The following is a 72,089-nucleotide window of genomic DNA, read 5'->3' as shown; positions in this document are numbered from 1 at the left end:
TTGCTAGTTCTTCGATTGCTTGCAGGACGAGTGCCCTAGTGGCCAGGGTGTCACGCTCCACAAGATCGTGACAGCCATAGGAGGTGGTGTATCGGTTGCTAAGGCGCAGCGTCTTTGGAAGGCTGTAGTCGGGCCGTGAACGTCGTCTCCTCCCCCAATCGAGTTATTCCACACCCTCTCATCGAAAGATCGGGCAATCACCCAACGGGTGCACATCACTTCGGCTGCAGCAAGACGCCCGAGGGAGGCACAAGCTCACGCCCCCCTGGGAGGGGCCATTCGTCGTCGCCAAAGTTCTGAAGCCCGGAACATACAAGCTGGCCAACAATTAAGGCGAGATCTACGGCAACGCTTGGAACATCAAACAGCTACGTCGCTTCTACCCTTAAGATGTTTTCAAGTTGTTCATACACCTCGCACCCACGCAAAGTTTGGTCATCAAGGAAGGGTCGGCCTCGCCTCGGCAAAGCCCGACCCTCCCTCGGGGGCTAAAAGGGGGGAGACCCCCTCTGCGTCGAAATTTTCTCGAAAAAAGATCTCTTTTAGCAGAATATCTTTCGTGCTTTTTGACTACTTCGAAAAGCGGATCCTGAAAACGACGGAGTACACGTAAGCAGCCAAGGCTGACCGAGCCGAGGGACTCCTACGCCTCCGGGATACGGATACCTCACTCATCACCTTCTACGATAAGTAACTCGCGTTCGGATAAAGTGATTCCGCGGACCGGACAAGTCTTTACGCTCGGAAGCTCTTCTGCCGAAGCGGTCCTTCAAGCCTTCTCGACTGAGTCGGTGACAGGGCCTCATGGACGGGTGAAAGTACGCGTAAGCGGCAAGGCCGACCGAGCCGAGGGACTCCCACGCCTCCGGGACACGGATACCTCACTCATCACCTTCCGCGAGAAGCAACTCTCGCTCGCACAAACATCCCTGTTACCGACAAAAAGTCCAGATGCTCGAAATAAGAGGAAAGGAGACGCAGCTTTACAACGCAGCGAGGGTGTGTTTTCTGGCCTCAGCGGCCGCAGAAGGCACACGCTACAAGACAACCTGATCCTGCAGGCTCGGGTCTTCACGCTGGAAGGGGGCTAGCACCCTCGGCATCGACGACACCTTCAGCGAGATCCGACCCAGCCTCAGACGGCGACGCGGTCCAGGGACTTCTCCGGGAATCCGGCCCGAGCAGGCGGCTCAGCCGGTTACCCCAGGGGCCTCGGCTAACCATCTTCCAAGGGCGCCAGCCCGGTCCGAGGCCTCGGCTGGTCAACTCCGGCGTCGGTCCCGCTGACGGACAACCCGGCTAGGCTCCGGCCAACCAGGTTTTCATTTTCGAGCCAACTCTGCCTCTGTTCGTGCTGATATCGCTACCCCTGGCCTCGGCTCATCGAAGAGCGGCCAAGGGGTCTCTTTAACTAAGCTAGAGGAGCCTCAGACAACAAGGCCGATCGAGCCGAGGGACTCCTACGCCTCCGGGATACGGATACCTCACTCGTCACCTTGACACGGGGCGACTCATGCTTGGTGAAGCGATTCAGATAATCAACAGGAGAGACTTAGTGCTCGAAAATGAGGAAAAAACACGGCTCCGTGCCAAAATTACATACATGTTCAGGCCTCGACGGCCATAATGAACAAAAACACTAGCATTCAAAGTGCCATTACCAACGGAACTTCAGTTCCATCCCCGCGGGTACGAATAACCCCACAAGGTCGGGGAACCCGCGGAGCGATCACGAACTGACGGGCGGCCCGCCGCTGCCCGATCCGGCAACAACGGCAACCACCCTCGCCCCGGGCGGCGAAGCAGCTTCGGCAGCGGCTTCGGGGCAGGTGTTACGGCAGGGGGGCTCTCACCCGCAGAGGACGAGAACCAGCCATTCAGGCCGGGGGATGGAGACCCAGGGCTACTGGCGAAATTGGCAATCTCATCGGTAGAGAAGCCATCCCCGGCTGCCGACGCCTCGAAGCGCGCCGGCAGGTCTTCGCCCTGGTCAGAACCGCCCAGAGCGTGGGCGCCGCCCTCGCGGGACGCAGCGCAACCATCGTCCGGACGGAGGGCGTAGTGCTGCGCCCTAGCCGAGTGATGGCAGCCCACCTATCCCGGCATGGTTGGAGGAAGTCTCCATGAAACTGGAGGCTGCCACTTTCCCCCAGGCGCTGGGGGAAGAAAAGGGCAGCCGACCCACGCGGGGGCAGCCCCCCGACTCGCCTCATCCTCCATCTTGGCCTGGATGACGAAAATCCTCGAGGCCGAGGGAGGGGCAGAGGCCGCAGCCCGGCTCGCTTTCCCCCACCATCAAGCTGGAGGTCACCATCTTGGGTGACCGCCGGTGGAGGAGTGCAGCCGGGCTGCATGATGAAAATCCTTGAAGCCGAACGATGGCTGAAAGGTACCAACTCCCACGGAGTTGCGTTCCTCCAACGATGAGGCGGAAAGACGGCGGGTACCCCCCATCCGGGGGCTTGGAAGATGGAAAGACACGACGCATAAGGGAGGAAGAAGACATGGTCGCCTTCCGAAAGGGGTCACCCTCCTTTTAAAGGCAGCTCTCCCTACGTGCGCCCCCAAACGTTACAGGCTGAGTCTTCTCCAACACGCTCTAAGCCCCTCCCCTGCGGCGCGGGGGCTGGGTCCCACATGTCATGCGAACCGGCTCAGAGCAGAAGAAGCCAAACCGCCGTGCGCGGCGCGCACAACCGCCCAGCAGTTACAAGCGACCCCCCACTTTTGCCCAGACCAACGGGCGGAAGGGGCGGGCAGCCATGCAGGCGGCATGCAACCGCGCCAGGTGGACGCGCTTCTCCGACTCCCAACACGCCAGCATGGAGGCCCAGGCCCACGCGTCACGCAACCGGCGCGCCAGATGCTGCATGCAAGCAACTGCACCACCACTTGCGCCACCACCGCGCCTCTTTGGTTGCGGAACCAATACCGCGACTCGGGGCGGCCCAGCGCACGACCCAGCAGCGCCAGCCTGGCGCGACGGTCAATACGGCGGAAAGCGGGCCGGCAGTAATGACGGTGGTAGGCGGGCGGGAGCAGCGGTCACGTCGTCATCTAGGCTCACGTCTCATCCAGGGGCAGCAAGAGAGCCTCCCCTCACGGCGTGAAGACGACGCGCCCGTGATCCGTTCCTCGAATGGCTCGCGCACGCGCAACGGCCGCCCCGCCAACCACTCGCCCCGTCGCATTAACTCCGTGGCGGGACAGGCGGCAGGAGAAGCGGGCGACGCTTCGCCTTCGCCGTAATAACCGCGCCAAAAAAGGTACGCCACGTCGTTCGATTTCGTATCCTTTTCCTTTTTCCTCTTTCTCTATCTCTTGCAACAGGGACCGGGAAAGGGGGATACCCCGAAAAGGATCCTTCCCTGTGAAGGAACCGGGCTCCGAGCCCCCCTACTGATCAGAGGTTCGAAGACTGGCCCTCCGAGGGGTTCAACAGTCGCCTCAGATCGCGTGGGCCCTACACCCACTACTGGTCAGAGGTTCGAAGGCCGGCCCCCCGAAGGGCTCCACGGCCGCCTCAGGCTACTCGGGCTCCGCGCCCATTACTGATCAGGGGTTCGAAGGCTGGCCCCCGAAGGGTTCACAGTCGCCTCAGACACCGAGCGAGGGATGACCAGGGGTACGTTCGATACATAACCAAGGCTCGGGCTGCGCTCCCGAGGTACCCTAGGACATTTCCGAGACCAGCGGGAGCGATCTTGTAACAGAATCCCATCAGAGGGAGGCATCGAGCCCTCGGACCCCGTCGCCAGGGGACCGGGTCCGGCAGATCACCCGCAGGTACTTTTGGGCGTGCCTCTGGGCCCCTAGCCGACCCCCAACGAACGGGGCACGGACGTCCACTCGGATTACCCGCTTGCAGCTCGCCGGAGACACCATGTTCGGCGCCCATCGAGGGTAACATGGCGCTCTCCCCCCCTCCTCCTTGCGGAAAGGCGACGTAGGGGCGTATGTAAAAAAGCCGAGTCTGTCCCTGATCGTCCTCTCGCCCTGTGCGGAGGCTCGGGGGCTGCTCTCGCAAAACCGGCCCCGACCGAACCGTTGACAGCGTCAACATACCAGCCCGAGAGCTTGGGCCCCGACCGTGCACCCGGGCTACGGCCAGTTCGCATGAGGGAACAACCAGACCAGCCGAAGCATTACGCAAGGCATTAAGACCTCGGGGAGTGAAACCACTCCTCCGAGGCCTCGGGGGCTACACCCGGCGGGTGCGCTCGCGCGCACCCACCGGAACAAAATGCAACCGAGAAAGGCTGGTCCCCTTGCAAAAAAGTGCGACGAAAGCCTCCAAGCGAGTGCTAACACTCCCTTCGAGGCTCGGGGGCTACTGTCGGGGACCATAATTAGGGGTACCCTCAAGACGCCTAATTCTCAGCTGGTAACCCCCATCAGCATAAAGCTGCAGAGGCCTGATGGGTGCGATTAAGTCAGGGATCAGTACATACGAGCGACTCGATCACGCCTCGCCCGAGCCTAGCCTCGGGCAAGGGCAGCCGACCCCGAGGGATTTCGGTCTCGCCCGAGGCCCCCCTTTAACGGCGGACACATCTCCGGCTCGCCCGAGGCCTTGCCTTCGTTGAGAAGCAACCCTGACTAAATCGCCGCACCGACTGACCGAGTCGCAGGAGCATTTAACGCAAAGGTGGCCTGACACCTTTATCCTGACGCGCGCCCCCCGGCAGAGCCGAAGTGACCGCCGTCACTTCGCCGCTCCACTGACCGGTCTGACAGAAGGACAGCGCCGCCTGCGCCACTCCGACTGCAGTGCCACTTGACAGAGTGAGACTGACAGGCAGTCAGGCCTTGCCAAAGGCGCCATAGGAAACTCCGCTCCGCCCGACCCAGGGCTCGGACTCGGGCTAAGCCCCAGAAGACGGCGAACTCCACTCCGCCCGACCCAGGGCTCGGACTCGGGCTAAGCCCCGGAAGACGGCGAACTCCGCTCCGCCCGACCCAGGGCTCGGACTCGGGCTAAGCCCCGCGCTCGGACTCGGGCTAAGCCCCGGAAGACGGCGAACTCCGCTCCGCCCGACCCAGGGCTCGGACTCGGGCTAAGCCCCGGAAGACGGCGAACTCCGCTCCGCCCGACCCAGGGCTCGGACTTGGGCTCAGCCCCGGAAGACGACGAACTTCGCTTCGCTCGACCCCAGGGCTCGGACTCCGCCCTGGCCTCTGCCGAACAACCTCCGCCTCGCCCGACCCAGGGGCTCGGGCTCGGCCTCGGCCATGGAAGACAGACTCGATCTCGGCTTCGGAGGAGCCTCCACGTCGCCCAACCTAGGGCACGGGCCCGCCACGTCAATAGGAAGCGCCATCATCACCCTACCCCGAGCCGACTCGGGCCGCAGAGAACAAGACCGGTGTCCCATCTGGCTAGCTCCGCCAGATAGGCAATGATGGCGCCCCGCAAGTCCTGTGACGACGGCGGCTCTCAGCTCTCTTACGGAAGCAGGAGTGATGAAGACATCCACACTACTGATGCATCTATACCAATACAAGTACCAATTTCTGGTCCCATTACTCGCGCTCGTGCTCGTCAACTCAACCATCAGGTGATTACACTCTTGAGTTCATGTCCATCATATTTAGACCATGGAGACCCGTGCACTCTTGTTTTGCTTAGGAATCAGGGAGAAGACCGAAAGGGAAAAGGATTTGAACATGCTGGATTCGGACTGCAGAAGAACACCAACTTGTGACGGTCACCACGGTCAGATGCGGGCTCGGATTGGAATGTTCAAGCACAACATGGAAAGCTTATCAAGTCTACTTTCATATGGATCCGGAATTATAGTCATATCTGTTCTGAGGCCGCCGTAATCATTGTTTTCTTACCGAGACATTTCCTGCCTTTTCTGCCCATGGTGCTGCGTCACCCTATTTTGGCCCAATGGGTCGTGTATCAAGTTAGGTCCATTAGGGACGCATCCTAGGGTTGCAGCACGACCCCAATACCCTTGTGGTCGTCCTCCCATGTTTATAAACCCCCTAGCCGCCACCAAGAACAGCGGGTTTTGTTTAGATCAAGTTTAGCTCTCGCTACTTGCTTGCAAGCGCGCGTGCTAGTTCAGCCGCCCGTCTTCTTGTCTTCGGAACCCCACCATATTGTAGTTTGATCTTTAAACCTACATTTAGATCTGGTAATTCAGTACTTGTTCTACTTGTTCTTGCTAGTTCTTCGATTGCTTGCAGGACGAGTGCCCTAGTGGCCAGGGTGTCACGCTCCACAAGATCGTGACAGCCATAGGAGGTGGTGTATCGGTTGCTAAGGCGCAGCGTCTTTGGAAGGCTGTAGTCGGGCCGTGAACGTCGTCTCCTCCCCCAATCGAGTTATTCCACACCCTCTCATCGAAAGATCGGGCAATCACCCAACGGGTGCACATCAGTTGGTATCAGAGCAAGGTTTATCGGTGAGAGATTTACTTTTCTTCGCTGTTTTCTTATCTCCTATAGTCCAGAAAAAGCCAAAAAATAGTAGATTAGTTTTACCACAATCCTATAAACCATTGAGCATTTACTAGTACTACTTAGTTAGGGCTTGTTGAGTTTTTGGTTGCATCGGTTGTGTCGAGTTGCTGGTCTTAGTTTATTCCTTTAGAGTTTTGAGTTCTACCACGTTTTGGTCACCACGAGATCCACCATCACCAAAAACATCTCTGGTTCGTTTTTGCCACCACGGATACATATCATATCCGATTTGGAAGTTTAAATACAATCTGGAAAGCTTATCTTATCTTCTTTCCAACGGATCTGACCTTATCTCAAAATTCGTTCTGAGCGCTCCGCAATCATCGTAGAGATTTCTGGACTTTCTATATTAACAAGATTTGTTAAATCTGATTTAAAGGGGCTGTTAGCAATATCTTTATTGTTTGGGTTGTCATAGTGAAAAAAAGGTTTAGGCCCCTGCAAAAAAAAACAGAAGAAGAAGAAAAAAAAAAGAATAGAAAAGAAAAAAAAAAGGAAAAGAAGAAGGGGGCTGAATCTCTAAATCTGTTGTTTCTCTTTGTGCTGTGCTAGTTGTTCTTTTTCAGTGACTACCTTTGTGCCTAGGCTCACGTCTCTAGCCTGGTTTAGCCTAGGACCAGCACAGTACCACCGTTGAACGATTATTCAGCTTGCTTTTGTAACTAACGTGGTACTAGTGTATTCCTTGCTTCAGCCCACCTACAACTCTACATATTTCGACTACAGTTTGACAGGTCGTGTTGCTGCGGCACCGATACACTTATTCCACGGTTGCAGACTTGTTGGTTGCTGACCCCTCCTGTTGTGCAAGGTAAGAATTGGTAAGAGCTTGTGTGGCAGGTTGAGAGTGAGCGCCTTGCAGTAGCTACATCCTAATAGTTGTAGAGTTTTTATTCCTTCACGTTTTTTTTTCTTGTTGCCTCTGTTCGTCTAACCATGGCAGGATTGGAGGTTGATGATGCTTCTCGTAATATGCCACACTCTCCTCGCACCAAGGGTATCATACAACACTTTGTAAGGCTAGTGAAGACGCACACGGAAGGTCTTGATAATGACATGCAGGTGACGAATGAAAAGATGGGGCAATTGGAGGCCACACAGATCGACACGAACACCAAACTTGCAAATGTGGAAATGACAGTTGCTCATATTGACAAGAGCCTTGTCGCACTCTTGAGGCGGTTTGATGAGATGCATGCTAATATCAATGGTGGGCGTGATGAGGGCGCCGAAGGTAACTGGGATGACTATGTTGCTGATACTGAACAAGATGACCAAGAAGCACCTAATCGCCGGCGACTACGTACTAACCGTAGAGGTATGGGTGGTTTTCACCGACGTGAGGTACATGGTAATGATGATGCTTTTAGTAAGGTTAAATTTAAAATACCTCCTTTTGATGGTAAATATGACCCCGATGCTTACATTACTTGGGAGATTGCGGTTGATCAAAAGTTTGCATGCCATGAATTTCCTGAGAATGCGCGGGTTAGAGCTGCTACTAGTAAGTTTACTGAATTTGCTTCTGTTTGGTGGATAGAACATGGTAAGAAGAATCCTAATAACATGCCACAAACTTGGGATGCGTTGAAACGGGTCATGCGGGCTAGATTTGTTCCTTCTTATTATGCACGTGATATGTTAAACAAGTTGCAACAATTGAGACAGGGTACTAAAAGTGTAGAAGAATATTATCAGGAATTACAAATGGGTATGCTGCGTTGTAACATAGAGGAGGGTGAGGAATCTGCTATGGCTAGATTTTTGGGCGGGTTAAATAGGGAAATTCAGGACATCCTTGCTTATAAAGATTATGCTAATGTAACCCGATTGTTTCATCTTGCTTGCAAAGCTGAAAGGGAAGTGCAGGGACGACGTGCTAGTGCAAGGTCTATTGTTTCTGCAGGAAAATCTACACCATGGCACCAGCGCACGACTACGTCCATGACCGGCCGTACACCAGCACCAACTCCTTCGCCAAGTCGACCAGCACCCCCGCCTTCCTCCAGCGACAAACCACGTGCATCTTCCACAAATTCAGCAACCAAATCTGCCCAGAAACCCGCAGGTAGTGCCTCTTCAGTAGCTTCCACAGGTAGAACAAGAGATGTTCTGTGTTATCGATGCAAGGGCTATGGACACGTGCAGCGTGATTGTCCTAATCAGCGTGTTTTGGTGGTAAAAGACGATGGTGGGTATTCCTCTGATAGTGATTTGGATGAAGCTACACTTGCTTTGCTTGCGGCTGATGATGCAGGCACTAAGGAACCACCCGAAGAACAGATTGGTGCAGATGATGCAGAGCATTATGAGAGCCTCATTGTACAGCGTGTGCTTAGTGCACAAATGGAGAAGGCAGAGCAGAATCAGCGACATACGTTGTTTCAAACAAAGTGTGTCATTAAGGAGCGTTCATGTCGTTTGATCATTGATGGAGGTAGCTGCAACAACTTGGCTAGCAGCGACATGGTGGAGAAGCTTGCACTTACGACCAAACCGCACCCGCATCCATATCACATTCAATGGCTCAACAATAGTGGTAAGGTCAAGGTAACCAAGCTGGTACGAATTAATTTTGCTATTGGTTCATATCGTGATGTTGTTGACTGTGATGTTGTGCCTATGGATGCTTGTAATATTCTGCTAGGTAGACCATGGCAATTTGATTCAGATTGTATGCATCATGGTAGATCAAATCAATATTCTCTCATACACCATGATAAGAAAATTATTTTGCTTCCCATGTCCCCTGAGGCTATTGTGCGTGATGATGTTGCTAAAGCTACCAAAGCTAAAACTGAGAACAACAAGAATATTAAAGCTGTTGGTAATAACAAAGATGGGATAAAATTGAAAGGACATTGCTTGCTTGCAACAAAAACTGATGTTAATGAATTATTTGCTTCCACTACTGTTGCCTACGCCTTGGTATGCAAGGATGCTTTGATTTCAATTCAAGATATGCAGCATTCTTTGCCTCCTGTTATTACTAACATTTTGCAGGAGTATTCTGATGTATTTCCAAGTGAGATACCAGAGGGGCTGCCACCTATACGAGGGATTGAGCACCAAATTGATCTTATTCCTGGTGCATCTTTGCCGAATCGTGCGCCATATAGGACAAATCCAGAGGAAACAAAAGAAATTCAGCGACAAGTGCAAGAACTACTCGACAAAGGTTACGTGCGTGAGTCTCTTAGTCCGTGTGCTGTTCCGGTTATTTTAGTGCCTAAAAAAGATGGAACATGGCGTATGTGTGTTGATTGTAGGGCTATAAATAATATCACGATACGTTATCGACACCCTATTCCACGTTTAGATGATATGCTTGATGAATTGAGTGGTGCCATTGTCTTTTCTAAAGTTGATTTGCGTAGTGGGTACCACCAGATTCGTATGAAATTGGGAGATGAATGGAAAACTGCTTTCAAAACTAAGTTCGGATTGTATGAGTGGTTAGTCATGCCTTTTGGGTTAACTAATGCACCTAGCACTTTCATGAGATTAATGAACGAGGTTTTGCGTGCCTTCATTGGAAAATTTGTGGTAGTATACTTTGATGACATATTAATCTACAGCAAATCTATGGATGAACATGTTGATCACATGCGTGCTGTTTTTAATGCTTTACGAGATGCACGTTTATTTGGTAACCTTGAGAAGTGCACATTTTGCACCGATCGAGTTTCGTTTCTTGGTTATGTTGTGACTCCACAGGGAATTGAGGTTGATCAAGCCAAGGTAGAAGCGATACATGGATGGCCTATGCCAAAGACTATCACACAGGTGCGGAGTTTCCTAGGACTTGCTGGCTTCTATCGCCGTTTTGTGAAGGACTTTAGCACCATTGCTGCACCTTTGAATGAGCTTACGAAGAAGGGAGTGCATTTTAGTTGGGGCACAGTACAAGAGCACGCTTTCAACGTGCTGAAAGATAAGTTGACACATGCACCTCTCCTCCAACTTCCTGATTTTAATAAGACTTTTGAGCTTGAATGTGATGCTAGTGGAATTGGATTGGGTGGTGTTTTGTTACAAGAAGGCAAACCTGTTGCATATTTTAGTGAAAAATTGAGTGGGTCTGTTCTAAATTATTCTACTTATGATAAGGAATTATATGCTCTTGTGCGAACATTAGAAACATGGCAGCATTATTTGTGGCCCAAAGAGTTTGTTATTCATTCTGATCATGAATCTTTGAAACATATTCGTAGTCAAGGAAAACTGAACCGTAGACATGCTAAGTGGGTTGAATTTATCGAATCGTTTCCTTATGTTATTAAGCACAAGAAAGGAAAAGAGAATATCATTGCTGACGCTTTGTCTAGGAGATATACTTTGCTGAATCAACTTGACTACGAAATCTTTGGATTAGAGACGATTAAAGACCAATATGTTCATGATGCTGATTTTAAAGATGTGTTGCTGCATTGTAAAGATGGGAAAGGATGGAACAAATATATCGTTAGTGATGGGTTTGTGTTTAGAGCTAACAAGCTATGCATTCCAGCTAGCTCCGTTCGTTTGTTGTTGTTACAGGAAGCACATGGAGGTGGCTTAATGGGACATTTTGGAGCAAAGAAAACGGAGGACATACTTGCTGGTCATTTCTTTTGGCCCAAGATGAGAAGAGATGTGGTGAGATTGGTTGCTCGTTGCACGACATGCCAAAAGGCGAAGTCACGGTTAAATCCACACGGTTTGTATTTGCCTCTACCCGTTCCTAGTGCTCCTTGGGAAGATATTTCTATGGATTTTGTGCTGGGATTGCCTAGGACTAGGAAGGGACGTGATAGTGTGTTTGTGGTTGTTGATAGATTTTCTAAGATGGCACATTTCATACCATGTCATAAAACTGACGATGCTACTCATATTGCTGATTTGTTCTTTCGTGAAATTGTTCGCTTGCATGGTGTGCCCAACACAATCGTTTCTGATCGTGATGCTAAATTTCTTAGTCATTTTTGGAGGACTTTGTGGGCAAAATTGGGGACTAAGCTTTTATTTTCTACTACATGTCATCCTCAAACTGATGGTCAAACTGAAGTTGTGAATAGAACTTTGTCTACTATGTTAAGGGCAGTTCTAAAGAAGAATATTAAGATGTGGGAGGACTGTTTGCCTCATATTGAATTTGCTTATAATCGATCATTGCATTCTACTACAAAGATGTGCCCATTTCAGATTGTATATGGTTTGTTACCTCGTGCTCCTATTGATTTAATGCCTTTGCCATCTTCTGAAAAACTAAATTTTGATGCTACTAGGCGTGCTGAATTGATGTTAAAACTGCACGAAACTACTAAAGAAAACATAGAGCGTATGAATGCTAGATATAAGTTTGCTAGTGATAAAGGTAGAAAGGAAATAAATTTTGAACCTGGAGATTTAGTTTGGTTGCATTTGAGAAAGGAAAGGTTTCCTGAATTACGAAAATCTAAATTGTTGCCTCGAGCCGATGGACCGTTTAAAGTGCTAGAGAAAATTAACGACAATGCATATAGGCTAGATCTGCCTGCAGACTTTGGGGTTAGCCCCACATTTAACATTGCAGATTTAAAGCCCTACTTGGGAGAGGAAGTTGAGCTTGAGTCGAGGACGACTCAAATGCAAGAAGGGGAGAATGATGAAGACATCCACACTACTGATGCATCTATACCAATACAAGTACCAATTTCTGGTCCCATTACTCGCGCTCGTGCTCGTCAACTCAACCATCAGGTGATTACACTCTTGAGTTCATGTCCATCATATTTAGACCATGGAGACCCGTGCACTCTTGTTTTGCTTAGGAATCAGGGAGAAGACCGAAAGGGAAAAGGATTTGAACATGCTGGATTCGGACTGCAGAAGAACACCAACTTGTGACGGTCACCACGGTCAGATGCGGGCTCGGATTGGAATGTTCAAGCACAACATGGAAAGCTTATCAAGTCTACTTTCATATGGATCCGGAATTATAGTCATATCTGTTCTGAGGCCGCCGTAATCATTGTTTTATTACCGAGACATTTCCTGCCTTTTCTGCCCATGGTGCTGCGTCACCCTATTTTGGCCCAATGGGTCGTGTATCAAGTTAGGTCCATTAGGGACGCATCCTAGGGTTGCAGCACGACCCCAATACCCTTGTGGTCGTCCTCCCATGTTTATAAACCCCCTAGCCGCCACCAAGAACAGCGGGTTTTGTTTAGATCAAGTTTAGCTCTCGCTACTTGCTTGCAAGCGCGCGTGCTAGTTCAGCCGCCCGTCTTCTTGTCTTCGGAACCCCACCATATTGTAGTTTGATCTTTAAACCTACATTTAGATCTGGTAATTCAGTACTTGTTCTACTTGTTCTTGCTAGTTCTTCGATTGCTTGCAGGACGAGTGCCCTAGTGGCCAGGGTGTCACGCTCCACAAGATCGTGACAGCCATAGGAGGTGGTGTATCGGTTGCTAAGGCGCAGCGTCTTTGGAAGGCTGTAGTCGGGCCGTGAACGTCGTCTCCTCCCCCAATCGAGTTATTCCACACCCTCTCATCGAAAGATCGGGCAATCACCCAACGGGTGCACATCAAGGAGGACGTCAGCAAGGGCTCAACCACTCCGACAGCTGTCCCTCCGCCAGGCTCCGTTGCTCCTCCGACAGCCACGACATCACGCCAGCAGGGTGCCAAGATCTCTCCGGCTGCCACATTGGCATGTACTTAGGGCGCTAGCTCTCCCTCCGCTAGACACGTAGCACTCTGCTACACCCCCATTGTACACCATCCTCTCCTTACGCCTATAAAAGGAAGGACCAGGGCCTTCTTAGAGAAGGTTGGCCGCGCGGGGACGAGGACGGGACAGGCGCTCTCTTGGGGCCGCTCGCTTCCCTCACCCGCGTGGACGCTTGCAACCCCCTACTGCAAGCGCACCCGACCTGGGCGCGGGACGAACACGAAGGCCGCGGGATTTCCACCTCTCTCACGCCCGTCTCCGGCCACCTCGCTTTCCCCCCTTCGCGCTCGCCCACGCGCTCGACCCATCTGGGCTGGGGCACGCGGCACACTCACTCGTCGGCTTAGGGACCCCCCGGTCTCGAAACGCCGACAACACTGTTCTCCTTCTTCTTTTCCTGAGCATAGATTGCACCAAAGGCAACCTGGTGTTTTGTGAAAGCAAGGGTGAGTACACATCAACGTACTCAGCAAATGTCCCGTTTGGCTGAAGTGGACTAGCTTTATGTGGGGTTAAGGTCAAGCAGTTGCTTTTAGTTGGTTAGGTAATTATTAATAGTAGAGAGCCATGTTTTAACATTAACCCAAGTTGTTAACCCAAAAGTACTCTTTCCAAATGGAAAGAATAGTAGAAACCATAAGCATAATCATCATCATAAAAACCATCATTATCCTCATCATCATCTGTAACCAAAGCATCTCTGATCAATGTGTCTCTAATCAATGGAGCTCCCTTGGCCGCTCATAATCGCGAGCACAGCTGATATATCAGTTTCATAACACTCTGCAGAGGTTGTGCACTTTACCCACAAGCCGTGATTCCCTCTCTAGCCCGGGCTTGCAAGACCCTTATTCACTCCCGAGGTGAATGGCCAGGGATTCACCACGAAGCCTTTACAAAGATTCCCTGAGGCTGTAGCCACCCGTTAGGTTTCCTAAATGCACCGCACTCCTCCCCAAGGGGCGAACCAACCTTGGCAGAGCGAGCCGCATACACCGAGCCCCATTAACGGCACGACGGCGAAGCGAACTTGATGCGGACATCAACACCAACACGAGCACATCTACACCAGCAGCACCTTCTCCAGCCCAGGCGCCACCCCTTCCACCTGGGCCAGTGACTCGGGCCCGTGCAAGAGAATTGAACTACATCATGTTGTTAAAGAACGAAGGCCCGGAAGAATAGACGACCAGCCCAATTGCGGCCCATAATGGACGACCTAGGGTTGGCCGCCCCTAGGGGCTGCGCCCCCTCTCTATTTATTCAGGAGCTGCGCCTCCTTTATTTCCGAGTTTTGTTTTACGTTAGCCTTAGCTACTCTCGAACACGCGCAAATCTGCGCTGTCTTCGTGTATTCAGAACTCCACCCTCGAGTAATAGATTAGATTGCTCACATCTTGTTCTTGTTCGTTCTTCGATTGCGCACAGGAAACGATCTTCGTGATCAGGCCGATCTCGCATCAGCAAGGTCGGTAACCACAGGGAGTTGGTTCAGCGATTGCATTGGCGCCTCGGGCTTGCTCGTCGTAGTCGGATCGCAAGGGTCATCTTCCGCCAAATCGGAATTATCTCTACTCGCCGAAAGATCGGGCACTTCAGCTTCATCAATTGGTATCAGATTTCCAGGTTGATCGGTGAGTTTATCGAGCGTTTTTTTTCCTACAGTCCACAAAATGATGAAGCTGAAGTGCCCGATCTTTCGGCGAGTAGAGATAATTCCGATTTGGCGGAAGATGACCCTTGCGATCCGACTACGACGAGCAAGCCCGAGGCGCCAATGCAATCGCTGAACCAACTCCCTGTGGTTACCGACCTTGCTGATGCGAGATCGGCCTGATCACGAAGATCGTTTCCTGTGCGCAATCGAAGAACGAACAAGAACAAGATGCGAGCAATCTAATCTATTACTCGAGGGTGGAGTTCTGAATACACGAAGACAGCGCAGATTTGCGCGTGTTCGAGAGTAGCTAAGGCTAACGTAAAACAAAACTCGGAAATAAAGGAGGCGCAGCTCCTGAATAAATAGAGAGGGGGCGCAGCCCCTAGGGGCGGCCAACCCTAGGTCGTCCATTATGGGCCGCAATTGGGCTGGTCGTCTATTCTTCCGGGCCTTCGTTCTTTAACAACATGATGTAGTTCAATTCTCTTGCACGGGCCCGAGTCACTGGCCCAGGTGGAAGGGGTGGCGCCTGGGCTGGAGAAGGTGCTGCTGGTGTAGATGTGCTCGTGTTGGTGTTGATGTCCGCATCATCCTCCCCTTCTTGAACTGAAGTCGTCCTCGACGGCAACTCCTCATCTTCTCCCTCATACGGTTTCAAATCTGCAACATTAAAACTAGTGGAAACACCAAACTCCGCAGGTAGGTCGAGGGTATAAGCATTATCATTAATCTTGGTTAGTATCTTAAAAGGACCAGCAGCACGAGGCATCAATTTAGAGCGGCGCAAAGTAGGAAAACGATCCTTTCTCAAATGCAACCAAACCATATCACCAGGTTCAAAAGTAACATGTTTTCTTCCTTTACTACCAGCAACCTGATTTTTTGTATTAGTAGCAGCAATGTTCTGTTTCGTTTGTTCATGTATGGTAATCATTTGTTCAACATGTGCAGAAGCATCTACATGTGGGGCGTTCGCAGCATTAAGTGAAATCAAATCAATAGGTGCCCTAGGAATGTAACCATAAACAATCTGGAAAGGGCACATCTTTGTAGAAGAATGCGTGGCATGATTGTAAGCAAATTCAACATGAGGTAAGCAATCCTCCCAACGTCTCAAATTCTTGTCTAAAACAGCCCTAAGCATGGTAGATAAAGTTCTATTTACTACCTCAGTTTGTCCATCAGTCTGAGGGTGACAAGTAGTGCTAAACAACAATTTAGTTCCCAATTTATTCCAAAGAGATCTCCAAAAATGGCTTAGAAACTTAGCATCGCGATCAGAGACTATTGTTTTTGGAATACCATGTAAACGAATAATTTCTCTAAAGAACAATTCAGCAACAATGCTAGCATCATCAGTTTTATGACAAGGTATAAAGTGAGCCATTTTAGAGAATCTATCAACAACCACAAAAATACTATCCCTCCCCTTCTTAGTTCTAGGCAAGCCCAAAACAAAGTCCATAGAGATATCAAGCCAAGGAGAAGAAGGGACAGGCAAAGGCATATACAAACCATGGTTGTTCAACCGTGACTTAGCTTTCTGACAAGTAGTGCAGCGTGCAACAAGGCGCTCCACATCAGCGCGCATCCGAGGCCAAAAGAAGTGGGCAGCCAACACCTCATGTGTCTTGTAGACGCCAAAATGCCCCATGAGACCGCCTCCATGCGCTTCCTGTAACAACAAAAGACGAACCGAGCTAGCTGGAACACACCGCTTGTTAGCGCGAAACAGGAACCCATCCTGTATGTGAAATTTGCCCCATGGTTTCCCATTAATACAATGGCCGAAAGCATCTTTAAAATCAGCGTCGTCAACATATTGATCCTTCACAGTGTCCAAACCAAAGATTTTAAAATCTAACTGTGACAGCATGGTATAGCGACGAGACAAAGCATCAGCAATAACATTGTCCTTCCCGTTCTTGTGTTTAATAATGTAAGGAAAGGACTCAATGAATTCTACCCATTTAGCATGACGACGGTTCAGATTTGTTTGGGTACGAATATGTTTTAAAGCCTCATGATCAGAATGGATTATAAACTCACGATGCCAAAGATAGTGCTGCCATGTATGCAAAGTGCGCACTAAAGCGTAAAGCTCCTTATCATAAGTAGAATATTTCAGACTAGCACCGCTTAATTTTTCACTAAAATAAGCAACTGGTTTTCCTTCTTGTAACAAAACAGCACCTAGCCCAATACCGCTAGCATCGCATTCAAGCTCAAACACTTTATTAAAATCAGGCAATTGCAATAGGGGAGCTTGGGTTAACTTATCTTTCAAAGTGCTGAACGCTACCTCCTGCGAATCACTCCAAGCAAACGGCACATCTTTCTTTGTAAGCTCATGTAGAGGCGCTGCAATGGAGCTAAAATCATGAACAAATCTGCGGTAGAAACCGGCAAGTCCAAGAAAGCTCCGAATTTGTGTGACCGTCGTCGGTGTAGGCCACTCCCGAATGGCAGCAATCTTGCTGCTATCCACCTCAATGCCCTGCGGAGTAACCACATAACCAAGAAACGAGACACGTTGCGTGCAAAATGTGCACTTTTCCATGTTACCAAACAAGCGAGCAGCACGCAAAGCGTCAAAAACAGCACGCAAATGTTCTAAATGCTCCTCTATAGACTTGCTGTAAATAAGGATATCATCGAAATAAACAACAACAAACAAACCTATGAAGGCCCGTAGAACTTCGTTCATTAAACGCATAAAGGTGCTGGGAGCATTAGTCAATCCAAATGGCATAACCAACCATTCATATAAACCAAATTTCGTTTTAAAAGCCGTTTTCCATTCATCACCGAGTTTCATTCTAATCTGATGGTAACCGCTACGCAAATCAACCTTAGAGAAAATAACGGCACCACTAAGCTCATCTAGCATATCATCAAGGCGTGGAATAGGATATCGATAACGAACTGTGATGTTATTAATAGCACGACAATCTACGCACATACGCCATGACCCATCTTTCTTTGGGACGAGTAAAACAGGAACCGAGCAAGGGCTAAGAGACTCACGAATGTAACCCTTATCAAGCAGCGTCTGCACCTGGCGCTGGATCTCCTTCGTCTCATCTGGATTTGTACGGTACGGGGCGCGGTTCGGAAGAGAAGCGCCAGGGATGAGATCGATCTGATGCTCAATGCCACGGAGGGGAGGAAGACCCGGTGGTAAGTCCGTAGGATAAACATCAGCATACTCCTGCAAAAGGTTAACAACAGCAGGGGGTATATCCAAAGACGGTGCATCAACAAGCGGAACAAGCATTCGCGAGCATACAAGTGCATAACAGGGCATATGAGCTTCATGGAGATCATCAAAATCAGCACGTGTAGCAAGTAAAACAGGAGAGTGCAACTTGATTTCAGATTTAATAGGTGCGGCTGATGTCGATTTGACTTGTTGTGCAGTTTTAGCAGCCCTAGTAAGATCATCTTTCAAAATTTGGTCAGGGGTCATGGGATGTATAATTATTTTCTGGCCTTTAAACATGAAAGAATAATGATTTGAACGACCATGATGTAAACTATCAGTATCATATTGCCAAGGTCGACCTAATAACAAAGAGCATGCTTCCATAGGAATAACATCGCAATCAGCATAATCAGAATAAGAACCCAGCGAAAAGGGGACACGTACCGAACGTGTTACCTTTATTTTACCACCATCATTAAGCCATTGAATGTGATACGGATGTGGATGTGTGCGAGTGGGCAAGGATAATTTCTCTACCAACGTTGTACTTGCCAAATTGTTGCAGCTGCCACTATCGATGATGATGCGAATCGACCGTTCGTGCACGACGCCCTTGGTATGGAATAGAGTGTGTCGCTGATTTTTTTCGGCCTGGGCAACCTGTGTGCTGAGAACACGCTGCACAACAAGACTCTCATACCTATCGGCGTCGATGGGATCAACGTGGACTTCCTCATTTTCTGCATGGTTAGTGGCAATCATAGCATGACTAGTTTCCTCAGAATCACTGGCTGAAGAGTACTCACCATTGTCACGTATAAGCAAGGTACGCTTGTTTGGGCAGTCCCGAATCATGTGCCCAAACCCTCTGCAACGATGGCACTGAATATCCCGTGTACGTCCTGTGGAAGAAGCGGCGCCTTTGGCAGGGGGCGCCACTGGCTTGGTCGTCCCTGTGCGCGATGTAGTGCTAGGCGTAGAAGGTGCAGGGCTGGAAGGAGTTGAGCTGTGTGTTGGACCCCGCCCTGCAAGAGAGTTAGTATATGTCTTTGATCGTCGTCCCTGCACTTCACGTTCAGCTTTGCAAGCATATTCAAACAAAGTGGTTATATCAAAATAATCCTTATAATCAAGTATATCCTGAATTTCCCTGTGCAAACCACCACGAAAACGCGCCATAGCAGCGTCATCCGACTCAACTAAACCACAACGAAGCATACCCTTTTGTAACTCCTGGTAATATTCCTCAACAGACTGTGAACCTTGTTGAAAACGCTGCATTTTGTTAAGCAAATCACGAGCATAATAGGAAGGAACAAATCTGTGGCGCATGGCAGCTTTTAATTGGGTCCAAGTAATGACACTGTTAATGGGACTCACGCCACCAAATTAAAGCAAAATCAGTAAATTCACTAATGGCAGCCTTCACTTGGCTATTAGCAGCAATATCATGGCATGAAAATTTCTGTTCTACCTCTAATTCCCAATCAAGATATGCAGCAGGATCATATTTACCATTAAAAGATGGAATTTTAAATTTAATCTTAGAAAATAAGTCATTAGGGGGATGACGAACCACACGACGTGCACGACCACGGCGATCTCCATCGTCCTGCTCAGTGTCACCGCCGTATTCCTGCTCCATCTTTGTGGTCAATGCATCAAGGCGTGCCAGGATGGTGTCGAGTGTGGTGCGAGTCGCCGTTTGAGCAAGGTCAAGTTGGTTGAAACGCTCGGTCGTCGAAGTGATCGTTGAATCAAGCCGTTCATGCATCGTCCTAATGTCAGCAGCAAGTCCATCAACTTGTCCCCTTACTTCCTGCAACTGGGCATCCACCATGTCGTGTGCTCCTGCCATAGTTAGCGCAAACACCAAAAGGAGAAAAACCAACGACAAAAACAGGGGTGTACTGCTCACAAGGCGCTCACACTAGTGCTGTTATCAAGTTCTTATCCGTTCTTACCAAGCCACAGTGGTGAACTGCAATCAACAGGTGGAACCGGTGAAAGATTGGATGAGCGATTGCGTGGAGAAACAGAAACCTGCTCGTCGTAGAAATATGTGGAGTTGTGGGTAGGCTGCACTCAAGTCAAGGATTAGCACGATCAAACAATAATGCAAAGTTGAATTATAGTGCAAAACACGAAACTATATTGCTGGCCACAGGTGCAAAGGATGGATGGATGGAAATAGCAGAATGGCAGTAACGTAAATATTGTACTAGTGATGCCAAAAAGGCACTAGTAGAAATCACAGGTGATTTTGTTTTTCTTTTTTGTATGATTTTTTTGATATTTTTCTCAGCACAAGAAGCAACAAGATAGGAGCTACACGAAGTTTCACCTAAAACAGATATCAGATGTGGTCTACAGAAAATCAGGAAGTTCTCTGAAAAGCGTGCGAGAACTTTGACGAATTTTTTTCTTTATTTTCCTGAATTTTTTTGACAATTTTGTCGAACCCCAAACAGACCGTAGGTCAGTTTGGCCGGGATCAGAATGGTGTCAACTAGCTCCTGTAAAAATTTCAGATTTTTTGGACACCCGAGCGAAAAGTTATGCCCGATTTACGGAAGGTAACTCAAGTTATGTTCTAGTGATGCGACCGGGATGAAACAACCGTATCCTTTCTCCTTCGTTATCTTTTTTTTCTGTTTTTTTGACGTAACCGAAGGAGAAAAACAAGGAAGCGATGTTGACTCGGTTTGTGGCGTGATCAAAAGGGAGATGGTGGCGGCGCTAGGGTTTGAATGGTGGAAGAACACAATGCAACCAGCAACAAATGACGCGAAAGCACACAAATTCAACAATGCAGATTATTGAAAGAAAGTGCGAGGCTCAAAAGGGTGCTGGGATAAGATCTAACCTGAATTTTTATGTGGTTTTGTGGACTGTAGGAAAAAAAACGCTCGATAAACTCACCGATCAACCTGGAAATCTGATACCAATTGATGAAGCTGAAGTGCCCGATCTTTCGGCGAGTAGAGATAATTCCGATTTGGCGGAAGATGACCCTTGCGATCCGACTACGACGAGCAAGCCCGAGGCGCCAATGCAATCGCTGAACCAACTCCCTGTGGTTACCGACCTTGCTGATGCGAGATCGGCCTGATCACGAAGATCGTTTCCTGTGCGCAATCGAAGAACGAACAAGAACAAGATGCGAGCAATCTAATCTATTACTCGAGGGTGGAGTTCTGAATACACGAAGACAGCGCAGATTTGCGCGTGTTCGAGAGTAGCTAAGGCTAACGTAAAACAAAACTCCGAAATAAAGGAGGCGCAGCTCCTGAATAAATAGAGAGGGGGCGCAGCCCCTAGGGGCGGCCAACCCTAGGTCGTCCATTATGGGCCGCAATTGGGCTGGTCGTCTATTCTTCCGGGCCTTCGTTCTTTAACAACATGATGTAGTTCAATTCTCTTGCACGGGCCCGAGTCACTGGCCCAGGTGGAAGGGGTGGCGCCTGGGCTGGAGAAGGTGCTGCTGGTGTAGATGTGCTCGTGTTGGTGTTGATGTCCGCATCACAAAACCACATAAAAATTCAGGTTAGATCTTATCCCAGCACCCTTTTGAGCCTCGCACTTTCTTTCAATAATCTGCATTGTTGAATTTGTGTGCTTTCGCGTCATTTGTTGCTGGTTGCATTGTGTTCTTCCACCATTCAAACCCTAGCGCCGCCACCATCTCCCGTTTGATCACGCCACAAACCGAGTCAACATCGTTTCCTTAATTTTCTCCTTCGGTTACGTCAAAAAAAACAGAAAAAACAAACCGAGTCAACGGCCGTTTCCTTGATTTTCTCCTTCGGTTACGAAAAAAAAACAGAAAAAAAACAAACCGAGTCAACGGCCGCTTCCTTGTTTTTCTCCTTCGGTTACGTCAAAAAAACAGAAAAAAAAAGATAACGAAGGAGAAAGGATACGGTTGTTTCATCCCGGTCGCATCACTAGAACATAACTTGAGGTACCTTCCGTAAATCGGGCATAACTTTTCGCTCGGGTGTCCAAAAAATCTGAAATTTTTACAGGAGCTAGTTGACACCATTCTGAGCCCGGCCAAACTCACCTACGGTCTGTTTGGGGTTCGACAAAATTGTCAAAAAAATTCAGGAAAATAAAGAAAAAAATTCGTCAAAGTTCTCGCACGCTTTTCAGAGAACTTCCTGATTTTCTGTAGACCACATCTGATATCTGTTTTAGGTGAAACTTCGTGTAGCTCCTATCTTGTTGCTTCTTGTGCTGAGAAAAATATCAAAAAAATCATACAAAAAAGAAAAACAAAATCACCTGTGATTTCTACTAGTGCCTTTTTGGCATCACTAGTACAATATTTACGTTACTGCCATTCTGCTATTTCCATCCATCCATCCTTTGCACCTGTGGCCAGCAATATAGTTTCGTGTTTTGCACTATAATTCAACTTTGAATTATTGTTTGATCGTGCTAATCCTTGACTTGAGTGCAGCCTACCCACAACTCCACATATTTCTACGACGAGCAGGTTTCTGTTTCTCCACGAAATCGCTCATCCAATCTTTCACCGGTTCCACCTGTTGATTGCAGTTCACCACTGTGGCTTGGTAAGAACGGATAAGAACTTGATAACAGCACTAGTGTGAGCGCCTTGTGAGCAGTACACCCCTGTTTTTGTCGTTGGTTTTTCTCCTTTTGGTGTTTGCGCTAACTATGGCAGGAGCACACGACATGGTGGATGCCCAGTTGCAGGAAGTAAGGGGACAAGTTGATGGACTTGCTGCTGACATTAGGACGATGCATGAACGACTTGATTCAACGATCACTTCGACGACCGAGCGTTTCAACCAACTTGACCTTGCTCAAACGGCGACTCGCACCACACTCGACACCATCCTGGCACGCCTTGATGCATTGACCACAAAGATGGAGCAGGAATACGGCGGTGACACTGAGCAGGACGATGGAGATCGCCGTGGTCGTGCACGTCGTGTGGTTCGTCATCCCCCTAATGACTTATTTTCTAAGATTAAATTTAGAATTCCATCTTTTAATGGTAAATATGATCCTGCTGCATATCTTGATTGGGAATTAGAGGTAGAACAGAAATTTTCATGCCATGATATTGCTGCTAATAGCCAAGTGAAGGCTGCCATTAGTGAATTTACTGATTTTGCTTTAATTTGGTGGCGTGAGTATAAACAAAAACTTCCCATTAACAGTGTCATTACTTGGACCCAATTAAAAGCTGCCATGCGCCACAGATTTGTTCCTTCCTATTATGCTCGTGATTTGCTTAACAAAATGCAGCGTTTTCAACAAGGTTCACAGTCTGTTGAGGAATATTACCAGGAGTTACAAAAGGGTATGCTTCGTTGTGGTTTAGTTGAGTCGGATGACGCTGCTATGGCGCGTTTTCGTGGTGGTTTGAACAGGGAAATTCAGGATATACTTGATTATAAGGATTATTTTGATATAACCACATTGTTTGAATATGCTTGCAAAGCTGAACGTGAAGTGCAGGGACGACGATCAAAGACATATACTAACTCTCTTGCAGGGCGGGGTCCAACACACAGCTCAACTCCTTCCAGCCCTGCACCTTCTACGCCTAGCACTACATCGCGCACAGGGACGACCAAGCCAGTGGCGCCCCCTGCCAAAGGCGCCGCTTCTTCCACAGGACGTACACGGGATATTCAGTGCCATCGTTGCAGAGGGTTTGGGCACATGATTCGGGACTGCCCAAACAAGCGTACCTTGCTTATACGTGACAATGGTGAGTACTCTTCAGCCAGTGATTCTGAGGAAACTAGTCATGCTATGATTGCCACTAACCATGCAGAAAATGAGGAAGTCCACGTTGATCCCATCGACGCCGATAGGTATGAGAGTCTTGTTGTGCAGCGTGTTCTCAGCACACAGGTTGCCCAGGCCGAAAAAAATCAGCGACACACTCTATTCCATACCAAGGGCGTCGTGCACGAACGGTCGATTCGCATCATCATCGATAGTGGCAGCTGCAACAATTTGGCAAGTACAACGTTGGTAGAGAAATTATCCTTGCCCACTCGCACACATCCACATCCGTATCACATTCAATGGCTTAATGATGGTGGTAAAATAAAGGTAACACGTTCGGTACGTGTCCCCTTTTCGCTGGGTTCTTATTCTGATTATGCTGATTGCGATGTTATTCCTATGGAAGCATGCTCTTTGTTATTAGGTCGACCTTGGCAATATGATACTGATAGTTTACATCATGGTCGTTCAAATCATTATTCTTTCATGTTTAAAGGCCAGAAAATAATTATACATCCCATGACCCCTGACCAAATTTTGAAAGATGATCTTACTAGGGCTGCTAAAACTGCACAACAAGTCAAATCGACATCAGCCGCACCTATTAAATCTGAAATCAAGTTGCACTCTCCTGTTTTACTTGCTACACGTGCTGATTTTGATGATCTCCATGAAGCTCATATGCCCTGTTATGCACTTGTATGCTCGCGAATGCTTGTTCCGCTTGTTGATGCACCGTCTTTGGATATACCCCCTGCTGTTGTTAACCTTTTGCAGGAGTATGCTGATGTTTATCCTACGGACTTACCACCGGGTCTTCCTCCCCTCCGTGGCATTGAGCATCAGATCGATCTCATCCCTGGCGCTTCTCTTCCGAACCGCGCCCCGTACCGTACAAATCCAGATGAGACGAAGGAGATCCAGCGCCAGGTGCAGACGCTGCTTGATAAGGGTTACATTCGTGAGTCTCTTAGCCCTTGCTCGGTTCCTGTTTTACTCGTCCCAAAGAAAGATGGGTCATGGCGTATGTGCGTAGATTGTCGTGCTATTAATAACATCACAGTTCGTTATCGATATCCTATTCCACGCCTTGATGATATGCTAGATGAGCTTAGTGGTGCCGTTATTTTCTCTAAGGTTGATTTGCGTAGCGGTTACCATCAGATTAGAATGAAACTCGGTGATGAATGGAAAACGGCTTTTAAAACGAAATTTGGTTTATATGAATGGTTGGTTATGCCATTTGGATTGACTAATGCTCCCAGCACCTTTATGCGTTTAATGAACGAAGTTCTACGGGCCTTCATAGGTTTGTTTGTTGTTGTTTATTTCGATGATATCCTTATTTACAGCAAGTCTATAGAGGAGCATTTAGAACATTTGCGTGCTGTTTTTGACGCTTTGCGTGCTGCTCGCTTGTTTGGTAACATGGAAAAGTGCACATTTTGCACGCAACGTGTCTCGTTTCTTGGTTATGTGGTTACTCCGCAGGGCATTGAGGTGGATAGCAGCAAGATTGCTGCCATTCGGGAGTGGCCTACACCGACGACGGTCACACAAATTCGGAGCTTTCTTGGACTTGCCGGTTTCTACCGCAGATTTGTTCATGATTTTAGCTCCATTGCAGCGCCTCTACATGAGCTTACAAAGAAAGATGTGCCGTTTGCTTGGAGTGATTCGCAGGAGGTAGCGTTCAGCACTTTGAAAGATAAGTTAACCCAAGCTCCCCTATTGCAATTGCCTGATTTTAATAAAGTGTTTGAGCTTGAATGCGATGCTAGCGGTATTGGGCTAGGTGCTGTTTTGTTACAAGAAGGAAAACCAGTTGCTTATTTTAGTGAAAAATTAAGCGGTGCTAGTCTGAAATATTCTACTTATGATAAGGAGCTTTACGCTTTAGTGCGCACTTTGCATACATGGCAGCACTATCTTTGGCATCGTGAGTTTATAATCCATTCTGATCATGAGGCTTTAAAACATATTCGTACCCAAACAAATCTGAACCGTCGTCATGCTAAATGGGTAGAATTCATTGAGTCCTTTCCTTACATTATTAAACACAAGAACGGGAAGGACAATGTTATTGCTGATGCTTTGTCTCGTCGCTATACCATGCTGTCACAGTTAGATTTTAAAATCTTTGGTTTGGACACTGTGAAGGATCAATATGTTGACGACGCTGATTTTAAAGATGCTTTCGGCCATTGTATTAATGGGAAACCATGGGGCAAATTTCACATACAGGATGGGTTCCTGTTTCGCGCTAACAAGCGGTGTGTTCCAGCTAGCTCGGTTCGTCTTTTGTTGTTACAGGAAGCGCATGGAGGCGGTCTCATGGGGCATTTTGGCGTCTACAAGACACATGAGGTGTTGGCTGCCCACTTCTTTTGGCCTCGGATGCGCGCTGATGTGGAGCGCCTTGTTGCACGCTGCACTACTTGTCAGAAAGCTAAGTCACGGTTGAACAACCATGGTTTGTATATGCCTTTGCCTGTCCCTTCTTCTCCTTGGCTTGATATCTCTATGGACTTTGTTTTGGGCTTGCCTAGAACTAAGAAGGGGAGGGATAGTATTTTTGTGGTTGTTGATAGATTCTCTAAAATGGCTCACTTTATACCTTGTCATAAAACTGATGATGCTAGCATTGTTGCTGAATTGTTCTTTAGAGAAATTATTCGTTTACATGGTATTCCAAAAACAATAGTCTCTGATCGCGATGCTAAGTTTCTAAGCCATTTTTGGAGATCTCTTTGGAATAAATTGGGAACTAAATTGTTGTTTAGCACTACTTGTCACCCTCAGACTGATGGACAAACTGAGGTAGTAAATAGAACTTTATCTACCATGCTTAGGGCTGTTTTAGACAAGAATTTGAGACGTTGGGAGGATTGCTTGCCTCATGTTGAATTTGCTTACAATCATGCCACGCATTCTTCTACAAAGATGTGCCCTTTCCAGATTGTTTATGGTTACATTCCTAGGGCACCTATTGATTTGATTTCACTTAATGCTGCGAACGCCCCACATGTAGATGCTTCTGCACATGTTGAACAAATGATTACCATACATGAACAAACGAAACAGAACATTGCTGCTACTAATACAAAAAATCAGGTTGCTGGTAGTAAAGGAAGAAAACATGTTACTTTTGAACCTGGTGATATGGTTTGGTTGCATTTGAGAAAGGATCGTTTTCCTACTTTGCGCCGTTCTAAATTGATGCCTCGTGCTGCTGGTCCTTTTAAGATACTAACCAAGATTAATGATAATGCTTATACCCTCGACCTACCTGCGGAGTTTGGTGTTTCCACTAGTTTTAATGTTGCAGATTTGAAACCGTATGCGGGAGAAGATGAGGAGTTGCCGTCGAGGACGACTTCAGTTCAAGAAGGGGAGGATGATGCGGACATCAACACCAACACGAGCACATCTACACCAGCAGCACCTTCTCCAGCCCAGGCGCCACCCCTTCCACCTGGGCCAGTGACTCGGGCCCGTGCAAGAGAATTGAACTACATCATGTTGTTAAAGAACGAAGGCCCGGAAGAATAGACGACCAGCCCAATTGCGGCCCATAATGGACGACCTAGGGTTGGCCGCCCCTAGGGGCTGCGCCCCCTCTCTATTTATTCAGGAGCTGCGCCTCCTTTATTTCCGAGTTTTGTTTTACGTTAGCCTTAGCTACTCTCGAACACGCGCAAATCTGCGCTGTCTTCGTGTATTCAGAACTCCACCCTCGAGTAATAGATTAGATTGCTCGCATCTTGTTCTTGTTCGTTCTTCGATTGCGCACAGGAAACGATCTTCGTGATCAGGCCGATCTCGCATCAGCAAGGTCGGTAACCACAGGGAGTTGGTTCAGCGATTGCATTGGCGCCTCGGGCTTGCTCGTCGTAGTCGGATCGCAAGGGTCATCTTCCGCCAAATCGGAATTATCTCTACTCGCCGAAAGATCGGGCACTTCAGCTTCATTAGAACTACACCCCAGTTCCTCTAATTATTCAGCTAAGGGCGTCCCATTCTACCCTCATGGTTGCACTGTTTTCCCGGGCGGTCATCCAACGAACAGGTCCTTACGGAGAGGCACTCGAGAAACCGCTCGAGCCCCCTAAAGTATCACCAGTCCAACATCATAATCATGGAGACAACATCGTATCATAAGTGTTCACATCATGTTCATTGATTAAAGTAAATCAATAGCATGAAGCTAACCATAATAACCCAAAAGGTCAAGGACAAGGTAAATACAAAGCTAGTCAATCCTTAGGTTGATCATGGTATGCGGGTTGATGAATTATAAAGTAAATGGGACATAATAGGTCAGAGGACACTTGCCTTCACTAAACAGATGCTCAGAATCTTCAGCCTTGTAGAACTCGAAGAGGTGGGTCATTTGGTCGCCGAAGCTTGACCGTCGATTCCTCGAAGCTCAGAAACGAACCGCGATCTAATCGCAACGCGACGCGAAGATGAACAGGCACAAGCAAACAAACATATACATATGCATAAGAATATTACACCATACAAGATAAAATGTTATAAAAGCGAGCAATATAAAATAGAGAGCGCCTCTACAGTTACGCGAGGAAAAGAACCACGATAGTCGAAGCTATGGTCGAGTGGTTAGCACGTTTACGTTAAACAAGTACTAATTAGAACATCCAATTCAACATAATTATATTAATTGATATTAATCAAATGTAAATTAATACTACTACTTAGTTTTGACTAACTTACTATTTTAATAGTTGACAGTTAAGCAAGTATCTTAATGAATATGAGCGATTCTAAGCGAGACGAATTAACGAAGCACGACGTGCAAACACGATGTGCGCAACGTGCGGACACAAACGACTTAGCGCGCGGACAACGCGCGATACGCGCGAACGGCATGCGGCAAGGCGCGTGATACACACGAACGGCACACGACAATGCGTGCGAACAACATGCGCGACACTCGCAAACGACACGCGACGACGTGCGCGAAACAGCACCGCGGCACGTGCGGACCGACATGCGAAACTAATAAATAAACAACGTGATTAAACTAAATAGTTATTAATAAATAACATTTCAGTTAAAGTTAATCATATTGGTGACTAATTATAAATGCGCAAATCAAATTCCTAAATTAGGTTTTTAAATTGAAACGTCGTTCTAGTAGCCACTGGTTAAACAAACGTTTAACTAAATTAAATAAAATGTTTAAAAATTGGGATAAATATTTTTAAATTAAGATAATTTTAATACGAATCTAACGCAACTTGAATGGTTTAAAACGCAAAAGTTATGAATGTTTTAAACCATACTGTAGTTCGCAAGGACTAAATTTACGAGACTGCCATCGTCTTCTTCCTCTCATCTTCTTCCTCCCATCCATGGAAGTGAGAAGAGGGGAAGAGGGAGGGGGCTGCGCAGGGGAGGTCGTGTCGGGCTGGCCGGGGGCGGGCGCGGCCGCACGGGGCACGAGGGGCGCGACCACCACCGCCGGAGAGGGGCGCACGGGCGCGGGAGCACGAGAACGAGGGGAAACGGAGGGGGAGGGGCACTGCCGCGGGGGAAGGTGAGGGGAGAGTGAGGGAGGCCCTGCATGGACGGGAAAACGAAGAAACCCTAGGTACAACAATGGAGGTTCTCATCGGGGAAGAAGACCCTCGCCGGAGCCGAGAGGAAATCCATCGACTGCCGGAGATTCGTGGATCCAATCGACGAACCGAACGCGCTGCGACGAAGCCCTTGACGAGACGAATGCAGCGGTACCCTCGGATTCCGCAGACGATGCACAGATTGGGAGTAATTGCTCGCCGGAGTTAGAACCACCCCGAACTTCGGCGAGCAATACCGGGAGCTTGGGATTGGATTTGGAGAAAACATTTCGTGTTCTGGAACGGGCTCGACGAGATGAAGCCGGACATGTATATATATCTAGGGTTTGGATGAGATGAAAATTCAGTTAAAATTCGGATTTTACTATTTTTAAAATTCGAAAAAAGCCTAGAAATCCATATTTTGTGGTCAAAATATTATAGATACTTTCAAAAATTCTAGAAAAATTCCTATAAATGTTTTGGCACCTAATGAACTCAAAAAACATAATTAGAATTTCTAAAAACATTCTTCAGTTCCACAAATAAATAGATTTTGGTTTCCGGAAAATAGAAAAATATTCTGAAAAATATGAAAATTTACCGAGCGCTTCTATAAGATATGTTAACATGTTTCAAACACATTTTGCACTTAGAAACACCATGCAACAGCATGAATGCAACAACCAAAGTGCCTCTAGGGCTCATTCCACTAGGTTTACGCTAATATAAAACAAAATAATTCTCCATTTTTAGGGAAAAGAGAAAGGAAAGCGAAGAACTGAGAGAGTAACACCTAAATTTGGTGGATATTAGAAAAGAAATTTTATACCCCCAAATTTAGGGTGTTACAAATCTAACCCCCTTAACAGAATTTCGTCCTCGAGATTCAAGAATAGGTGTAACGCCCCGAATTTCGAGTTGAATTTTTTCTTTTCTCTATCGCTCGCTAAATTCGAGCGTTACCCCTCTTTCCCATTTCTTTTCGCTAAAACCTCACCCGTCTTCAAAACTTTAAGTCATGTGATAATGGTAAACCCTAGAGTTAATTTCTTTGATTTGTTGCACCATGCCGAACCATGCATTTTTTGATTGTTGAAAATGTGAAAGCATTCATATAGAAAATAGATATAAAAAAGGGAAAATCTTTTCTTTTCTCTCCCCTCCCTCTCCTCTCCTTTTTGGCCCAGCCGCCCCCCTGGGCGCGCGGCCCAACTGGCCGGCCGGCCCAACCGGCCACACCCCCTCTACCCTTCCCCCCCTCGCGCCGTGGGCCGGCGGTGTGGCGACCCAGCTCGCCTCCCCCCGTCCCCCCGCTTTGGGCCCAGGAGCGGCCCAGCCGCCCCCTCCCCTCCCCTGCGGGCCCCGCCTGTCATCCCCCTCCCCTCCCCCCAAATCTCTCTCTCTCCCCTGCCCAACCCGCCCTGATCCCCTGCTCGCCCGAAACCACCGCCGCCGCCGATCCCCGCCCGCGGTGAGCCCCTCCCTCCCCCTCTCCTCTTCTCTCTCCCCTCCCTCCTTCTTCCCCCGCCCGCCGGCGCCCTTCCCGCGTCCCGGCCGCGCCCAGCCCCGTCCGCCTCGAGCTCGCCGGCTATGGCGCCCGGCCCCCGGCGCCCTCCCGCGGCGCGGCGAGCCCCGCCCCGCCCGCGCGTGCTCGCCCTAGCCCGCCCCCGCGCTCGCCGGCGCCCTCCCCGCCGCGGCCGCGCCCCGCCTCGGCTCGCCCGCCCCGAGCTCGTCCCGCCCCGGCCGCGCTCGCCGACCCCGCCCGCCCCGACCATGGTGGCCCCTGCCCGTCGCGCCCGCGCCGTCCCCTGCCCCGGCGTGGTGGCCGGCCGTGGTCTCGCCGGCCATGGCACCCGCGCGGCGTGCCCCGCCTGCCCGGCCGGCGTGCCCTCGCCCCGCCCTGCGCGCGCGCCCGGCCTCGGCCCCGTCCCGGCCATGGCGCGTGGCCATGGCGCGCCCGCCCGTGCTCGCCCGCCCGCCCCGGCGTGTCCTGCTCGCGTCCTGACGGCCCCGGCGTGGCCTCGAGCTCGGCCCAGCGTGCCTATGGCGTGCGGCCTTGAGCTCAGCCAGCGCGCAGCCCCGACGTGTGCACGGCTAGTTCGCGGCGCGTGTGTGCGGCCTTGCGCGCGCGCTGCTCGCTTGGTGCGCGCGGTGCCTTGGCACAGCTCGCCGTGCCCTCGTCTACCCCTAGACGTGCCCGTCTACCCCCCCGTATATTTTATGTGCGCTAATCACGTTGTTCATGTTAATGAAATAGGAAACTCAATTTGGAATTTGGTTACATTAGTTAATTCATATAGTTAATCGTCTAGCTCATTTAATGTTGATCAACTGAAAGTGGTCATGTTTCTATTAGTGCATGTAGCTAATCCTTAATATTGGAGCTAAGTAGAACTAGAGCACGTAACGTATAGTTATTCGTCTACCCGTAATGCGCCTCGAGCATAAGCTTTAACCCCTACGAGACCTTCCCCCGTTTCTTTCTAACCATGGTAAATGTAATATCGTATGTCATATTCTATGCATGTTTAATCTACTTGTTCTCTTGTATGGTGTACTGTTTGTTTCCTAATTTGAATGGATGGATGTATGTATGTCTGCACTCGCATAGAGAACGATCCGGTTGAAGAGCCCGAAGAACTTGCAGGAGAAGCCCCTGAGCCGCAGTCGGTTGGTGGAGGCAAGTGTCCCTTGACCTATTTCTGTCCTATTCATTCTTTAATTCACCTCCCGCATTACACATTTATGCCTAAGGATTGACTAGCTTTGTTATCCATGTCCTTGTTTACCTATTTGGGTTGGATTATTATTGCTTAGTCTTATGCTATTGCTCCACTCTAATCAACGAACATGATGAGAATGATCAATGATACGCTGTTTTCCCCCTTCTTATTATGATGTTATACTTGTGGCCTTTAAGGGGCTCGAGCGGTTTCTCGAGTGCCTCTCCGTAAGGACTTGTTCGTTGGATGACCGCCCGGGAAAACAGTGCAACCATGAGGGTGGAATGGGGTGCCCTTAGCTGAATAATTAGAGGATCCGGGGTGTAGTTCGCTTCGCCATCGTGCCGTCAATGGGGCTCGGTGTATGCGGCTCGCTCTGCCAAGGTTGATTTGTCCCTTGGGGAGGAGTGCGGTACATTTAGGAAACCTAACGGGCAACTACAGCCCCGGGGAATCTTTGTAAAGGCTACATAGTGAAACCCTGCTAGGTCACCTTGGTAGTGATCAATGGAGAGTCATGATCTCCAGGCAGAAAGGGAATCACGGCTTGTGGGTAAAGTGGACAACCTTTGTAGAGTGTTTGAAACTGATATATCAGCCATGCTCGCGGTTATGAGCGACCAAGGGAGCTCCAGTGATTAGTGGTACTTGATCAGTGATGGTCGGATTACAGGTGGCAACGAGGTTGATGGTTCTTGGTTTTGACTCTGGTAATGGTAAGTGGTACTCTTTCCGTTTGGAAAGGAGTACGTTTGGGTTAATAACGTGGGTTAACTCTAAAACTTGGCTTTCTCTACTAGTAATAATAATCTGACCAACTAAAAGCAACTGCTCTACTTACCCCCATATAAAGCTAGTCCACTACAACCAGACATGACACTTGCTGAGTATGTTGATGTGTACTCACCCTTGCTCTACACACCAAACCCCCCATCCCCAGGTTGTCAGCATTGCAACCCCTGCTCAGGAGAAGGCGAAACCGTGGAAGGAGACTTCCAGGAGTTCCAAGACTACGACGAGTTCTAGGCGTGGGTTAGCGGCAACCCCCAGTCGGCGGCCTATGAAGGCCGCGTTTATCTACGTTTCTTTTCTGCACTTTGATGATTTGTAAAGACTATGTGGATGTCTCTGACATATGATGTAATCGACTACTATTTCCCTTTTTAATACTATTTGAGCACTGTGTGATGATGTCCATGTTATGTAACTGCTGTGTACGTGAATTGCTGATCTTGGCACGTACATGGTTCGCATTCGGTTTGCCTTCTAAAACCGGGTGTGACATAAGTGGTATCAAAGCCGTGTTGACTATAGGACCGCTTGATGTGCACCCGTTGGGTGATTGCCCGATCTTTCGATGAGAGGGTGTGGAATAACTCGATTGGGGGAGGAGACGACGTTCACGGCCCGACTACAGCCTTCCAAAGACGCTGCGCCTTAGCAACCGATACACCACCTCCTATGGCTGTCACGATCTTGTGGAGCGTGACACCCTGGCCACTAGGGCACTCGTCCTGCAAGCAATCGAAGAACTAGCAAGAACAAGTAGAACAAGTACTGAATTACCAGATCTAAATGTAGGTTTAAAGATCAAACTACAATATGGTGGGGTTCCGAAGACAAGAAGACGGGCGGCTGAACTAGCACGCGCGCTTGCAAGCAAGTAGCGAGAGCTAAACTTGATCTAAACAAAACCCGCTGTTCTTGGTGGCGGCTAGGGGGTTTATAAACATGGGAGGACGACCACAAGGGTATTGGGGTCGTGCTGCAACCCTAGGATGCGTCCCTAATGGACCTAACTTGATACACGACCCATTGGGCCAAAATAGGGTGACGCAGCACCATGGGCAGAAAAGGCAGGAAATGTCTCGGTAAGAAAACAATGATTACGGCGGCCTCAGAACAGATATGACTATAATTCCGGATCCATATGAAAGTAGACTTGATAAGCTTTCCATGTTGTGCTTGAACATTCCAATCCGAGCCCGCATCTGACCGTGGTGACCGTCACAAGTTGGTGTTCTTCTGCAGTCCGAATCCAGCATGTTCAAATCCTTTTCCCTTTCGGTCTTCTCCCTGATTCCTAAGCAAAACAAGAGTGCACGGGTCTCCATGGTCTAAATATGATGGACATGAACTCAAGAGTGTAATCACCTGATGGTTGAGTTGACGAGCACGAGCGCGAGTAATGGGACCAGAAATTGGTACTTGTATTGGTATAGATGCATCAGTAGTGTGGATGTCTTCATCATTCTCCCCTTCTTGCATTTGAGTCGTCCTCGACTCAAGCTCAACTTCCTCTCCCAAGTAGGGCTTTAAATCTGCAATGTTAAATGTGGGGCTAACCCCAAAGTCTGCAGGCAGATCTAGCCTATATGCATTGTCGTTAATTTTCTCTAGCACTTTAAACGGTCCATCGGCTCGAGGCAACAATTTAGATTTTCGTAATTCAGGAAACCTTTCCTTTCTCAAATGCAACCAAACTAAATCTCCAGGTTCAAAATTTATTTCCTTTCTACCTTTATCACTAGCAAACTTATATCTAGCATTCATACGCTCTATGTTTTCTTTAGTAGTTTCGTGCAGTTTTAACATCAATTCAGCACGCCTAGTAGCATCAAAATTTAGTTTTTCAGAAGATGGCAAAGGCATTAAATCAATAGGAGCACGAGGTAACAAACCATATACAATCTGAAATGGGCACATCTTTGTAGTAGAATGCAATGATCGATTATAAGCAAATTCAATATGAGGCAAACAGTCCTCCCACATCTTAATATTCTTCTTTAGAACTGCCCTTAACATAGTAGACAAAGTTCTATTCACAACTTCAGTTTGACCATCAGTTTGAGGATGACATGTAGTAGAAAATAAAAGCTTAGTCCCCAATTTTGCCCACAAAGTCCTCCAAAAATGACTAAGAAATTTAGCATCACGATCAGAAACGATTGTGTTGGGCACACCATGCAAGCGAACAATTTCACGAAAGAACAAATCAGCAATATGAGTAGCATCGTCAGTTTTATGACATGGTATGAAATGTGCCATCTTAGAAAATCTATCAACAACCACAAACACACTATCACGTCCCTTCCTAGTCCTAGGCAATCCCAGCACAAAATCCATAGAAATATCTTCCCAAGGAGCACTAGGAACGGGTAGAGGCAAATACAAACCGTGTGGATTTAACCGTGACTTCGCCTTTTGGCATGTCGTGCAACGAGCAACCAATCTCACCACATCTCTTCTCATCTTGGGCCAAAAGAAATGACCAGCAAGTATGTCCTCCGTTTTCTTTGCTCCAAAATGTCCCATTAAGCCACCTCCATGTGCTTCCTGTAACAACAACAAACGAACGGAGCTAGCTGGAATGCATAGCTTGTTAGCTCTAAACACAAACCCATCACTAACGATATATTTGTTCCATCCTTTCCCATCTTTACAATGCAGCAACACATCTTTAAAATCAGCATCATGAACATATTGGTCTTTAATCGTCTCTAATCCAAAGATTTTGTAGTCAAGTTGATTCAGCAAAGTATATCTCCTAGACAAAGCGTCAGCAATGATATTCTCTTTTCCTTTCTTGTGCTTAATAACATAAGGAAACGATTCGATAAATTCAACCCACTTAGCATGTCTACGGTTCAGTTTTCCTTGACTACGAATATGTTTCAAAGATTCATGATCAGAATGAATAACAAACTCTTTGGGCCACAAATAATGCTGCCATGTTTCTAATGTTCGCACAAGAGCATATAATTCCTTATCATAAGTAGAATAATTTAGAACAGACCCACTCAATTTTTCACTAAAATATGCAACAGGTTTGCCTTCTTGTAACAAAACACCACCCAATCCAATTCCACTAGCATCACATTCAAGCTCAAAAGTCTTATTAAAATCAGGAAGTTGGAGGAGAGGTGCATGTGTCAACTTATCTTTCAGCACGTTGAAAGCGTGCTCTTGTACTTTGCCCCAACTAAAATGCACTCCCTTCTTCGTAAGCTCATTCAAAGGTGCAGCAATGGTGCTAAAGTCCTTCACAAAACGGCGATAGAAGCCAGCAAGTCCTAGGAAACTCCGCACCTGTGTGATAGTCTTTGGCATAGGCCATCCATGTATCGCTTCTACCTTGGCTTGATCAACCTCAATTCCCTGTGGAGTCACAACATAACCAAGAAACGAAACTCGATCGGTGCAAAATGTGCACTTCTCAAGGTTACCAAATAAACGTGCATCTCGTAAAGCATTAAAAACAGCACGCATGTGATCAACATGTTCATCCATAGATTTGCTGTAGATCAATATGTCATCAAAGTATACTACCACAAATTTTCCAATGAAGGCACGCAAAACCTCGTTCATTAATCTCATGAAAGTGCTAGGTGCATTAGTTAACCCAAAAGGCATGACTAACCACTCATACAATCCGAACTTAGTTTTGAAAGCAGTTTTCCATTCATCTCCCAATTTCATACGAATCTGGTGGTACCCACTACGCAAATCAACTTTAGAAAAGACAATGGCACCACTCAATTCATCAAGCATATCATCTAAACGTGGAATAGGGTGTCGATAACATATCGTGATATTATTAATAGCCCTACAATCAACACACATACGCCATGTTCCATCTTTTTTAGGCACTAAAATAACCGGAACAGCACACGGACTAAGAGACTCACGCACGTAACCTTTGTCGAGTAGTTCTTGCACTTGTCGCTGAATTTCTTTTGTTTCCTCTGGATTTGTCCTATATGGCGCACGATTCGGCAAAGATGCACCAGGAATAAGATCAATTTGGTGCTCAATCCCTCGTATAGGTGGCAGCCCCTCTGGTATCTCACTTGGAAATACATCAGAATACTCCTGCAAAATGTTAGTAATAACAGGAGGCAAAGAATGCTGCATATCTTGAATTGAAATCAAAGCATCCTTGCATACCAAGGCGTAGGCAACAGTAGTGGAAGCAAATAATTCATTAACATCAGTTTTTGTTGCAAGCAAGCAATGTCCTTTCAATTTTATCCCATCTTTGTTATTACCAACAGCTTTAATATTCTTGTTGTTCTCAGTTTTAGCTTTGGTAGCTTTAGCAACATCATCACGCACAATAGCCTCAGGGGACATGGGAAGCAAAATAATTTTCTTATCATGGTGTATGAGAGAATATTGATTTGATCTACCATGATGCATACAATCTGAATCAAATTGCCATGGTCTACCTAGCAGAATATTACAAGCATCCATAGGCACAACATCACAGTCAACAACATCACGATATGAACCAATAGCAAAATTAATTCGTACCAACTTGGTTACCTTGACCTTACCACTATTGTTGAGCCATTGAATGTGATATGGATGTGGGTGCGGTTTGGTCGTAAGTGCAAGCTTCTCCACCATGTCGCTGCTAGCCAAGTTGTTGCAGCTACCTCCATCAATGATCAAACGACATGAACGCTCCTTAATGACACACTTTGTTTGAAACAATGTATGTCGCTGATTCTGCTCTGCCTTCTCCATTTGTGCACTAAGCACACGCTGTACAATGAGGCTCTCATAATGCTCTGCATCATCTGCACCAATCTGTTCTTCGGGTGGTTCCTTAGTGCCTGCATCATCAGCCGCAAGCAAAGCAAGTGTAGCTTCATCCAAATCACTAGCAGAAGAATACCCACCATCGTCTTTTACCACCAAAACACGCTGATTAGGACAATCACGCTGCAAGTGTCCATAGCCCTTGCATCGATAACACAGAACATCTCTTGTTCTACCCGTGGAGGCTACTGAAGAGGCACTACCTGCTGGTTTCTGGGCAGATTTGGTTGCTGAATTTGTGGAAGATGCACGTGGTTTGTCGCCGGAGGAAGGCGGGGGTGCTGGTCGACTTGGCGAGGGAGTTGGTGCTAGTGTACGACCGGTCATGGACGTAGTCGTGCGCTGTTGCCATGGTGTAGATTTTCCTGCAGAAACATTAGACCTTGCACTAGCACGTCGTCCCTGCACTTCCCTTTCAGCTTTGCAAGCAAGATGAAACAATCGGGTTACATTAGCATAATCTTTATAAGCAAGGATGTCCTGAATTTCCCTATTTAACCCGCCCAAAAATCTAGTCATAGCAGATTCCTCACCCTCCTCTATGTTACAACGCAGCATACCATTTGTAATTCCTGATAATATTCTTCTACACTTTTAGTACCCTGTCTCAATTGTTGCAACTTGTTTAACATATCACGTGCATAATAAGAAGGAACAAATCTAGCCCGCATGACCCGTTTCAACGCATCCCAAGTTTGTGGCATGTTATTAGGATTCTTCTTACCATGTTCTATCCACCAAACAGAAGCAAATTCAGTAAACTCACTAGTAGCAGCTCTAACCCGCGCATTCTCAGGAAATTCATGGCATGCAAACTTTTGATCAACCGCAATCTCCCAAGTAATGTAAGCATCAGGGTCATATTTACCATCAAAAGGAGGTATTTTAAATTTAACCTTACTAAAAGCATCATCATTACCATGTACCTCACGTCGGCGAAAACCACCCATACCTCTACGGTTAGTACGTAGTCGCCGGCGATTAGGTGCTTCTTGGTCATCTTGTTCAGTATCAGCAACATAGTCATCCCAGTTACCTTCGGCGCCCTCATCACGCCCACCATTGATATTAGCATGCATCTCATCAAACCGCCTCAAGAGTGCGACAAGGCTCTTGTCAATATGAGCAACTGTCATTTCCACATTTGCAAGTTTGGTGTTCGTGTCGATCTGTGTGGCCTCCAATTGCCCCATCTTTTCATTCGTCACCTGCATGTCATTATCAAGACCTTCCGTGTGCGTCTTCACTAGCCTTACAAAGTGTTGTATGATACCCTTGGTGCGAGGAGAGTGTGGCATATTACGAGAAGCATCATCAACCTCCAATCCTGCCATGGTTAGACGAACAGAGGCAACAAGAAAAAAAAAACGTGAAGGAATAAAAACTCTACAACTATTAGGATGTAGCTACTGCAAGGCCCTCACTCTCAACCTGCCACACAAGCTCTTACCAATTCTTACCTTGCACAACAGGAGGGGTCAGCAACCAACAAGTCTGCAACCGTGGAATAAGTGTATCGGTGCCGCAGCAACACGACCTGTCAAACTGTAGTCGAAATATGTAGAGTTGTAGGTGGGCTGAAGCAAGGAATACACTAGTACCACGTTAGTTACAAAAGCAAGCTGAATAATCGTTCAACGGTGGTACTGTGCTGGTCCTAGGCTAAACCAGGCTAGAGACGTGAGCCTAGGCACAAAGGTAGTCACTGAAAAAGAACAACTAGCACAGCACAAAGAGAAACAACAGATTTAGAGATTCAGCCCCCTTCTTCTTCTTTTCCTTTTTTTTTCTTTTCTATTCTTTTTTTTTCTTCTTCTTCTGTTTTTTTTTTGCAGGGGCCTAAACCCTTTTTTTTTCACTATGACAACCCAAACAATAAAGATATTGCTAACAACCCCTTTAAATCAGATTTAACAAATCTTGTTAATATAGGAAGTCCAGAAATCTCTACGATGATTGCGGAGCGCTCAGAACGAATTTTGAGATAAGGTCAGATCCGTTGGAAAGAAGATAAGATAAGCTTTCCAGATTGTATTTAAACTTCCAAATCGGATATGATATGTATCCGTGGTGGCAAAAACGAACCAGAGATGTTTTTGGTGATGGTGGATTTCGTGGTGACCAAAACGTGGTAGAACTCAAAACTCTAAAGGAATAAACTAAGACCAGCAACTCGACACAACCGATGCAACCAAAAACTCAACAAGCCCTAACTAAGTAGTACTAGTAAATGCTCAATGGTTTATAGGATTGCGGTAAAACTAATCTACTATTTTTTGGCTTTTTCTGGACTATAGGAGATAAGAAAACAGCGAAGAAAAGTAAATCTCTCACCGATAAACCTTGCTCTGATTACCAACTGATGTGCACCCGTTGGGTGATTGCCCGATCTTTCGATGAGAGGGTGTGGAATAACTCGATTGGGGGAGGAGACGACGTTCACGGCCCGACTACAGCCTTCCAAAGACGCTGCGCCTTAGCAACCGATACACCACCTCCTATGGCTGTCACGATCTTGTGGAGCGTGACACCCTGGCCACTAGGGCACTCGTCCTGCAAGCAATCGAAGAACTAGCAAGAACAAGTAGAACAAGTACTGAATTACCAGATCTAAATGTAGGTTTAAAGATCAAACTACAATATGGTGGGGTTCCGAAGACAAGAAGACGGGCGGCTGAACTAGCACGCGCGCTTGCAAGCAAGTAGCGAGAGCTAAACTTGATCTAAACAAAACCCGCTGTTCTTGGTGGCGGCTAGGGGGTTTATAAACATGGGAGGACGACCACAAGGGTATTGGGGTCGTGCTGCAACCCTAGGATGCGTCCCTAATGGACCTAACTTGATACACGACCCATTGGGCCAAAATAGGGTGACGCAGCACCATGGGCAGAAAAGGCAGGAAATGTCTCGGTAAGAAAACAATGATTACGGCGGCCTCAGAACAGATATGACTATAATTCCGGATCCATATGAAAGTAGACTTGATAAGCTTTCCATGTTGTGCTTGAACATTCCAATCCGAGCCCGCATCTGACCGTGGTGACCGTCACAAGTTGGTGTTCTTCTGCAGTCCGAATCCAGCATGTTCAAATCCTTTTCCCTTTCGGTCTTCTCCCTGATTCCTAAGCAAAACAAGAGTGCACGGGTCTCCATGGTCTAAATATGATGGACATGAACTCAAGAGTGTAATCACCTGATGGTTGAGTTGACGAGCACGAGCGCGAGTAATGGGACCAGAAATTGGTACTTGTATTGGTATAGATGCATCAGTAGTGTGGATGTCTTCATCACCGCTAACCTAGAGTAGAATGGTCGTTCTAAGGATTATAGACCTCTGTCCCTGCCTTGACTTTGGTATCCCTTCAAAAGTTGGTCATATCGACCAAAACCTATGTTCTACTGTATATTATACCTTGCTGAAAATTGTGTTTTATTCTAATCCTTCATTTATTTATGGTTCATTACTTGCTGGTCATACTAGTTCTGTTCTCACTCTTTTGCTTGCGGTGTCTTTTGTACATGGCTCGTCTTAGACACACCGCACGGAAGTCTGTCATCCCCTTCTTACCCTCTCGTCTCATGGAGCGTCCGCTTCGCCGTTCCGTGGCCGGTCAGTCCAGTCACTTCGAGAGGCTGCACCACTGCCTGCATGAGGAGCAAGAGCGTCGACGACAGGAGCAGGGGCAGCAGGGCTCTTCTTTCTCGCTCCAGCAGGAGATAGAGTCTGTGAGGAGTTGCTCCCCCGTGCTTCCTCTGGAGGCGCCTCCTGCACCACCACTGGGCGCCCCAGCCTCTGGAGTAGCTGCTGGAGGAGGCCCAGACGACGGAGGTGGCAACGACAGCTCGAGCCACGACACCGACTTTTCTGCTGACCATGAGCCGGAAGGATGGGTTGCTCGACCCATCACTCGCGATGCTACTCGCGGGTTTCACTTCCACGATGCGCTCGACACCCTGCTAGGTCGGGCACTTGACCGACGTACTTGGTCCATCGAGTATCGCTGTGTGGTCTACCAGCATAGTCGCGGGGTCTACTCGGACCGCTGGGAGGCGACCTGCTTGGTGCGTCGTCTGGAGAACAGTCTCCAGGGTGCGGAGGCCTGCTCAGAGCACTATTCTATCTCTGAGCGGGACTCAGCTGAGGCGGCCATGCAAGATGTTGCACGACATGCGCTTTCACACTACTGCTCGGTTCTCGGTGGGGTAGCTGACGGTCTCAACCTGAAGTATTACCCCCGCCGTCCATCTGGCAGCACAGGAGGCGTGATTGTTTCACCTGTCGGTGAGGACAATCCTAGGTTGAGCAGCACAGTCAACCTAGCCACCGTGCTAAACACGGAGCTGGACCATGCGCTAGACGAGCTGAGTAGGGCTCGTGCTGAGATCGCACTGCTGCAGGCTGAGCGCGTGGAGCGTCGTCACCTGGATGATGGTTCCCCCGCTCCCGTCGGGACTCAGCGCCCGTACCGCTCACCTCGGCGTGGACACCAGCCTTATGGCAATCCCGACTGCAAGACCAAGATAGACTTGGAACCATAGATCGTCAGTGTGGAGTCTTGTAATAAATGCTTAGTAAATGTTTACCCACACTCTGGTGACAGTCATTACATAGATCCAAACCAAACATAGTTCATCATGACAACCATAAATGCACAGGATATAGCAAACTACCCTGTCTAACTAAGACTAACTAAGAGCGAGAATAACGCTAAGACTGAGACTAAGACTAAGGCTAAAACTTCTATATTAAGCATTTATTACAAGACTCCACACTGACGATCTATGGTTCCAAGTCTATCTTGGTCTTGCAGTCGGGATTGCCATAAGGCTGGTGTCCACGCCGAGGTGAGCGGTACGGGCGCTGAGTCCCGATGGGAGCGGGGGAACCATCATCCAGGTGACGACGCTCCACGCGCTCAGCCCACAGCAGGGCGATCTCAGCATGAGCCCTACTCAGCTCGTCTAGCGCATGGTCCAGCTCCGTGTTTAGCACGACGGCTAGGTTGACTGTGCTGCTCAACCTAGGATTGTCCTCACCGACAGGTGAAACAATCACGCCTCCTGTGCTGCCAGATGGACGGCGGGGGTAATACTTCAGGTTGAGACCATCAGCTACCCCACCGAGAACCGAGCAGTAGTGCGAAAGCGCACGCTGTGCAGCATCTTGCATGGCCGCCTCAGCTGAGTCTCGCTCAGAGATAGAATAGGTCACCAGAGTGAGGGTATCCCCTGCATTTTGGCTTACCTGTTATGTTAATGGAGTTAGTCATCTAGTTGGGAAGCCTTTTACTCCACTTTCCTCTTTATCTGAGAAGCTGTGTTGGTCTGTGTTGGAGATCAGTTGATGTGCACCCGTTGGGTGATTGCCCGATCTTTCGATGAGAGGGTGTGGAATAACTCGATTGGGGGAGGAGACGACGTTCACGGCCCGACTACAGCCTTCCAAAGACGCTGCGCCTTAGCAACCGATACACCACCTCCTATGGCTGTCACGATCTTGTGGAGCGTGACACCCTGGCCACTAGGGCACTCGTCCTGCAAGCAATCGAAGAACTAGCAAGAACAAGTAGAACAAGTACTGAATTACCAGATCTAAATGTAGGTTTAAAGATCAAACTACAATATGGTGGGGTTCCGAAGACAAGAAGACGGGCGGCTGAACTAGCACGCGCGCTTGCAAGCAAGTAGCGAGAGCTAAACTTGATCTAAACAAAACCCGCTGTTCTTGGTGGCGGCTAGGGGGTTTATAAACATGGGAGGACGACCACAAGGGTATTGGGGTCGTGCTGCAACCCTAGGATGCGTCCCTAATGGACCTAACTTGATACACGACCCATTGGGCCAAAATAGGGTGACGCAGCACCATGGGCAGAAAAGGCAGGAAATGTCTCGGTAAGAAAACAATGATTACGGCGGCCTCAGAACAGATATGACTATAATTCCGGATCCATATGAAAGTAGACTTGATAAGCTTTCCATGTTGTGCTTGAACATTCCAATCCGAGCCCGCATCTGACCGTGGTGACCGTCACAAGTTGGTGTTCTTCTGCAGTCCGAATCCAGCATGTTCAAATCCTTTTCCCTTTCGGTCTTCTCCCTGATTCCTAAGCAAAACAAGAGTGCACGGGTCTCCATGGTCTAAATATGATGGACATGAACTCAAGAGTGTAATCACCTGATGGTTGAGTTGACGAGCACGAGCGCGAGTAATGGGACCAGAAATTGGTACTTGTATTGGTATAGATGCATCAGTAGTGTGGATGTCTTCATCATTCTCCCCTTCTTGCATTTGAGTCGTCCTCGACTCAAGCTCAACTTCCTCTCCCAAGTAGGGCTTTAAATCTGCAATGTTAAATGTGGGGCTAACCCCAAAGTCTGCAGGCAGATCTAGCCTATATGCATTGTCGTTAATTTTCTCTAGCACTTTAAACGGTCCATCGGCTCGAGGCAACAATTTAGATTTTCGTAATTCAGGAAACCTTTCCTTTCTCAAATGCAACCAAACTAAATCTCCAGGTTCAAAATTTATTTCCTTTCTACCTTTATCACTAGCAAACTTATATCTAGCATTCATACGCTCTATGTTTTCTTTAGTAGTTTCGTGCAGTTTTAACATCAATTCAGCACGCCTAGTAGCATCAAAATTTAGTTTTTCAGAAGATGGCAAAGGCATTAAATCAATAGGAGCACGAGGTAACAAACCATATACAATCTGAAATGGGCACATCTTTGTAGTAGAATGCAATGATCGATTATAAGCAAATTCAATATGAGGCAAACAGTCCTCCCACATCTTAATATTCTTCTTTAGAACTGCCCTTAACATAGTAGACAAAGTTCTATTCACAACTTCAGTTTGACCATCAGTTTGAGGATGACATGTAGTAGAAAATAAAAGCTTAGTCCCCAATTTTGCCCACAAAGTCCTCCAAAAATGACTAAGAAATTTAGCATCACGATCAGAAACGATTGTGTTGGGCACACCATGCAAGCGAACAATTTCACGAAAGAACAAATCAGCAATATGAGTAGCATCGTCAGTTTTATGACATGGTATGAAATGTGCCATCTTAGAAAATCTATCAATAACCACAAACACACTATCACGTCCCTTCCTAGTCCTAGGCAATCCCAGCACAAAATCCATAGAAATATCTTCCCAAGGAGCACTAGGAACGGGTAGAGGCAAATACAAACCGTGTGGATTTAACCGTGACTTCGCCTTTTGGCATGTCGTGCAACGAGCAACCAATCTCACCACATCTCTTCTCATCTTGGGCCAAAAGAAATGACCAGCAAGTATGTCCTCCGTTTTCTTTGCTCCAAAATGTCCCATTAAGCCACCTCCATGTGCTTCCTGTAACAACAACAAACGAACGGAGCTAGCTGGAATGCATAGCTTGTTAGCTCTAAACACAAACCCATCACTAACGATATATTTGTTCCATCCTTTCCCATCTTTACAATGCAGCAACACATCTTTAAAATCAGCATCATGAACATATTGGTCTTTAATCGTCTCTAATCCAAAGATTTTGTAGTCAAGTTGATTCAGCAAAGTATATCTCCTAGACAAAGCGTCAGCAATGATATTCTCTTTTCCTTTCTTGTGCTTAATAACATAAGGAAACGATTCGATAAATTCAACCCACTTAGCATGTCTACGGTTCAGTTTTCCTTGACTACGAATATGTTTCAAAGATTCATGATCAGAATGAATAACAAACTCTTTGGGCCACAAATAATGCTGCCATGTTTCTAATGTTCGCACAAGAGCATATAATTCCTTATCATAAGTAGAATAATTTAGAACAGACCCACTCAATTTTTCACTAAAATATGCAACAGGTTTGCCTTCTTGTAACAAAACACCACCCAATCCAATTCCACTAGCATCACATTCAAGCTCAAAAGTCTTATTAAAATCAGGAAGTTGGAGGAGAGGTGCATGTGTCAACTTATCTTTCAGCACGTTGAAAGCGTGCTCTTGTACTTTGCCCCAACTAAAATGCACTCCCTTCTTCGTAAGCTCATTCAAAGGTGCAGCAATGGTGCTAAAGTCCTTCACAAAACGGCGATAGAAGCCAGCAAGTCCTAGGAAACTCCGCACCTGTGTGATAGTCTTTGGCATAGGCCATCCATGTATCGCTTCTACCTTGGCTTGATCAACCTCAATTCCCTGTGGAGTCACAACATAACCAAGAAACGAAACTCGATCGGTGCAAAATGTGCACTTCTCAAGGTTACCAAATAAACGTGCATCTCGTAAAGCATTAAAAACAGCACGCATGTGATCAACATGTTCATCCATAGATTTGCTGTAGATTAATATGTCATCAAAGTATACTACCACAAATTTTCCAATGAAGGCACGCAAAACCTCGTTCATTAATCTCATGAAAGTGCTAGGTGCATTAGTTAACCCAAAAGGCATGACTAACCACTCATACAATCCGAACTTAGTTTTGAAAGCAGTTTTCCATTCATCTCCCAATTTCATACGAATCTGGTGGTACCCACTACGCAAATCAACTTTAGAAAAGACAATGGCACCACTCAATTCATCAAGCATATCATCTAAACGTGGAATAGGGTGTCGATAACGTATCGTGATATTATTAATAGCCCTACAATCAACACACATACGCCATGTTCCATCTTTTTTAGGCACTAAAATAACCGGAACAGCACACGGACTAAGAGACTCACGCACGTAACCTTTGTCGAGTAGTTCTTGCACTTGTCGCTGAATTTCTTTTGTTTCCTCTGGATTTGTCCTATATGGCGCACGATTCGGCAAAGATGCACCAGGAATAAGATCAATTTGGTGCTCAATCCCTCGTATAGGTGGCAGCCCCTCTGGTATCTCACTTGGAAATACATCAGAATACTCCTGCAAAATGTTAGTAATAACAGGAGGCAAAGAATGCTGCATATCTTGAATTGAAATCAAAGCATCCTTGCATACCAAGGCGTAGGCAACAGTAGTGGAAGCAAATAATTCATTAACATCAGTTTTTGTTGCAAGCAAGCAATGTCCTTTCAATTTTATCCCATCTTTGTTATTACCAACAACTTTAATATTCTTGTTGTTCTCAGTTTTAGCTTTGGTAGCTTTAGCAACATCATCACGCACAATAGCCTCAGGGGACATGGGAAGCAAAATAATTTTCTTATCATGGTATATGAGAGAATATTGATTTGATCTACCATGATGCATACAATCTGAATCAAATTGCCATGGTCTACCTAGCAGAATATTACAAGCATCCATAGGCACAACATCACAGTCAACAACATCACGATATGAACCAATAGCAAAATTAATTCGTACCAGCTTGGTTACCTTGACCTTACCACTATTGTTGAGCCATTGAATGTGATATGGATGCGGGTGCGGTTTGGTCGTAAGTGCAAGCTTCTCCACCATGTCGCTGCTAGCCAAGTTGTTGCAGCTACCTCCATCAATGATCAAACGACATGAACGCTCCTTAATGACACACTTTGTTTGAAACAACGTATGTCGCTGATTCTGCTCTGCCTTCTCCATTTGTGCACTAAGCACACGCTGTACAATGAGGCTCTCATAATGCTCTGCATCATCTGCACCAATCTGTTCTTCGGGTGGTTCCTTAGTGCCTACATCATCAGCCGCAAGCAAAGCAAGTGTAGCTTCATCCAAATCACTAGCAGAGGAATACCCACCATCGTCTTTTACCACCAAAACACGCTGATTAGGACAATAACGCTGCACGTGTCCATAGCCCTTGCATCGATAACACAGAACATCTCTTGTTCTACCTGTGGAAGCTACTGAAGAGGCACTACCTGCGGGTTTCTGGGCAGATTTGGTTGCTGAATTTGTGAAAGATGCACGTGGTTTGTCGCTGGAGGAAGGCGGGGGTGCTGGTCGACTTGGCGAGGGAGTTGGTGCTAGTGTACGGCCGGTCATGGATGTAGTCGTGCGCTGTTGCCATGGTGTAGATTTTCCTGCAGAAACATTAGACCTTGCACTAGCACGTCGTCCCTGCACTTCCCTTTCAGCTTTGCAAGCAAGATGAAACAATCGGGTTACATTAGCATAATCTTTATAAGCAAGGATGTCCTGAATTTCCCTATTTAACCCGCCCAAAAATCTAGCCATAGCAGATTCCTCACCCTCCTCTATGTTACAACGCAGCATACCCATTTGTAATTCCTGATAATATTCTTCTACACTTTTAGTACCCTGTCTCAATTGTTGCAACTTGTTTAACATATCACGTGCATAATAAGAAGGAACAAATCTAGCCCGCATGACCCGTTTCAACGCATCCCAAGTTTGTGGCATGTTATTAGGATTCTTCTTACCATGTTCTATCCACCAAACAGAAGCAAATTCAGTAAACTCACTAGTAGCAGCTCTAACCCGCGCATTCTCAGGAAATTCATGGCATGCAAACTTTTGATCAACCGCAATCTCCCAAGTAATGTAAGCATCAGGGTCATATTTACCATCAAAAGGAGGTATTTTAAATTTAACCTTACTAAAAGCATCATCATTACCATGTACCTCACGTCGGTGAAAACCACCCATACCTCTACGGTTAGTACGTAGTCGCCGGCGATTAGGTGCTTCTTGGTCATCTTGTTCAGTATCAGCAACATAGTCATCCCAGTTACCTTCGGCGCCCTCATCACGCCCACCATTGATATTAGCATGCATCTCATCAAACCGCCTCAAGAGTGCGACAAGGCTCTTGTCAATATGAGCAACTGTCATTTCCACATTTGCAAGTTTGGTGTTCGTGTCGATCTGTGTGGCCTCCAATTGCCCCATCTTTTCATTCGTCACCTGCATGTCATTATCAAGACCTTCCGTGTGCGTCTTCACTAGCCTTACAAAGTGTTGTATGATACCCTTGGTGCGAGGAGAGTGTGGCATATTACGAGAAGCATCATCAACCTCCAATCCTGCCATGGTTAGACGAACAGAGGCAACAAGAAAAAAAACGTGAAGGAATAAAAACTCTACAACTATTAGGATGTAGCTACTGCAAGGCGCTCACTCTCAACCTGCCACACAAGCTCTTACCAATTCTTACCTTGCACAACAGGAGGGGTCAGCAACCAACAAGTCTGCAACCGTGGAATAAGTGTATCGGTGCCGCAGCAACACGACCTGTCAAACTGTAGTCGAAATATGTAGAGTTGTAGGTGGGCTGAAGCAAGGAATACACTAGTACCACGTTAGTTACAAAAGCAAGCTGAATAATCGTTCAACGGTGGTACTGTGCTGGTCCTAGGCTAAACCAGGCTAGAGACGTGAGCCTAGGCACAAAGGTAGTCACTGAAAAAGAACAACTAGCACAGCACAAAGAGAAACAACAGATTTAGAGATTCAGCCCCCTTCTTCTTCTTTTCCTTTTTTTTTTCTTTTCTATTCTTTTTTTTTCTTCTTCTTCTGTTTTTTTTTGCAGGGGCCTAAACCCTTTTTTTTCACTATGACAACCCAAACAATAAAGATATTGCTAACAACCCCTTTAAATCAGATTTAACAAATCTTGTTAATATAGAAAGTCCAGAAATCTCTACGATGATTGCGGAGCGCTCAGAACGAATTTTGAGATAAGGTCAGATCCGTTGGAAAGAAGATAAGATAAGCTTTCCAGATTGTATTTAAACTTCCAAATCGGATATGATATGTATCCGTGGTGGCAAAAACGAACCAGAGATGTTTTTGGTGATGGTGGATTTCGTGGTGACCAAAACGTGGTAGAACTCAAAACTCTAAAGGAATAAACTAAGACCAGCAACTCGACACAACCGATGCAACCAAAAACTCAACAAGCCCTAACTAAGTAGTACTAGTAAATGCTCAATGGTTTATAGGATTGCGGTAAAACTAATCTACTATTTTTTGGCTTTTTCTGGACTATAGGAGATAAGAAAACAGCGAAGAAAAGTAAATCTCTCACCGATAAACCTTGCTCTGATACCAACTGATGTGCACCCGTTGGGTGATTGCCCGATCTTTCGATGAGAGGGTGTGGAATAACTCGATTGGGGGAGGAGACGACGTTCACGGCCCGACTACAGCCTTCCAAAGACGCTGCGCCTTAGCAACCGATACACCACCTCCTATGGCTGTCACGATCTTGTGGAGCGTGACACCCTGGCCACTAGGGCACTCGTCCTGCAAGCAATCGAAGAACTAGCAAGAACAAGTAGAACAAGTACTGAATTACCAGATCTAAATGTAGGTTTAAAGATCAAACTACAATATGGTGGGGTTCCGAAGACAAGAAGACGGGCGGCTGAACTAGCACGCGCGCTTGCAAGCAAGTAGCGAGAGCTAAACTTGATCTAAACAAAACCCGCTGTTCTTGGTGGCGGCTAGGGGGTTTATAAACATGGGAGGACGACCACAAGGGTATTGGGGTCGTGCTGCAACCCTAGGATGCGTCCCTAATGGACCTAACTTGATACACGACCCATTGGGCCAAAATAGGGTGACGCAGCACCATGGGCAGAAAAGGCAGGAAATGTCTCGGTAAGAAAACAATGATTACGGCGGCCTCAGAACAGATATGACTATAATTCCGGATCCATATGAAAGTAGACTTGATAAGCTTTCCATGTTGTGCTTGAACATTCCAATCCGAGCCCGCATCTGACCGTGGTGACCGTCACAAGTTGGTGTTCTTCTGCAGTCCGAATCCAGCATGTTCAAATCCTTTTCCCTTTCGGTCTTCTCCCTGATTCCTAAGCAAAACAAGAGTGCACGGGTCTCCATGGTCTAAATATGATGGACATGAACTCAAGAGTGTAATCACCTGATGGTTGAGTTGACGAGCACGAGCGCGAGTAATGGGACCAGAAATTGGTACTTGTATTGGTATAGATGCATCAGTAGTGTGGATGTCTTCATCATCAGTGAAGACGCTCATCTGTTCAGTGTTATGGAGAATTCTATACTCTTTTCTTATGCTGTAAGATTTGTAAGATCAGTTCTGATGTGTGATTGCATTCTGCAGATGTCAGAGAACAGGCGCAGAGGAGGAAGGCGTGCTCAGCAGGAGCAAGCCGCTCAGCAGGATGAGGTGCCTTAGCAACAGCAACTGCCGCCCCCACCCCCGATGTCCATCGAGCAGATGTTCCTGATGCAGACTCAGGCAGTTCAAGCCATCGATCAGACTCTGGCCGCCATTCAGCAGCAGCAACAGCAGCAGGCCCCACCTCAGCCTCAGATGCCTCAGATGCCCAGGGACAAGCGTGCTGAATTCATGAGAGGTCATCCACCAACGTTTGCTCATTCTTCTGACCCCATGGATGCTGAAGACTGGCTGCGCACTGTGGAGCGGGAGTTGCATACCGCTCAGTGTGACGACAGGGAGAAAGTCCTGTATGGTCCCCGTTTGTTGAGAGGAGCAGCTCAGTCATGGTGGGAGTCTTATCTCGCCACCCACGCCAACCCCGACACCATCACCTGGGAAGAGTTTAGAGGTAGCTTTCGTCAGTACCATGTTCCTGCAGGTCTGATGACAGTGAAGAAGGAGGAGTTCCTGGCCCTCAAGCAAGGGTCATCGTCTGTTAGTGAGTACCGGGACAAGTTTCTGCAGTTGTCTCGCTATGCTCCTGAAGATGTCAACACCGATGCCAAGAGACAGTATCGTTTCCTGAGAGGCTTGGTTGACCCTCTTCAGTACCAACTGATGAATCACACCTTCCCGACATTCCAGCACTTGATTGACAGGGCAATCATGACAGAGAGGAAGCGTAAGGAGATGGAGGATCGTAAGCGCAAGATCAGTGGACCCCAGCCTGGAAGCAGCAATCGTCCTCGTTTCTCAGGCAATCAACCTTAGCAGTCCAGGCAGAACCAGCGTCCACCTCAGCATCAGCATTTCTAAAGGCAGTATCCTCAGCACCAGTATCAGAATCGTCAGAACAATCGATCAGGAGGAGGTCAGTTCCAGAGGCAGAATCAGCAGGCACCTCGTCTTCCTGCCCCAGCAACCAAGCAGAACAGTCAGGCAGCACTAGCTCAGGTTGGAAACAGAGCATGTTTCCACTGTGGAGAGCAAGGCCACTGGGTGATGCAATGTCCGAAGAAGGCAGCCCTGTTGGAACTTGCTCTCAATCGCAAGGGGGCCAACAAGGGTGAACAGTGGTGACAACAGGGTTACGTCCTAGGAGGCAATAGCTCTGTTAATCTGCCCTCCCACGGGCACTGTGCAGGGGTATTTATAGGTACCTGAGCGCCCAGCGCCTTGTGCTAAGGACGCATGTGCCCTCAGCTACCTAGGTTATCCCCAGAATATTCCCATAAAGTGGGGTTACAGACTGTAATTACAGGGATGCCTTTACAGATCAGGCCCGTAACTCGCGGCGGCCACGCAGGGCCCGTTACAATGGGCCGGAACGCACGTGGGCCTCTGAGCTGGATGAGGCCGCACTGTGGGATGACTTCGTCGCTGGTCTTCGTCTGGTGCCGATCAAGCGAAGGGTGTCCCTGCCTGTTCTGTCCCTGTCTGTCCAGCGGTTATCAGCGAAGACTTCGAGCGAGGGGTGGCGCCTTTGCCTTCGCCCCAACATTTGCCCTCCGAGGGACCAGTTCGACAAAGTCACCTGGTGCCGAAGACGTCGCTAGATGGCGGAGACGCTGCCCTCGCTCGAAGTGGTTCCGCGGGGGTTTTTGATGTGACCGTTGATGGACGGCGTACTGTTGGATTGCGGGTTTCCCGAAGCGCCGCGCCCTGTCGGATTGCGGGTTTCCCGAAGAGCCGCGCCCTGCCTATAAAAGGGGGCGGGGGTCGGCGCTTTTTGAACTTCGCCTTCCGCGCTCTGTGAAAACCCTAGCCGCCCGCCGTCTTGCTGCTCGTCTGCCCGCCGTGCTCTTGTTCGCCGGAGATCTGGCTCGAGTGAAGCAGACCGCCCGCCGCCGCCGACGGTACGTAGCGATGCCGTCCTCTTCTTCTTCCGCTGCCGCTACGCCGCCGGCCGCCGCCTCGTCTGAGGAGACGCTGAGTAGTTTGATGGCGGAGGAGTTGCGCGCCGGCGATTCTGTTGATTTTGGCGTGTCGCGGATGACGTGAGCCCGCGTTCAAGATATGCAGCGGTTGGGTTACTTTGGCGGCGGAGTTGCTCGTGCTCCGGGGACGGAGGAAGTCCCCGAGCCGGAGGGTGAGTTGGTCATTTTCGAGGCGTTCTTCGCCGCCGGTCTCCGCTTGCCTGCGCACCGGTTTGTTGGCAAAGTCCTGCGTAGGTTCAACGTTCAAATACATCAGCTGACACCGAATGCCGTGGTGGCGCTGTCGAAGTATGTCTGGGCGACGACTTCGTACGGCGGACAGCCATCGGTTGAAGTTTTTGCGAAGTATTATTGTTTGCACTGGCAGAAGAGGATGATTGGGGACGAAGTTGCTCAGTTTGGGTCATGCACATTCACGCCGAAGACCGGCAAGACCACAATGCAAGTAGTGGAGTTGGTTCCGTGCACCCGCAACAAGTGGGGCAACTGGAATGAATTTTGGTTTTACGTTGCTGAGGGTACCGTCAAAGGCCATGAGGGACTCCCCGTGTCCGAGATGTGCTCTCATTATTACTCAGCGTATCCGCCCTTTGAAGTGGCAGAGGAGGATGCGGACGAAGGGGCCCTTCGGTGCGCCGCCGGTCAGAGCAGTGGGCGCGATTTAGTTGAAGAGTTCGTGGCGTACGGGGTGTGGCCCTTGGCGCATGGCTGGGCGTTGGGCGAAGTGTGCCCTTGCCAGATGCCTTTTCACGGAGGAAGGGTGGTGCGAAGTCCTGCCTTCGCACTGAATCTGCGAAACCGCGACCCGGCCGCCTTTGTGCGTGATGCGGAGGATGGGGCGGTGCGGCTCGTGGGACGTTACGTGCCGAGGACGGAAGGCCAGCGCAGCTTTGATATCCGCGGGTCAAATGACCGTTTGAACAGGGTTTTCGAGTTAAATCAATTGTCGTACGACAACTATCCTGGTCAAGACGACGCGGACCGCCGTGGAAAGAAGCCGGTGGTGGAGACTGGAGACGACCCTGCGCCGGCGGCCACCCCCTCCTCCAAAAAGAGAAAATTAGGTACTGCTATGGGAGGACTTGGGGTGTCTGATAGTTTTGCTAGAGAGTTGATGAGGACGTGCGCGGCCCCGGGGGGAAAGATGTCTTCGCCCGAGCTCCGGGAGTCTTCGACTCGGATGTTGAGGGTTACCGGGGGTTGCTGGCCTAGGAATGTTCCTATCCCCTGCGCGGCTGGCGAGGACTGTTTTACATCTCGCATGGTTCGTGAATGGAGAGTTTTTCCTTACGGGCGGAATATTGCTGCTGTTGTGTCGGCAGTGATGGACAAGGATCGCCAAGGGGCAGCGCAAAAACGCCAGGCGGCTGTCAGGCTTCATGAAGCTAGGCCGAAAAGGCAGCGGGGGACTGCGAAGGCTGCGGCCTCCGGCGGAGGCAAGCCGCCGCTGGCGGCGAAGTCGGGCGCCTCTGCATCTAGCAAGGCGCCGGAGGCAACGGCAGGCGCCGGAGGCTCCAAATCGACGAAGGTGGTGCCGCCGGTCGGCGGAGTGGCGGAGGTCGCGAAGGCGGCCCGAGCGCTGCCGTTGTCGGGCAAACGTGTTGCCGACTTCGGCACCGATATTAATGTGGACGACTATCTTGGTGGTAAGTCGTTGGCTCGGTTTTTTTAATTCGTTGATACATTGCAGGGCCGGACGAAGGCCAACTTGCTATAGTTGCGCCTGTCGTGGCGATCGCGACGGCTGCCATAGTGCCGAAGGCGAGGGGCGAGGCTCTTGGCGCCGGAGGCGAGGTGTCGGCCTTCGCGGTTGTCAGGGACGAGGCGGGCGCAGCGACCCGCCGGTTGAAGGAGGTGACGGAGGTGCTAAGTCAGGTCCGCTGAGCTATACTCTCTCCCCCTTTTTTTTGGGCAACGGCCTTACGTGTGCTTTGCAGGTGGCTGACTTCGCCAGCCGTACTGCGTCGGGGGCCCTCACGGCAGCTGTGTCTGCCGAAGTCGAGAGACTTCGGACGCAACGTGCTGACGCTGTCCGTGAAAAATCGGCCTCCGACAGCAAGTGCCGTAAACTGACGGACAAGGTGGCCGTACTGGAGAGGGAGAAGGCTGACCTCTGGCGCCAGCTGGCGGAGGAGAGGAGGGAGGCCAACGAGGCCGTCGCCAAGGAGCAGGCTGCGCAGGCGGAGGCCAGACTGGCGCGGGCGGAAGGCAATCTTGCCAGGGAGCGCGCCGAACATCTGCAGGAGCGGCTCACCGCCCTGGAGAGCCGCGTGAAGGGGGCCGAGGCCGCGATGCGTGCGGAGGCCGAACGGACGCACACACAGCTTATGGATACATATCGTGAGCTGGGTGCGCGGACCGGTGACTTCGAGGTGCCGGACCGAGAGCCCGGGCTTCGCTGTCTGGAATGGGTGCAGGAGGAGCTGCAGGAACTCCCCACTGTCGTGGGGGGGGGGGTTTATGTCGTACGCCTCCCTGGTCACCTGCGAGGGGGCGATGAACGCACTCTCCCGCGAAGGGTGCCGGCACTTCGAGGTCTTCGACCAGGCAGATGAAGATTTTGAGCGAGATGTCTATATGGTCGAAGACCCCGTAGTGAAGGAATCCGCCGGGGCCCTCTATGACCGGATGTGGGGTCCGCACGGTCGTGAGGTGGTCAGGGAGCGGGCCGAGACTGCGAGGGCTCAGGTAACGTTGTCGTTTGTTTGGCGTTTGCTGGATGTGGGCTGTGCGTGTGTTTGCTTAATTTTGTGTGTTTTGTCTTAGGCGGCGCGTGGCGAGCGGGTGGACGACTTCGGGGCGTTGAACAGCACGCTGCCTGACCCGGAGCCGACCCCTGCGGAGGCCGTGTCTGGGGTCGCCCTGGAGCCAACCCCGGAGACCGCGGAAGACGCACCGGATGCCCCCACATCTGCTGCGGCCGGCGAAGACCTGCCCCCAAAGGTGGCCGAAGGCGCACCTGATGCCCCCGCAGCTGCTGTGCCGAGTGCTGAAGATCCCGCGGCGGTGGCGGCGGAAACAACGGCGGAAGCAGCGGCGGAGCCAACGGCGGAGGCTCCCGTAGCGTCAGGGCCTTCGCAGGTGGCGTAGTGGGTGTATAGGGTTGGGGAATTTTGGATATGTTGCTGAATTTTGGTTGCTGCGCAGGTTCAAGATTTTGGGCCTGCGCACGCAACCGCTACTACTGACTTTTTGGCGGCTTCGACCGCGGAAGGTGGTAATGAATATGGTGGATCTGCATCTGAGTTTTTTGATTTTACTGACTCTGGGAGCTCGTTTGAGTGGACTGAGGAGTCGTCGGAGGAGGACTTGGACTATTTTGCGGCCTTGGACGTGGCTGCGGCGGAGGCTTCGCCACACGCCGCGGACGCGCGAGATGTGCCAGGTCCTAGCACCGGGCGCCGACGACGAAGGGCGGTTGCAAAGCGTAGGGTTAGTACGGAGGAGGGGGCTCGGCTTCGTGTGAGTAGGGCTGGTCGGCAGGAACTGTTGTCTTTGCCGGCCGCCGCGAGTACAGGGGAAGGGGAACTGCGAAGTCTTTTTGCGGGTGAGGAGCTTAGGATAATGTTATTTAATTATAGGGAGATGGGAATTATCCCTAAGGTTGAGCCGATGTAGAGTGTGGCGCCCTCGCTTGTATATGTGTAAAGGCTTGTACGATGAAGTTGTGTGCCCTCGCTTGCCTGTGCCTGCGAAGGCGTTGTGTACTTTGTCTGGTATGTTGTGTTATGCTGTGCTGGTGTGATTATAGTCGGTCTTGGCGCGGGCGGTTTGATGCTGTCATTTCTGCTTTGGTTGTACTAGTCCGGCTGCGCCCTTAGGCGGCTTCTGCGCGGATAGTCTTCGCGGTAAACTTCGGTTTTTTCGCACTTGTTGTGCTAGTCCGGCTGCACCCTTAGGCGACTTCTGCGCGGATAGTCTTCGCGGTAGACTTCGGGTTTTTTCGCACTTGTTGTGCTAGTCCGGCTGCACCCTTAGGCGACTTCTGCGTGGATAGTCTTCGCGGTAGACTTCGGGTTTTTTCGCACTTGTTGTGCTAGTCCGGCTGCACCCTTAGGCGACTTCTGCGCGGATAGTCTTCGCGGTAGACTTCGGTTTTTTCGCACTTGTTGTGCTAGTCCGGCTGCACCCTTAGGCAACTTCTGCGCGGATAGTCTTCGCGGTAGACTTCGGGTTTTTTCGCACATGTTGTGCTAGTCCGGCTGCACCCTTAGGCGACTTCTACGCGGATAGTCTTCGCGGTAGACTTCTGTTTTTTCGCACTTGTTGTGCTGGTCCGGCTGCACCCTTAGGCGACTTCTGCGCGGATGGTCTTCGCGGTAGACTTCTGTTTTTTCGCACTTGTTGTGCTGGTCCGGCTGCACCCTTAGGCGACTTCTGCGCGGATTTGTCGCACGCAAGGGTGGCTAGCGCTTAGCCTCGCGGTGACCTCGAATTGGTCGAATGTCGAAGACCGTCGTCGCGGTCTTTTTTCGACGCAAGTTTTTGCGGGGGATTTTTCTCACATATATTACATGGCTCCGCCTCGTTAAAAACCTCACCCCCCGGGAGAAAAAGAGTGCGGGCCGGTACAAGATTGTTTTTGGTGAATTACAAGGGCGAAATCATCCCTGATGAGTCAAACAAAAAATTTGCGGAGGTTGTCGATGTTCCAGGAGTGCTCCAGGTCCTCGCCGTTTGGCGTTGTGAGCCTGTAAGCGCTGGGGGAAGCTTTTGTCTTGACTATAAAGGGGCCCTCCCACTTGGGCTCCAGCTTGCCCCTGGACTCCGTCCGAGCTGTTCGGACGAGTACGAGGTCCCCTTCGCTGAACTCCCTCGGGATGACTGCGTGGTCGCGCCATGCTTTGGTCTGGGCTTTGTATTTGTTTAGGGCCTGTAGGGCAAAGACCCGGTCTCCGTCAATGAGATCCTTTGAAGTTGGCTCGTCCACGTCGGGGACGGCTGACGGAACTGTTCGTGGGGACCCATGCTTTATTTCTTGCGGGGTCATGGCCTCCGATCCGTATAGAAGGCGGAAAGGAGTGAACCCAGTCGCCCTGCACTCAGTTGTGTTTAGCGCCCAGACTGCCTCAGGTAACAAATCGGTCCATCTGCCTTTTTTTCATCGAGGAGCATTTTCTTGACAGCTGTGAAGATTTTCCCATTGGCGCGTTCCACGACCCCGTTGGACTGCGGATGATAAACTGAAGCGAAGGCAAGCTTGGTGCCGATGGAGAAACAAAAATCCTTGAAATCTTGGCTGTCAAACTGTTTGCCGTTGTCAACTGTTAGTTCGGACGGTACGCCGAAGCGGCAAACAATGTTTTGCCAGAAGAATTTTTGGGCAGTCTTTGATGTTATTGTAGAAACAGCCCTCGCCTCGATCCATTTGGTGAAGTATTCGACGGCTACGAAGGCGAACTTAAGGTTCCCCTGAGCGGTGGGCAGGGGCCCGACAATGTCCAGGCCCCAGCGCTGGAGAGGCCATGTATGGGCAATCAGCTTTGTATACTGCGAGGGGCTGCCTGACCGAGGAGAAAACTTCTGGCAGGCTTCGCAGGACCTTGTGACCCGATTTGCGGCGCAGATCATTGCGGGCCAGTAAAACCCTTGGCGGATCACCTTGGCAGCTAGGGCCCTTGGCCCTGCGTGCGAGCCGCACGTGCCACTGTGGACTTCACGTAGGATCTGCATGCCTTCGGTTTCGGTGACGCACTTAAGCATTGGCTGACTGACCCCTTTCTTATAGAGTTGGCCCTCAATCAGTGCGAAGTCCCGGCTTCGATGTCTGAGGCGCTTGGCCTCGCTGACGTCGGTTGGATGATAGTAGCCCTGTAGGAACAGGGTTATTGGTGCCCGCCAGTCCTCGGTCATGATTAGGTTGACTATGCGGTGGCCCTCACTATCATTAGTTATTTGGAGCCCTTCGGGGCTCCGGACAGCTGGCGTGCCGATGATGTGAAAGAACACGTCGGAGGGCAAGGACTCACCCCTGGCGGCGGCTTTGGCCAATGCGTCGGCCTCCTCGTTCTTGGCCCTATCCACATGCTGCAAGGTGAATCCCTTGAACTGTCTCTCGAGACTTCGGATGGCCGCTAGGTATTGCATGAGCGCGGGGTCATTTGCTGCGTAGTCTTTCTCGACCTGGCCGGCAACTATCTTGGAGTCTGTTTTGATGATACATGTGGTGACTCCGAGGGCCCTTAGCTTGCGGAGGCCGAGGATAACTGCTTCATATTCTGCTATATTGTTTGTGCATCTGTCGGATTCCAGAGCGAAGCTGAGGCGTGCTGCATATCTGTGCTTGACTCCGGCCGGTGAGGTGACGACTGCGGTGGCGCCTGCCCCCGCATGGCACCACGCGCCGTCGCAATGGATAGTCCAAACCTTCTCTGTGGACGGGTCTGGCTGTGTTATTGGCCCAGTCCAGTCGATGACGAAGTCTGCCAGGACTTGTGACTTGATGGCTGTCCTGGGCTCGAAGCTGATGTGGTAGCCGGATAGTTCGGCTGCCCACTTGGCAATCCTCACCGATGCCTCCAGGTTTCTGAATAGTTCGCCGAGTCCCCTGTCTGAGGTGACTCGGACCTTGAATGCTTCAAAGTAATGGCGCAGTTTGCGCGAAGACATAACGACTGCGTAGGCGATCTTCTCCAGCTCTGTCATGTTGCACTTGGATGGTGTCAGTACCTCGGAGACATAGTAAACAGGGCACTGTCTGACCGCGCCCTCAACTGTTTGCTCCTGCACTAGTGCCGCGCTGACCGCGTGCGGCGAAGCCGCGACATAGAGCAATATGGGGAGCGAGGAGTCGGGGCTTGTGAGGATGGCCAGCTCCGACATGTACTGTTTTAGTGAGGCGAAGGCCGCTGCCTGCTCCGGTCCCCAGGCGAAGTCTTTCGCACCGCGGAGTGTTTTGAGGAAGGGGAGACTTCGCTCGGCGGACCTGGAGATGAATCTGTTGAGAGCGGCCAATCTGCCTGTCAGACACTGGACGTCCCTGGCGGACTGCGGAGGCGACATGTCTACGATGGCCTGGATCTTGGTTGGGTTGGCCTCGATGCCGCGTTGTGATACCAGGTAGCCCAATATCTTGCCCTGGCGAACACCGAAGACGCACTTTTCCGGGTTTAGGCGGAGTCGTGCATCTCGCATGTTCGCGAATGTCTCGGCGAGGTCGGCGAGATGGTCCTCCTTATTCTTGCTGGCGACGACGATGTCGTCCACATATGTAAATATATTTCTGCCAACCTGCCTTTCGAGTACTGTTTTGGTGAGTCTGGAGAAGGTGGACCCGGCATTCTGATGAAGCAATATGTGCCGAAGGGTGTTATAAAGCTGGTGCTAGCCTTGTCTTCCTCCTTCATGTATATCTGGTGATAGCCGGAGAAGCAGTCGAGGAGTGACATGACCTCGCATCCGGCCGCGCTATCGACTATTTTGTCGATCCGTGGCAACGGGAAATTGTCCTTTGGGCATGCCTTATTGAGACTGGTGAAGTCTATGCACATTCGCCATTTCCCGCTTTTTTTCTGCACCATTACAACATTGGAGAGCCATGTGGGGTAAGCCACTGGCTCGATGAATTTAGCCTCTAGGAGGCGGTGCACCTCCGCCTTGGCGGCCTCTGTCTTTTTGTCGGACATTTTGCGAAGCCTTTGTTTTTTTGGTCGCACCGAAGGGTCAATTCCCAAGCTGTGCTCAATTATGGATCGGCTGACTCCGACCAGGTCGAGGGCGGACCAGGCGAAGACATCTTTATTCTTGGACAGGCAGCAGAGAAGCTTCTCTTCTTCATGTGAGGTAAGGTCTTCGCTGATAGTGACTGTCTGCTTGGGCGTGGCCTGATCGAGGGGGACAGTCTTGGTCCCGTCTTGGCTCTGCAGCTGTGCCTTGTCGTGCTGTTTATCGGTTGGGCTGGCGGGCGCAGGGACCTCGCACTGGGTCGTGAGACAGTGCACGTTCCTCTGACCGAGCACGAAGTCCCGCTCTATGTTGCGCGCCGTCTGCTGGTTGCCGTAGACCGTAATAGCGCCTAGCGGACCTGGTATCTTCATACATAGGTACAGTCCGTGGATGGTAGCTTCGAACTTATTGATGGAGCCCCAGCCCATGATGGCGTTGTATGGATATACCATGTCGACGATATCGAAGGTTACTTGCTCACTTCGGGCATTGGGTGCTACACTGAAGGAGAGGGGCAACTCTATTTTGCCAACGGGGAAGGTGCCCTTGCCGCCGAAGCCATACAACGGGTTGTCCGAAGGCTTGAGCAGGCTGTGGCTTATACCCATGCGGTCGAAGGCGTGGAGGAAGATGATGTCCGCCTGACTGCCGTTGTCGACTAGGACTTTGTGTAAGTCCCAGCCTGCCATGCTGCAATTGATGACCATAGCGTCGATGTGGGGGGCGCTGCGGAGGTCGACGTCTCGTGCGTCGAAGGTTAGCGGTATGTGGGACCACTTTGTCTGCACGACTGGGCTAGTGACAGTGACATGGTTGATGATGCGGTAGTGGTCCCGCTTCTGCCGCTTGGTGTCGAAGTCAGTGCTGGACCCCCCCGTTATCATGTGAATGACTCCGCGATATGGTTGGTCGGCGAAGTCTTCCTGCTTTGGGGCATGGCGGTAGTGGTCCCGCTTCGTCCGCTTGGTGTTAAGAAGCAGATTGATGAGCTGTCAGAGAAAGGTTACATTCGGCCAAGCACCTCGCCTTGGGCCGCCCCTGTCCTATTTGTGGAGAAGAAAGATGGCACTAAAAGGATGTGTATCGATTATCGAGCTCTGAATGAAGTCACAATCAAGAACAAGTACCCTTTGCCTAGAATAGAAGATCTGTTCGACCAGTTGAGAGGAGCCAGTGTGTTCTCCAAGATAGATCTGAGGTCAGGTTATCATCAGCTCAGGATCCGACCTTCAGACATTCCAAAGACGGCATTCATTACCAAGTATGGGTTGTATAAATTCACAGTGATGTCTTTCGGTCTAACCAATGCACCGGACTTCTTCATGAACCTGATGAACAGTGTATTCATGGACTATCTCGATAAGTTTGTGGTGGTATTCATCGATGACATTCTGATTTATTCTCAAAGCGAAGAAGAGCATGCAAGTCATTTGAGGATGGTATTGTAGAGATTGCGAGAGCACCAGTTGTATGCAAAGTTGAGCAAGTGCGAGTTCTGGATTAGTGAAGTCCTGTTCTTGGGTCACATAAACAACAAAGAAGGTTTGGCTGTGGATCCGAAGAAAGTGGCAGACATTCTGAACTGGAAGGCGCCAACAGATGCTCGAGGAATCAAGAGTTTCATTTGAATGGCCGGATATTATCGGTGATTCATTGAAGGGTTTTCGAAGATTGCGAAACCAATGACAATGTTGCTAGGCAACAAGGTCGAGTTCAAGTGGACCCAGAAATGTCAAGAGGCTTTTGAAGCGTTGAAAGAGAAGTTGACTACAACGCCTGTCTTAGTCTTGCCTGATGTGCACAAGCCCTTCTCGGTGTTTTGTGATGCTTGTTACACTGGTTTGGGATGCGTGTTGATGCAAGAGGGAAGAGTTGTGGCTTACTCATCCCGACAGCTGAAAGTTCATGAGAAGAATTACTCAATCCATGACCTAGAGTTGGCAGCAGTGGTTCACGCATTGAAGACATGGAGGCACTACTTGTATGGACAGAAATGCGATGTTTACACAGACCACAAGAGTCTGAAGTACAAATTCACTCAGTCAGAGCTGAATATGAGGCAACAAAGATGGTTAGAGCTGATCAAAGACTACGAATTGGAGATTCATTACCATCCAGGCAAAGCGAACGTAGTGGCAGATGCTTTGAGCAGGAAGAGTCAAGTCAATCTGATGGTCGCTCGTTCGATGCCTTATGAGTTGGCCAAAGAGTTTGACAGGTTGAGTCTTGGGTTTCTGAACAACACGCGAGGAGTCACAATTGAGTTGGAACCTACCCTGGAGCGGGAAATCAAAGAAGCGCAGAAGAACGATGAGAAGATCAGTGAGATCCGGCGACTGATTCTAGATGGCAGAGGCAAAGATTTTCGGGAAGACGCAAGAGGTGTGATATGGTTCAAAGACCGCTTGTGTGTTCCCAATGTCCAGTCTATTCGGGAGTTGATCCTCAAGGAAGCTCATGAGACAGCCTATTCGATTCACCCTGGTAGTGAGAAGATGTATCAGGATCTGAAGAAGAAATTCTGGTGGTACGGAATGAAGAGGGAAATCGCAGAGCATGTGGCTATGTGTTGATGAGGACATCACTATGAGTACGACTACACCAGCAGCACCTCCACATCAAGCGCCACTTCCTTCATTAGCTGGGCCAATCACTCGGGCCCGTGCTAGAGATCTTAACTTCGTCATGCTACTGAAGAATGAGGGCCCAGAAGAATAGACGACCAGCCCAACTGCGGCCCATAGTGGACGACCTAGGGTTGGCCGCCCTAGGGGCTGCACCCCCTCTATTTATCCAGGAGCTGCGCCTCCTTTATTTTCGAGTTTTGTTTTACGTTAGCCTTAGCTACTCTCGAACACGCGCAAATCTGCGCTGTCTTCGTGTATTCAGAACTCCACCCTCGAGTAATAGATTAGATTGCTCACATCTTTTTCTTGTTTGTTCTTCGATTGCGCACAGGAAACGATCTTCGTGATCAGGCCGATCTCGCATCAGCAAGGTCGGTAACCACAGGGAGTTGGTTCAGCGATTGCATTGGCGCCTCGGGCTTGCTCGTCGTAGTCGGATCGCAAGGGTCATCTTCCGCCAAATCGGAATTATCTCTACTCGCCGAAAGATCGGGCACCTCAGCTACATCAATTGGTATCAGATTTCCAGGTTGATCGGTGAGTTTATCGAGCGTTTTTTTCCTACAGTCCACAAAACCACATAAAAATTCAGGTTAGATCTTATCCCAGCACCCTTTTGAGCCTCGCACTTTCTTTCAATAATCTGCATTGTTGAATTTGTGTGCTTTCACGTTTCCTTGTTGCTGGTTGCATTGTGTTCTTCCACCATTCAAACCCTAGCGCCGCCACCATCTCCCGTTTGATCACGCCACAAACCGAGTCAACATCGTCTCCTTGTTTTTCTCCTTCGGTTACGTCAAAAAGAAAACAGAAAAAACAAACCGAGTCAACGGCCGTTTCCTTGTTTTTCTCCTTCGGTTACGAAAAAAAACAGAAAAAAAACAAACCGAGTCAACAACCGCTTCCTTGTTTTTTCTCCTTCGGTTACTCAAAAAAAAAACAGAAACAAAAAAAAAAGAAAACGAAGGAGAAAGGATACGGTTGTTTCATCCCGGTCGTTTTTAACACATAACTTGAGGTACCTTCCGTAAAACGGGCATAAATTTTCGCTCGGGTGTCCAAAAAATCTGAAATTTTTACAGGAGCTTGTCGACACCATTCTGAGTCCGGGCAGACTGGTCTGTTTGGGGTTCGACAAAATTGTCAAAAAAATTCAGGAAAATAAAGAAAAAAATTCGTCAAAGTTCTCGCACGCTTTTCAGAGAACTTCCTGATTTTCTATAGACCACATCTGATTTCTGTTTTAGGTGAAACTTCGTGTAGCTCCTATTTTGTTGCTTCTTGTGATGAGAAAAATATCAAAAAAATCATACAAAAAAGAAAAACAAAATCACTTGTGATTCCTACTAGTGGCCTCGCTAGTACAATATTTACGGTACTGCCATTCTGCTAGTTCCATCCGTCCTTTACACTTGTGGCCAGCAATATAGTTTCGTGTTTTGCACTATAATTCAACTTTGCATTATTGTTTGATCGTGCTAATCCTTGACTTGAGTGCAGCCTACCCAAAACTCCACATATTTCTACGACGAGAAGGTTTCTGTTTCTCCAGGCAATCTGTAACACCCGGAATTTGGGGGTATAAAATTTCTTTGCTCATATTCACAAATTCAGGTGTTACTTCCCTTTTTTTCATCCTTTCCCAATCTTCTCTTTCTCATTTCTATAGGAGAAAAGTGGTTATTTTATTTGTAATTATAGTCTATTAGCTCAAACCCTAAGGGAATATGAATTGTTGCATCATGTTGAACCCTAGATTTCACTTTTGTTTGGTGCATAACTCTCAAAAAGTCTAATTTGAATTTGGGGCTCATTTGTATTTGAATCAAATAGAATAAATAAAAGAAAAGGAGAAAACAATTCCAAAATAAAAGAAAAAGGCAAAGCAGCCCACTTCCCCGCCCCCCTCGGCCTTTCGGCCCAGTCGGCCCACCTCGCGCGCGCGCCTCTCCCCCCTACTCTCTCTGCGCAGCGGGCCCGGCCTGTCGGCGCGGCCGCCTTCCGCGCACCCGCCTCCCTCTCTCTCTGCTCGCCCGGCCCCGCCTGTCGGCGCTGCCGCTTCCCCGCGCGCGCCCGCTCCCTCGCTCTCTCTCTGCCCGTGGGCCCGGCCCGTCAGCCCCGCTTCCCTCGCGCCCGCACCCGCTTTCTTCTCTCTCTCTGCGCCGCGGGCCCGGCTTGTCAGCTTCTCCGTCTTCGCGTAACCGCCGCCGTGCGTGCCGCGGTCTCCGCGCCCACGTCGTGCGTGGGGCTCGCCCCACCTCGCCCTCGGCCACTTGAGCCCCGAGCCTTGCTCGCCATCTCCCCCTCCCTCATTTGCGCACCAACCGGCCCCCCTCTTCCACCTCTCCCTCGCTGTGCGCACGCCAGAGCGCCGCCGCCGTAAACCCCGCCGTTCCGAGCTCGGTTCCCGGCCGCCGTTGGAACTCCGCCGTGTCCATTGCCACGGTGAGCTTCGCCCCGACGTCCGCAACCCGGAACGCGCACCAATTTCCCCTTCCCCTCCCTATTTCTCTCTGCCCGCGCTCACCCGCCGTTTGCCGTGCAGCCGCCACCGTCGACCCGGGCCACCGTCGCGTCTCCGTCGCCGCCGAGGAGTCCCCGGAGCCCGCCTTGAGGTAAAGAACCTCTCCCGCCCCTATTGGCCTTTATTTTGCTCTCTGCTGCGTTTGATTGCTCGTCGGAGTTGCTTACCGCCGCCGCCGAGCCACTCCGCCATGAGCCACCCCCCCGGTGCCCCTGCCCCGACCCAGACCCCACCAATGGATTCCCCGTGCCCTCCCTAACCTCCCCGGCCACTCGGATCGCCCCAAGGACCCGCAGGGCCCCCGCGCCCCTCGTCTCCGGCGAGCTCCTCCGCCGCGGGGACGAGCGCCGCCGCCCCAGCCAGCCGAAGGAGACGGGAGCCAGCCACCCCATCCCCGCCGTCTATATTAGATCGGACGGCATGGATTCGAATAACCCGAACCCAACCTCAACCGTCCGCCCAAGATCCAACGGCCCAGAGCCGTTTCCCCCGCGCCCCGCCTCCCTGCCAGCTGGGCCCCGCCTGCCAGTCGCCCGCGCCCGCGCTGCCCGCCCGACCCCGCCTGTCAGCCCCGCGCCCGCGCTGCCCGCCCGGCCCCGCCTGTCAGCCGCTCACGCCGCCGCGCGCCCGCGCGCCCGCCGCGGGATCTAATCCTGGCCGTCGATCTGAGATCCAACGGCTGTAGGCGCCCGATACCCCTTCGCCCGCACATTTTCTTAAAGAACCCCCCTGTTTTCTGGAAATTGCGCCTGCCGTCCCTGGTTTCTCGCAGTTAGGTCCTCGGACCTTTTATTTAATTCAAAATAGGTCCTTAGGGTATAATTTTAACCCCTAAACTTGTAAAATTCATAACTTTGTCATATGAACTCCAAATTAGGTGCTTCAAATTGCAAAATGTTCATAATATTATTATCTATCTGTTTATGCAATGTTTCCCTGCTGTTTCCATGTACCAATTAATAGTTAATCACCAGGATAGGATTAAGGCTATTGGAACCTTATTTGAGATAATTAGAAATTGGTAGACTTTAATAAAAGTTGGATTACTTAAGTTTATGGACTTAAACACCTAAGTTTAGGAACTTAAACCAGATAATTATTTAATCCCACCACTGACTTAAACCTGATTAGTGGATAATGAATCACTTTGTATAGTCCTCTACCCCAGACCTAGGGAACACCAGAGTGCCTATCCCTTTTCAACTATGAACTTGTGATCTCTCTCTGCTGCATATGTTTGGTATATTGTTTTTGTTTGTTATTTTCCCAAGTGCATAGTGTGAATGATTGCTTTACGTAGACAACGAGCAGTCTGTGTTTCCCGAGGCAGTTGCAGAGGAAGTCCCTGATCAGCAGTCTGGTGAAGGCAAGTGTCCTCTGTCCCATTATGTCCTATTTATTTATAACTTACTACCCCGCATTACTTACTTGAGACCTAAGGATTGACTAGCTTTACACTTTACTTTGTCCTTGATGACCTATTGGGTTGTTATGGTTAGCACTCTGCTATTGCCTTAACTTAATCAATGAACATGATGTGACTATTTATGATACTGTTATCCTGATGATGTTGATGATCTTGTGATACTCTAGGGGGCTCAGGCTGTTTCCTGAGTACCTCTCCGTAAGGACTGGTTCGTTGAGAGACCACCCGGGATAACAGTGCAACCATGAGGGTGAAATGGGATGCCCTTAGCTGATTAATTAGATGAACTAGAGGTGTAGTTGCTTAGCCGTCGTGCCGTCAATGGGGTCCAGGCACAGTGCTTGCTCTGCCGAGGCTGAGTGCCGAGGTTCTTTCGTTTTGCTCTTTGTTAGTCACTCTCCTGCGGGGAGGGGTACTGTGTTTATCAAACTGGAGAAACCTAACGGGCAGCTACGATCTCTAGGGAATCTTTGTAAAAGCTACGTAGTGATGCCCTGCCGGACCACCTAGGTAGTGGTCAATGGGGATTAGCTCTCCCCGGGTAGAAAGGGAATCATGACTCATGGGTAAAGTGTGCAACCTCTGCAGAGGGTAGTGAAACTGATATATCAGCCGTGCTCACGGTTAAGAGCAGCCTTGGGATCCTCTTTGATTAGAGATACAGATGGTTCGAGATACAAGGATTATGTGATGGTTTTGGTTCGACGATGATGATGATGTTCCTCGATGAGGAAATGGTTTACGGGTTGGTTAATGCTAAAATCTGGCTTCTACTAATGATAAATACCTGACCAACTAAAAGCAACTGCTTGAGCCTAACCCCACATAAAGCTAGTCCACTTCAGCCAAACGGGACATTTGCTGAGTACGTTGATGTGTACTCATCCTTGCTTTACCACAAAACACCAGGTTGTCCGCATTGTAATCACTGCTCAGGAGAAGGCGAAGTCGTGGAAGGAGACTTCCAGGAGTTTCAAGACTACGACGAATTCTAGGTGTGGGTTGGCGGCAACCCCCAGTCAGCTGCCTGTGGAGGCTTTATCTTTACTGCGTTTCGCTAGCACTTTGATCTATCTGTTAAGACAATGACTTTGTGGATGTATATGACTCTGTGATGTAATAAGTTAATACTCTTTTATGTTATTATCCGAGCATTGTGCAATGATGTTCATTTATGTAATCGCTGTGTACGTGAGTTCTGATCCTGGCACGTACATAGTTCGCATTCGGTTTGCCTTCCAAAACCGGGTGTGACATAAGTGGTATCAAAGCCGTGCTGACTGTAGGACCGCTGACCTAGAGTAGCACTGGTCGTACTAAGGACTATTGACCTTCCCTCTCACCTTGACCTCTGTTGTTACTTCAAAAGTCGGTCACTTCGACCAACCCTATGTTTTACTATCTATCTATACTATACCTTGTTAAAATTTTTATCTTATTCTGTCTATGGTTTATTCACTTGTCATATTAGTTCTGCTCTTACTCTTGTGCTTACGGTGTCTTTTGTAGATGGCTCGTCTTAGACACACTGCACGTAAGTCGGTGATTCCTTTCCTGCCGTCTCGACTTGCGGAGCGTCCTCTGCACCGCACCGTGTCCGGACAGTCGAGTCACCTGGAGAGGCTGCACCACCGCCTGCGTGAGGAACAGGAACGCCGGCGCCAGCACGGAGAGCAGCAGGGCTCTTCCTCCTCACCCCAGCAGGAGGTGGAGACCGTGAGGCCCCGTTCCTCTGTTGCCCAGCTGGAGGCGCCCCTTGTACCACCACGGGACGCCCCGGCTGTTGGAGGAGCTACTGGAGGAGATCCCGACGACGACGACTCAGACCACAGCACGGAGTCTTCTGAGCCGCAAGAGGCGGAAGGATGGGTCGCCCGACCCATCACCCGTGACGCCGCTCGCGGTTGTCACTTCCACGACGCACTCGACACCTTGCTGCGCCAGGCTTTCGACCGGCACACCTGGTCGATCGAGTATCGTTGTGTAGTCTACCAGCACAGTCGCGGGAGGTACCCGGACCGCTGGGAGGCTACCTGCCTAGTTCGCCGTCCGGAGGATGACCTCCGGGGTGCGGAGGCCGTTTCGGAGCACTATTCCATCTCCGAGAGGGACACTGCAGAGGCGGCTATGCAGGATGCAGCGCGGCGTGCACTCTCCCAGTACTGTTCTTTGTTCGGTGGCGTGGCCGACGGTCTTAACCTTCGGTACTACCCCCGCCGCCCTACTGGCAGCACAGAGAGTGTGGTTGTCTCACCCGTTGGTGAGGCTAACCCTAGGTTGAGCAGCACAGTCAACCTAGTCGCAGTGCTTAACACTGAGCTGGACCACTCTCTGGACGAGCTAAGCAGGGCTCGAACGGAGATTGCGGAGTTGCGTGCTGAGTTGGCAGAACGCCATCACCAGGAGGGTGGTTCCCCCGCTCCTGTTGGGACTCAGCACCCATACCGCTCGCCGCCACGTGGTCACCACACTTATGGTTCCCTGTCTGTAAGACCAGGATAGATCTGGATCCTTAGACCATTAGCGTCGGAGTTTGTAATAATCCTTAAGTCAGATGTCTCAGTCTTAGGTAGTCAGTTTAGTTTGCTTATCAGTTGCTTCCATTTAGTTTAGTTTGCTTATCAGTTGCTTTATTGCTTGTTATAATGAACTTGTGCTGGATTTGAATCTTTGTAATGACTGTTGCCAACCTGTGGGTTTCCCCTGCAGTTTGGCCTAGCTAGTAATGTTAATGAAGTCAGTTGCGTAGTTGGGAAACCATTTGCCTCCACTTTCCTTCTTATCTGAGAAGCTGTGTTGAATCATAATGAGGATCAGTGAAGCTCTTTGTTCACTCAGTGTCATGAAGAATTCTGTATTCTCTTTTCTTATGCTGAAGGGTTGTAAGATCAATGCTGATGTGTGAATGTCTTCCACAGATGTCTGACAACAGGCGCCGATGCAACAGGCGTGCTCAGCAAGAGCAGCATGACCAGCAGGAGGAACAACAGAGGCAGCCTCCCCCACCACCCCCGATGTTAGTAGAGCAGATGTTCTTGATGCAGACCCAGGCAGTGCAGGCCATTGGGCAGACTCTGGCAGCCATGCAGCAGGCTCAACAGCAGCCCCAACCCCAATTGCAAGTGCAGATGCCCCAGATGCCACGGGATAAGCGTGGTGAGTTCATGAGAGGGCACCCTCCTACCTTCGCCCATTCTGCTGACCCCATGGATGCAGAAGACTGGCTGCGTGCAGTGGAAAGGGAGCTGCGCACCACCCAATGTGACGACAGGGAGAAGGTTCTATATGGTCCCCGTCAGCTAAGGGGAGCAGCCCAGTCCTGGTGGGAGTCCTACCTCGCCACCCATGCTAACCCCGAAGCCATCACCTGGGAAGAATTCAGCGAGAGTTTCCGCAGGTACCATGTGCCGGAGGGACTGATGATCGTGAAGAAGGAGGAGTTTTTGGCTCTGAAGCAGGGACCCCTGTCTGTTAGTGAGTACAGAGACAAGTTTCTGCAGCTGTCTCGTTACGCACCTGAGGATGTCAACACTGATGCCAAGAGGCAGTACAGGTTCATGAGAGGTTTGGTGGATCCCCTGCATTACCAGCTGATGAATCACACCTTCCCCACCTTCCAGCACCTGATCGATAGGGCAGTTATGACTGAGAAGAAGCGTAAGGACATGGAAGATCGGAAGCGCAAGATGAGTGGACCCCAGTCCGGAGGCATCAGCCGTCCACGTTTCTCAGGTAGTTCATCTCAGCAAGGCAGACCTGGTCACCCACAGGGATATCAGAATCAGAATCAGCGTCCGCATCAGCAGCAATTTCAGAGGCAGTACCCGCAGCAGCAGCAGCAGTATCGTCAGCACAGCCAGCAGGGAGGTAATCAATATCAGAAGCAGAACAACCAGGCACCTCGCCTTCCTGCCCCAGCAGCAAATCAGAGCAACCAAGCAGCCCCAGCACAAGGAGGAGGCAGAGGATGTTTCCACTGCGGAGATCAAGGCCACTGGGCGATGCAGTGCCCAAAGAAGATGGCTCAGCAGCAGGCCAACCCCAATGCTCCAACAAGGCAAGGTGTACTGCAGCCGGCAGCAGGTAATCGTAACCAAGCGTACAACCGTGGAAAGGTGAACCACTTGGAGGCCGAAGCAATCCAGGATGCACCAGATGTGGCAGTAGGTATGTTCTCAGTCGAATCTCATCCCGCAAAAGTGCTATTTGATACTGGTGCAACTCATTCATTTGTCACTGCAACCTGGGTAGAATTGCATAACATCTCAGTAGAGGCAATGATGCCGCCCATGAGGATTAATTCGGTTGGTGGCAAGGTGCAAACAGATAAAATATGCTCAAATATAATGGTGGAAATAAGGGGGATAGGATTCCCCAGTGACTTAATAGTAATAGACACCCCCGGGATAGATGTTATTCTAGGGATGAACTGGTTAATGAAGTATGAGGCGAATGTTAGTTGTGACAAGAGGACCGTAACATTGAAGTCCCCGTCAGGAGAAGAAGTAGTGGCCGAGCTAAGGATGCCTAAATCAGAAGGAGTCTGTCACCAGATTTTAGTTGATAGTAAGGAGGCCAAACCGCTTGAGACTATCAAGGTCGTGTCGGACTTTCCGGACGTGTTTCCCGAGGAGCTAACGGGCATGCCACCCGAGAGAAAGGTTGAATTTGCCATAGAGCTTATCCCTGGTACCGCCCCCATCTCCAAAAGAGCCTATCGAGTGTCTGGACCAGAATTGGTGGAGCTCAAGAAGCAGATAGATGAGATGTTAGAGAAGGGTTACATCAGGCCAAGCACCTCGCCTTGGGCCGCTCCAGTGTTGTTTGTAGAGAAGAAAGATGGTACCAAAAGGATGTGCATAGACTACAGAGCCTTGAATGAAGTCACTGTCAAGAACAAGTACCCCCTGCCAAGGATAGAAGATTTGTTCGACCAGCTCAGAGGTGCCAGCGTATTCTCGAAGATAGATCTGAGATCAGGTTACCATCAGCTCAGAATCCGACCCTCAGATATACCGAAGACGGCATTCATCACCAAGTACGGGTTATATGAGTTCACAGTTATGTCCTTTGGTTTGACAAATGCGCCAGCCTTCTTTCATGTACCT

Source organism: Zea mays, chromosome 4, assembly GCF_902167145.1.
Source record: "Zea mays cultivar B73 chromosome 4, Zm-B73-REFERENCE-NAM-5.0, whole genome shotgun sequence".
In the NCBI taxonomy this organism is placed as follows: Eukaryota; Viridiplantae; Streptophyta; class Magnoliopsida; order Poales; family Poaceae; genus Zea; species Zea mays.
The sequence above is the reverse complement of the archived record's forward strand: the minus strand, read 5'-3'. Positions refer to the sequence as shown.